This window comes from Lactuca virosa, chromosome 4 (genome assembly GCF_052849685.1).
Source record: "Lactuca virosa cultivar CGN04683 chromosome 4, Lactuca_virosa_CGN04683_v6, whole genome shotgun sequence".
In the NCBI taxonomy this organism is placed as follows: Eukaryota; Viridiplantae; Streptophyta; class Magnoliopsida; order Asterales; family Asteraceae; genus Lactuca; species Lactuca virosa.
Window position 1 is genome coordinate 376,292,059 of NC_136429.1, and position 72,089 is coordinate 376,364,147.

Consider the following 72,089-nt stretch of genomic DNA (forward strand, 5'->3'; position numbering starts at 1 on the left):
TTCAGCCAACGGCAAGTACGTGTCCCAACTTCCTCCGAAGTCCAACACACATGCTCGAAGCATGTCCTCGAGCGTCTGAATCGTCCGCTCACTCTGTCCGTCAGTCTGGGGGTGGTAAGCGGTACTGAAATGCAACCTCGTGCCCAACTCCTCGTGAAACTTCTTCCAGAACCTGGAAGTGAAACGTACATCTCGATCTGACACAATCGAGATCGGCACCCCATGTCGTGATACCACCTCCCTCACATACAACTCTGCCAGCCTCTCCGCAGAAGAGCTCTCACTGATAGCAAGAAAATGTGCGCTCTTCGTCAGCCGGTCGACGATCACCCAAATTGCATCGACACCCCTCGCGGTCCTCGGCAATTTGGTGATGAAATCCATGGAAATCTGTTCCCACTTCCACTGGGGAACCTCAAGCGGCTGCAACTTGCCATGCGGACGCTGGTGCTCGGCCTTAACCTGGCGACAGGTCAAGCACGTCTCGACAAACCACGCGACATCCCTCTTCATACAGGGCCACCAATAATCTTTCTTCAGGTCCAAATACATCTTCGTGGCCCCGGGGTGGATCGAGAACCTCGATCTATGCGCCTCCTCCATCAGAATGGTACGTGCCCCTCCTGCATGCGGCACCCAAATCCGATCCTGAAAGGTCATCAGCCCTCGACTATCGATAACGAACTCGGACACCTGTCCGATCACCCGCTCCCTCTTGCGGTTCTCCGGTATCACGGCCTCTGCCTGGGCCTCCCGGATGGTGTCCAACACCGGGGTCATCACTGTCAATCTCATGCAAGTGCCTCGAATCGGGGCACTTTCCGCCCTACGGCTCAGCGCATCAGCAACAACATTAGTTTTGCCCGGGTGGTACAGGATCTCACAATCGTAATCCTTCACCACGTCCAACCATCTCCTCTGACGCATATTCAGATTGGGCTGATCCATCAAATACTTCAAGCTGTTGTGGTCCGTGTATATGGTACACCGAACCTCATACAAATAGTAACGCCAGATCTTGAGGGCGAACATCACTGCCCCCAACTCCAGATCGTGGGTGGGATATCTCGTCTCATGAGGCTTCAGCTGCCTCGATGCATATGCTATCACATGCCCCCTCTGCATAAGTACTGCACCTAACCCCGATATCGATGCGTCACAATATACCACAAAATCCTCCATCCCTTCCGGGAGGGCTAACACAGGGGCTTCGCATAACTTCTGGCGAAGTGTCTCAAACGAGGCCTACTGCTCCGGACCCCATGAAAAAGCAACACCCTTCCGGGTCAATCTGGTGAGAGGCACGGCAATCTTGGAGAAATCCCTGATAAATCTTCGATAATAGCCGGCCAATCCTAGAAAACTCCTTATCTCGGTGGGAGATCTCGGCACCACCCAACTCATCACTGTCTCGATGTTGGCCGGATCGACCAATATCCCCTTCTGATTGACGAGATGCCCCAAGAACTGGACCTCTCGCAACCAGAAATCGCACTTGGAGAATTTGGCATAAAGCCTCTCCGTCCTCAATACCCTGAGAATCTCTCTCAGATGCTCCTCGTGCTGCTCTCTAGATCTCGAATACACCAATATATCGTCGATGAACACGATCACCGAACGATCCAACATCGGTCTACACACCCTGTTCATGAGGTCCATGAATGCTGCTGGTGCATTGGTGAGCCCGAAAGGCATCACCACGAACTCGTAATGTCCATAACGAGTCCTGAATGCCGTCTTCTGGATATCCTCATCACGTACTCTCATCTGGTGATATCCAGACCTCAGATCAATCTTGGAGAACCAAGACGCTCCCTGCAACTGATCGAACAAATCGTCGATCCTCGGTAATGGGTAACGGTTCTTGACCGTCAACTTGTTCAACTCACGGTAATCAATACACATCCGGTGTGAACCATCCTTTTTCTTAACAAAAAGGATCGGCGCTCCCCATGGTGAGCAACTCGGTCGAATAAACCCCTTCCCCAGCAGCTCCTGAAGCTGCGAGGATAACTCCTGCATCTCCGGCGGCGCAAGGCGATAAGGCGCCTTGGCGATAGGCGCTGCCCTCGGAACCAAATCAATGCGGAACTCTACCTGCCTCTCGGGAGGCACTCCCGGCAACTCCTCGGGAAAAACATCCGGGAACTCACGCACTATCGGAACGTCATCCATCGAACTTTGCCTCCCAGCGACCTCTCGTGTATCCATCACATAAGCTACGAACCCTTTGCAGCCCTGCTGCAAACTCTGCCTCGCTCTGGCAGCCGAACAGAATGCTGACCCGCCTCGGGTTCCCTCGCCATAAACTGTCAGCACACCCCCACTAGGATCTCGAATCGTCACCAACTGTCGCTCGCAATCTATCACAGCCCCAAATCGGCTCAGCCAATCCATACCCACGATAACACATACGTCCCCCATCACAATCGGGACCAGATCTATCGGAAACTCGACACCGAAGATCTCGAGTACACATCCTCGAATCACGTTCGTGGCATACACCGCTCGCTCGTCCGCTATGGAAACCCGCAGAGGTCGACTCAACGCCTCTCGTCTGCTACTGATGTGCCGACTAAATGCTATCGACACAAATGATCGACTCGCACCCGAGTCAAATAACACTAAGGCAGGTACAGAACTCACAAGAAAAGTACCGACGCATATCATCATATAAGCACAATATCTCATAACTCAGCATAAATAAATGAAAGAATACGTACCAGCCACGACATCAGGCACTGTGCGGACCTCCTCCGTTATCAACTGGAAAGCTCTCACGCGAGCCCTCGGTGTCTCGGCCTTCGCTGGCCGGGTCTCAGTAGCTCGAGCAGCTGGCGCAGATCCCTGCGCTGATCCCTGTAGTAGCTGTGGGCACTCGGCCTTCCGATGGCCGGTCTGGTTGCAATGAAAGCAAACCGTGAACCCCTTGGGGCAATCCCTCTCATAGTGCCCCTCCTTCCCGCATTTGTAACATACCCCAGCTCTGCACACTCCCTCATGGCTCTTGCCGCACTTCCCGCAAGTACGGCCCTTCGGACCCCCAGATCTCGAATCAGCGGGCTTTGCCCGCTTGGCTGTCGGCTGCGCCTGTGTCGGTCGCCTGTCCCTCCTCTAAGACACGGCCTCCTCCCTGACCTGAGTCTCCAGCTCGATCTCTCTCTTCCGGGCATTTGCCTGGAGCTCGGCAAATGTCCGGTACGACGAGTTCGCCACGAACTCACGGATATCCCTCCTTATAATGCTCAAGTACCGGCTCATACGTGCCTGCTCAGTCGACACGTGCTCAGGGTAAAACAATGCCCTCTCATGAAACATCCTCGTAATCACTGTCACAGACTCAGTTCCCTGCTTGAGGGACAAGAACTCCTGGGCTAGACGTTCCCTCTCCACAGGGGAAACATACTCATCTCGAAACATCGTGGTGAACCTCTCCCAGGTCACCGCAGTCAGCTCTGCCGTAGTGAAGTCTGCCGTCACAAACTTCCACCAGTCCTTCACTCCCAAGCGAAGCTGGTTTAGCGCAAACCGAACCCTCAGATGCTCTGGACACGAGCAGGTGTAGAAGCATCCCTCGATATCAAAAATCCACCTCATCGCAGCAATCGGGTCCTGCGTCCCATCAAACTCTGGTGGCTTCGTGTTGCTGAACTCTCGGTACAGCAACGAGTCACCTCCCTGCGGCCTGGCAGCAGCAACAGCTGCGGTGGCCGCAGCAACAGCAGCCTCAGTAAGAGCGGCGTACCGCTCATCAAAAGTCTCGATCAACGTGTTCTTGATAGACCCGAACATCACTGGTATCTCAGCTCGAATGGCCGCAGCCACCTCCTCATGAATCAATCTACGGATCTCCTCATCACTGGTACCACTGGTACCACTGTCTCCTGGGTGGTGGCGCGTCCCAACCATGATGTCTCTTAAATATAACACAAAAGAAATCAGAGATTCGCTCGAGTATACTCGTACTCGATACTCAACCCTACTTGCTCTTTAGTACCCTAAGGATTCTTACTTAGAGTGCGCACTGCTCTGGTGTCTTCAGTAGTACGGGCCCTATACTATCGTCCACACCGCATCAGTATTCACCCTAAGTCCTCCTCCTTGGGTCCCAGATCACAAGTACTCTATATCTCATTGGCATAAGCTACCCTTCGGTAGACCTCTCATCAGCTCCTCACTGCTACCTACTCGCTCTCAAGCATCACATAGCAGCAAAATCCTTCCTAGGCTAAGGCATCACAAATCAGGCCACTCTAGTCCTAATATGAACACCTAGCCTACTCTAGCATGCATATCATATCATAACATCTCATAACATATAATGTAAGGGTATTTTGGGAAATCATCATTCCTTTAGAAGAGATCGAAATAAACGAGAATCTCCTGTTCGTCGAAGAACCAGTCGAGATAATGGATAGAAAAGTGAAGCGTACGAAACAGAGTCGCATTCCGATTGTGAAGGTTCGATGGAATGCCAAGCGTGGACCGGAATTCACATGGGAACGCGAAGACCGGATGAAGCAGAAGATGTAACAACGTGAATTTTCAAAACAATTTTTCATTTTAAAACATACTTTCATTCGTACGATAATCATCAAAACATAATGTGTCCACTGTAACATAACAAAACATGTCCCAAGATCTCATATACATAAATCCTCTCAGTGTGTACGAATCATGTCGGCGCCTTCCCGCGATCCTCGCTAGTACCTGAAACACATAACACAACAACTGTAAGCATAAATGCTTAGTGAGTTCCCCAAAATACCACATACAACACATACGCCACTCAAGGCTATAATACGACGCTTCGGTCGATGTGTCTCAGCGGGACCCCCCGCCCAGTCCCGTAGCTCGTCGGACCCTCTGGTCCAGTCATAGCTCGTTGGACCCATCGGTCTGGTCTGTATCGTTGGACCCTTCAGTCTGGTCTATATCGTTGGACCCTCCGGTCCGGTCTGTACAACACATAGCATACATATATCACAATGCACATAATCTCATACAACACATAGCACACAAGACCCTCCGGTCTACACATAGATACCACTCTAGGTAATGTATAGTGAGAAGACTCACCTCGTATGATGTCTAGTAACTCACGTGCTCGATTTCCCTGAATCTCGAAACAACGACCTAGCCCCGCCTAATCACATAAAGTAATTATTTCAAATCATTAACGGCTCTCAAGGCTAGACTACATCCCTGACCCAAAGTCCATTTTACCCCTCCCTGACCCAAAGTCCAAATGTTGACCAAAACCTTAAAAGTCAACAAAAGTCAACTCTCCGGGTTACGCTGCGCGTACCAAACCTGTACGCTGGGCGTACCCGGCAACCTCACAGAATCGGGGAATGCAACCCCCTACGCCGCGCGTACTGGGATTACGCCCAGCGTAATTCCCAGTTTCAGACTTCTTAGCTTTTAGGGTCTTAATCAGTTAAGACTCACGTCCAACTTCTAGATCTAACCTTTTTTAAACCTATTAATCCATAAAGTTGGTGACTTTAAGCCTTTGCATGGCTGGACAAGTCACTAACACCCATAACATTCCATTTCCCAACTCTAGAAAGCTCATAACTCAAGCATGACTTCATAACAACGACCAAGATGGAAACTTTATGGATCTATAACTCATATATCACTGAAAAGGGACAGATCTAGGTCTATGGAGTCCTTTATGCTCATAAAGTCTCCACCTTTGGGACTTTAACCCTAGAAATGGTCCATGAAGCACAAATCAAAATAACAAGGAAAGCTTTTAGCTTTATACCTCCAAGTGAAGCTCTTCCCTCTGTAGAACTCAGATCCAAGGCTTGCACTCCAACTTCTAGCCTTCACAAGAATCTCCTCTTTTTCCTTACTGAATTTCGGGATGTTACAGAAGAACCCTCAATTATTCTCTCGTTCATGATCCTACCTTTCAAAAGAATTTCGTGATGAAATTCCCTCTAACGGGGGGAATGATGTCACAACTAGCATTTTCAGCTAGAAAATTCTATTTTCATGTAAACATAAGCTATTGTAAGGCTTGTACTCTAAGTGAATATCATGCTATACGCTAAAATGAAATCATCCATTTGAATCCTAACTCCTGAGTAAAGTTCAAAACCTAATACAATACATCTCATATTGTAACATCCTGTTTAATTAATAAATAAATAGATAAAAATTTGATGAACGAATAGTCGCCCTAAATTCATATTATTTAGGGGATGCTTGGTTTTGGGAAGCCAAATGTTATAAATCGAATCATTCGGGGGTTAAAAAGTAATCTTGGGATGTATTTTGAAAAGATTATGGAGGCTAAGGGGCTATTTGGTAAGTATTAGACTTAATTTGCAAATGATTTCAGGAGGCTGGGTTAAAAAGGTAAATTTCAGACTTAAAATGAAAACAATTGGGGGGAGCAGGGGTATAAAGAGTAAATTTTGGGCCTTTGATGCAGAATTGTTATGGGGAGGGACCAGTTCTACCATTATGGCAAACTTTTAATATGGAGCGGGTATTTAAGGGTTCTAAACCCTAACCCTAGAGGTATTTGAATCAGCCGCCAACCCTACCACCTTGTCTCTCCCGTTTGTGGCCGCAATCTCACGACCCCATTTCCAGTTGTTGCTTCCTCACCCGTTGAAGCCGGAAGACCACCGAGATGTCGCCACAAATCTGCTGCTGCCGCTATCTCCGGTTTACGCCACCTCAAGTCGTCGGAGGAGGAGCGGAGGCAACTGAAGTTCGATGTCGGGCAGGTGTTGCTGCCGTTCCCAGCCATCAACGATGTCACTTGCTTGAGCCGTCAGCCGCCAGCATCCTCGTCGCCATCTCTCTCTCTCTCCTTCCCGTCGTTACTCTTGGTGTTGGACGTTGTGAACGTCATGGCCGCTGCCGGAGGCCATTGTGCTGTTGTGGTTACCGTTTTCAGGGTGGATTGCCACCATTTCCCCACCGTGAACGCTCCATTATCTCCATTTGCGGTTATGCCTGTCGTGTGCTGCCACTGTCGCCGTCGTTTTGTGCCACTAGGAAGGGCGGCTGGGCTCGTTCACGGTCAGAAGTGGGCATGGTGGTGTGTTGTGCCGTATGTTGTGATGGTTGAGACTACTCGAGTATTGCATGGCCGGAGATCCGCTGAAAGACCCCACTGCCACCACTCGCCACCGTCGGCCACCACCAGGTGGTTATATGTGTGTGTATGTTCATGTTAGTTAGTGTGTGTATATTTTTGGATTCAATCATTGTAAATGTAATTGGCAAAAAGAATAATGAAAGAAACTCAAAACCACGACCGTAAGGTGGTGGCTACCGCCGTGTGCCGCCATTCACCGCCACTACCCGAGGTGGTAGTAAGCGGTGCCCTACTAGCAAAACCCTAATGGGCTTAAGGACTTGGTTTTGGGCCTATTGGGCTATGAATGGGTTGGAAACCCTAATTAGGGTTTAGAAAACCCTAATATTGGATATTTGGATTTGGGATTTATCGGGACCGCATCGGGATTATTTATTGAACTTAAATTATTAATTAACAATAATCGGCAAATTAACCTAAGATAATATCGGACTTAATAGATTAAGTCTTTAATGGGTTAAGTAGGAACACTTAACCCTAATCGATATTTTATGTGAGAAACCCTAAATTGGATTTGGGTTCTTAATGGGCCAATTGGGAACATGTTATGGACTAAGGAAATCATTGGGCCTTAGGATAGGACCCATTAGAGAGGCTTGGGCCCAATTTGGAAAATTAGGCCATAAGTGGTCCATAATTGGACCTTGAGGACTATTAGCTATTGGACCATCAGAATGCCAATCATTTGGACTGGAATAAGTGGTTGGGCTTTAAGATAAGCCTATATAGAGGTTTGGGCCCAATTTAGAAAATTGGGCCATGTGTTGGGCTTTGTTCCATGGTTTGGCTTTGGGATTTGAATTGGGCCTTGAATTGAATAAAGCTGAGTTAGGGTAAATTAGTCTTTTACCCCAAGGATAGAGTTGTGGTTATGTGTTGGAACCCAATTATTAATTGGGTATTGTTTGATGTTGACAGTTCGGGAATCTGTCAACCAGTTAGGGGAGTTTTATCTGCGGGGCTTCAGCAGTGCCAGGTGAGTCTTCTCACCATACCAATGGGTCTAAGGCACCAAGGCCGGCCCATTTTATGATATCTGGTATACTTGTTATGTAGAAGTATGTGATATGTATGTATGCATGATATGCGGTAGGGATAGCCTTTGTGGCTAATGGTAGAGATAGCCTTCTGGCTAATGGTAGAGGCAGCCTTTATGGCTGATGGTAGAGATATCCTTGTCGCTAATGGTAGAGATAGCCTTTGTGGCTAACGGTAGAGATAGCTTGTATAGCTAATTGATATGCGCTAATGGTAGAGATAGCTTTTATAGCTGATTGATATGTGATAATGGTAGAGATAGCTTTTATAGCTGATTGATATGTGATAAAGGTAGAGATAGCTTTTATAGCTAAATAATATGTGATATGTGGTAGAGGTAGAGGTAGCTTTTATAGCCACTTGCTCTGTATTATGCGGTAGAGATTACTATTACAGCTAATACGATATGTATTACGTGGATTGTGTGTGGGGTATGCTCTGGGGGACTCACTATGCTTCGTGCTTACGGTTTATAATTTTGGTTTCAGGTATCGTCGATTTGGAAACAAAGGGCTCAGATTGATCGCAGTGCACACACCTATGATTTCCGCAACGAATGGTTTTGGGACGAACTCTGATAATTATTATACTTAATGATGATTTGGAATGTTTGAAATAAATGGTATCAATGTTCTAGCCATATTAAAAATGAAATTTTTACCCTTGATTTTTGGGACGTTACAAGTTGGTATCAGAGCCTTGGTTTGAGGGATTCGGGGATTCCTTCGGGTGTGTCTGAACTCAAACTGAGGATCTGTAAAGCTTTCAAAAAAATTTCAAAAATAAAATGTTTTAAGTAAATAATTTTTAAGACAAGAAAGGGTGTGGTGCATGCAATCAACCGAGCTCAAGTAAGTTTCCCCAGAATACCCACACTTATTATCTGTTATGAGTTGATTATAAATCTGTGAATCGCATGCTAGTTAGCGCTAGGGGAGATGCTTGTATATGTTGTATGAGCTGGTAGACTTGCATGCCAGTGCTGAGTAGTGAGCAATAGATTGGCCTGATATGTGGTGCTTGTAGCCTTGGGAATATTTGATGCCATGCTAGAATGGGAATGATTATTGGTATTAGTAACTGCTACGTGTATGCTTTCAAATTGTATACGGTTAGGATCTTATAGCCTTAGAATAATTGATTTGGCCTTATTTCCTGTTCCTTGTTTGGTTGTGGTCCTAGGGTAGAGTCTATTATTCGACAGTCTATTAGATCATGTTCTGTGTATAATTTGCATGCATAAGGCAGCCGACAGTGAGGATGGATGGATGTGCATAGCGCGAGTTGCGATATGTGGGCTGAATGTTCTATGATAGTCCTTTGGATCGGAGTGCATCTGCATGAATGTTGCTTGCTTTGTGCTTTGTGGAACTCTTAAGTAATGGGAGTCAGCTACTAAGCGGATGTGACGATATCCAGGAGGTAAATGACTAGCATCGTGGGGAGTTCTTCAGCAGCTGATGGCAGGGCGAGGGTGAGAACCTAGGAAAACCTGGGTTATGCTCCAGTGAGCTTAGTAGAGGCAGTTCAGGGAGGTTGGGAGCTTAGGGGAGCCTAGTAGGTGCTTCGGTGGATATTGTGTTGCCATTTGGCGGATATTTGGTACATCAGTGAGATAGGTGACTTAAAGGATTCGGGAGGATTGTTGAGGAAAGTATGGATAGGTGTGGAAGGTAGTATGGGCCCGTACTACTGAAAGCACAGGATCCATACTCGAATCAGTGAGAGTTGTGGAGAATCTAAGAAGCTTGTGGCAAGGGGAATTCTTGGTTACGTTATGATAGTGGGGATAGATGCTTTGCCAGATGAGGATGAGCACACACGAGGGAGGACCAGGGTTTGGTCCCGGCTCCGGTGGTGAGCCAAATAGCGGAACGACTGTCAGGATTTTGAGATCATCGTGGATCTCTCGTATCGGACAGCACATGTTGATTGTGCGTTCTATTGCACCTTCGGGATTGGATACTATGTCTTGGGAATGGTTAGTAGCCTGGTATAGAGCAGAGGTTGCTCCAACTATTGCAGTCAGCCGTTGACGATTGAGCTGGTGGAGTGGGCCAGGGTGCGAGACCCTGAATGATATGATTTCTAGAGCTCGAGAGCAGGTATTGATTGGAGCACGTTGGGAAGAAGGGAATAGATCGGGTGCCTATATTGGAGGGTCTCGGGAAGAGACCCAAGAGTTCGGGTCAGCTCTTGAGAGGCCAGCAGGGCAGGATTCGGTGCAGTTCCTGTGGGAAACCGCACGAGGGTTTTCGTTTCAAGGGTTTTAGTAAGTGTATATCGGGGTTTGTTTCCCCGCTTGTGTTTGGGGTTATACCTTCAAACATTGTCTTATGTTGTTTGTATACCGTAAGTTACGGGGTGGTTAGTGAGCAGTCGTTTCTCTTTCTGATGGTTTGGAGCGTCCAACGTTATTTGGGTCGGTAGTCGAGATCGGTTCAGAGACGTGATGCGGAAGGTCTGCGGTCAGAATTGGTAACTCGGACATTGTGCTATAGTCGGCTTTTGGAAGCACTAAGGGAAGAGGTTTACTGTTAAGGTTTGGCCTGGATATCGGTTATTTGGACTTTAAGATATATGTGGGGCATTATTTCAAGGTGTCTGAGATTATTAGCTTTGTTGGGACTCGGGAAGTGTTTGCCTGATCTTTAGGAGTTGTGTGGTCCTTGGAGGTTTGGGCCGTAATAGAACACTCGCACAGACAAGAAGCAGGTTGTCGGCAATTGGTTATTAAAGAGTAAGAAGGATCGGGAATCCTTCAAATCCCATGTATTGCGAAGACTTAGTTGAATCTAAGTGGGGGAGAACCGCGCAGGTATTCAGGACAGAGACACGTATGAGACCGAAATGGACTTCTCGAGGAAAAAGACGGCCCAGGTGGCTATTTGGTTTGAGGGTTGTGCGAGTTTGGAGTTCGGTAGAACTCCCCAGCGTGTAAACCGCGTCTTCTTGGGGGCTTGATAGTAGAATTTGGGGAAGCAGGTTGGGGATCCAGTCATGAATGGAGTTCAGTTCGGGTGTTCAGTGGAGTGCATGCTCGACTCTATATGCGTTTGATTCGACTGATTAGGAGTAAGGGATTGGGCTACGGTTGTGTTAGGATGAAAGTGTTGTAAGACTACGGAGGAGCCATAGCATTCACTAATGATCAGTTGGTATGGAAGTGTTTTAAGACTACGGGGGAGCCGTAGCATTCACTCATGGTCAGCAGGGTGAAAGTGTTATAAGACTGCGGGTGTATCTGTAGCATTCGCTAGGTTGGTAGAGAGCATGGGAGTGTTATTAGAACGTGGAAGGAACAGTAGTACCCACCCGTTCGGGTGCAGCAGTGAGGATAAGGAAATCTATGGATTGGATTTCGAAATTACTTGGATGGATTAGATCTGGTTGAGCCAGTGATAAGATTGTAAGGAACGCCACTACAGTTATGAGATCGAGGAAGCAATGGATTGCTTAAGGTTGCTTACTACATAAGGCTGCCATCAGTTAGGTGGCAATCACTTTTAGCATTGGATTTAATGATGACAGGATTCGACGCATGGACCCGGTCAGTTAGATCAGAAAGTTGTTAGAGTCGCAGTGGCATGATAACTAGTGGCAACTAGTTCCAGAGAAGGATTTCGTTCAGAAGTCATGTGAGGCGACTAAGTAGGGAGTCCTTTGGCTCCGCAGCCGGGCCGAAACCCGGTATTTCAGATGATTGGTGAACGAATTGAGACCAGGGAGGTCTCGATAGATTTTGGCAAGCAGCCATGTGGCAGCATACTGCTTCAGGCAGTTCAATATTCGGACAGTTTCAGCGTTTAGGTAGTGTTAGTAATTGTGTTTTAGGTTGTACATATGCATGGAATGTCTAGATGATTTGGGGAGTGACATGTCACTCACAGTGGGAGTATCTGAGCCTTGGCCAAGTAAGAGGGATCTGCAAGGATGATTGGGTCTATGACCCTGTTTTATAGTGAGAACTTCGAGTTATCAGAAGTTGAGTAGACAGTTAAGGGGTAAACAGACTGGATTCAATGATAATGATTCAGTATGAGTGGTCTGTCAGGGAATCAGACTATCTCAAGACAACAGATTTTAGATGGAGTAGATGTGATCTTGTTGTAGGGAATTCGTTCATCTTCAGGTTTTAGAACCCTGCTAGAGTGGGTTAAGGTTGCCTTGAAAAGGCTGGTCACGGTTACCCTAGGAAGGCTAGGGTGTGCCCAGGATTGTAACCATGTCGCCCAAGTTATCAGGCGCATAAGGGATGGTAAGGGATGATTTCGAGGACGAAATCTAATTTAAGTGGGGGAGAGTTGTAACATCCTGTTTAATTAATAAATAAATAGATAAAAATTGATGAACGAATAGTCGCCCTAAATTCATATTATTTAGGGGATGCTTGATTTTGGGAAGCCAAATCTTATAAATCGAATCATTCGGGGGTTAAAAAGTAATATTGGGATGTATTTTGAAAAGATTATGGAGGCTAAGGGGCTATTTGGTAAGTATTAGACTTAATTTGTAAAGGATTTCAGGAGGCTGGGTTAAAAAGGTAAATTTCGAACTTAAAATGAAAAGAATTGGGGGGAGCACGGGTATAAAGAGTAAATTTTGGGCCTTTGATGCAGAAGTGTTATGGGGAGGGACCAGTTCTGCCATTATGGCAAACTTTTAATATGGAGCGGGTATTTATGGGTTCTAAACCCTAACCCTAGAGGTCTTTGAATCAGCCGCCAACCCTCCCACCTTGTCTCTCCCGTTTGCGGCCGCAATCACACGACCCCATCGTCGGTCGTCGCTTCCTCACCCATTGAACCCGGAAGACCACCGATATGCCGCCACGAATCTGCTGCTGCCGCTATCTCCGGTTTACGCCACCCGAAGTCGCCACCGGAGGAGCCGAGGGAACTGAAGTTCGTTGTCGGGCAGGTTTTGCTGACGTTCCCAGCCGTCAACGATGTCACTTGCTTGAGCCGTCAGCCGCCAGCGTCCTCGTCGCCATCTCTCTCTCTCTCCTTCCCGTCATTACTCTTGGTGTTGGATGTTGTAAACGGCATGGCCGCTGCCGGAGGCCATTGTGTTGTTGTGGTTATCGTTTTCGGGGTGGATTGCCACCATTTCCCCACTGTGAACGCTCCATTATCTCCGTTTACGGTCATGTCTGTCGTGTGCTGCCACTGTCGCCGTCGTTTTGCGCCACTAGGAAGGGTGGTTGGGCTCGTTCACGGTCAGAAGTGGGCATGGTGGTGTGTTGTGCCGTATGTTGTGATGGTTGAGACTACTCGAGTATTGCATGGCCGGAGATCCGCTGAAATACCCCACTGCCACCACCGTGAGGTGGTGGCTGCCACCACTCGCCACCGCCGGCCAGCACCAGGTGGTTATATGTGTGTGTATGTTCATGTTAGTTAGTGTGTGTATATTTTTGGATTCAAGCATTGTAAATGTAATTGGCAAAAAGAATCATGAAAGAAACTCAAAACCACCACCGTAAGGTGGTGGCTGCCGCCATTCACCGCCACTACCCAAGGTGGTAGCGGGCGGTGCCCCACTAACAAAACCCTAATGGGCTTAAGGACTTGGTTTTGGGCCTATTGGGCTATGAATGGGTTGGAAACCCTAATTAGGGTTTAGAAAACCCTAATATTGGATATTTGGATTTGGGATTTATCGGGACCGCATCGGGATTATTTATTGAACTTAAATTATTAATTAACAATAATCGGCAAATTAACCTAAGACAATATCGGACTTAATACATTAAGTCTTTAATGGGTTAAGTAGGAACACTTAACCCTAATCGATATTTTAGGTGAGAAACCCTAAATTGGATTTGGGTTCTTAATGGGCCAATTGGGAACATGTTATGGACTAAGGAAATCATTGGGCCTTAGGATAGGACCCATTAGAGAGGCTTGGGTCCAATTTGGAAAATTGGGCCATAAGTGGGCCATAATTGGACCTTGAGGACTATTAGCTATTGGACCATCAGAATGCCAATCATTTGGACTGGAATAAGTGGTTGGGCTTTAAGATAAGCCTATATAGAGGTTTGGGCCCAATTTGGAAAATTGGGCCATGTGTTGGGCTTTGGTCCATGGTTTGGCTTTTGGGATTTGAATTGGGCCTTGAATTGAATAAATCTGAGTTAGGGTAATGTAGTCTTTTACCCCAAGTATAGAGTTGTGGTTATGTGTTGGAACCCATTTATTAATTGGGTATTGTTTGATGTTGACAGTTCGAGAATCTGTCAACCAGCAAGAGGAGTTTTATTTGTGGGGCTTCAGCAGTGCCAGGTGAGTCTTCTCACCATACCAATGGGTCTAAGGCACCAAGGCCGGCCCATTTTATGATATCTGGTATACTTGCTATGTAGAAGTGTGTGATATGTATGTATGCATGATATGCAGTATGGATAGCCTTTGTGGCTAATGGTAGAGATAGCCTTCTAGCTAATGGTAGAGACAGCCTTTATGGCTGATGGTAGAGATAGCCTTTGTGGCTAACGGTAGAGATAGCTTGTATAGCTAATTGATATGCGCTAATGGTAGAGATAGCTTTTATAGTTGATTGATATGTGATAATGGTAGAGATAGCTTTTATAGCTGATTGATATGTGATAATGGTAGAGATAGGTTTTATAGCTAAATGATATGTGATATGTGGTAGAGGTAGCTTTTATAGCCACTTGCTTTGTATTATGCGGTAGAGATAACTATTACAGCTAATACGATATGTGTTACGTGGATTGTGTGTGGGGTATGCTCTGGGGGACTCACTAAGCTTCGTGCTTACGGTTTATAGTTTTGGTTTCAGGTATCGTCGATTTGGAAACGAAGGGATCAGATTGATCGCGGTGCACACACCTATGATTTCCGCAATGAATGGTTTTGGGACAAACTCTGATAATTATTTTACTTAATGATGATTTGGAATGTTTGAAATAAATGGTATCAATGTTCTAGCCATATTAAAAATGAAATTTTTACCCTTTATTTTTGGGACGTTACACATATATTCAACTATGGGTTGAAAACCCTGAAAATCCCGGTTCAAGTTTATTATGGACTGGGATCCCCTTATTGGGCCTAATGGGCCAGTAACTTTCAATTTGGGTATTTTGGGCCTAGAAACCTAGTTTGGGCTCTAACTGGACCCACATCCATCGAACTAAAGCAATTGGGCCATGTTGGGCCTAAAATAACTCATCTTATTTCTCATAGGCCATGATGGGCCGTAAATGGTTTCATAAGCCCTAATGGGCCGTAAGCCCTTTTCCTTATCACTATTGGGTCGTGAACCCCCATAAGGGCCCAATGGGCCGAAAGTCTTCTAGTTGGACTATGCAAACTCGATTAGAAATTAAGTTCAAGCCCAACATCTAATTTCCTCCCTCCTCTCCTAAATTCTCGGCCATGAAGAGAAAAAAAATTCAAATGATAAGTGTTTGCCACCTCCATATTGCATGGAGGATATCCATGCATTTACCTCCCATATATCCAAGACTTGCATGGTTATCCAACATACTTCAAGAAACTAGCCTCTCTCTTCTCTCTCTCCCCCATCCTATCGGCCGAAACCCCCTCATTATACCTCATCCATTTTTCATTTCAAACACAACATTCTCTCATCTTTTCCTCTCAAACTCAAGGAAATCCTCTCATACTTCCCTTCCAAAAATCGTGTGTGTGTGTGTGGGTGTTCAAGAGTTCCGCATCAAAGATCCCAACTTGGTAAGTTTTTGTTTAACTTTATGGTTTAACTTCAAGATTTCACTAAAAATCTCTCCTTAAACCACTCTCACTTCATGATCATACTCTCAAAACTCCTTAGAATTCGAAGATCTCCTCTCAAGAACACTTGTAGGGCCGAGAACCTCCTCAACCTCCATCAAAGACCAAAAACAACAACCCAAAGTGAGTTCATACCCCCTATTTTCGATTTTTACATTGTTTTGGGGGAGAATACAAGTTGTTTTGTGTAGATCTATGTGTGAATGCATGATTTTGTGTGTTTTTCAAGTTATATATGTGTTTATGTGTTAAAACTTCATGAACTTAAAGATCTACTAAAGGATGATGATATTGGTATCACATAACACTTATTTCAACTCATCTTACAAGAAAAAGGTCTTAGATACACCTAGATTACTTGAAGCTAAGAAAAACTTTATGAAAGGGGCTAAAATCGACAAAATGGCAAAAGTATGAGTTATTTATGTAACTCACGGCTAGTAAGGGGTTCAAAAAGGAAATTTTTGCTAAACAAAGGCTAATCTCGATATTTGAGACCTTACAAGCACTAAAAATGTAAACATTTTCATAAATGGGCCTTATTTGGGCTTCTCACGGTTTTGGGCCCAAAAATTGGAATTTTTGATCTTTTGTGGGCTTAAATGTCATTTTCAAGAAAGTTGTGCCAAAAATGTAAATATTTGATAATAAGGGTTAAAGTTGCGAAAATATAGTAATTTGGGCCAAAAAGATAAAATTTTCTATAATGGGCCGAATGTGTATATTTTTATAAAAAAATCAAGCCAAGAATAATATTTTTGACAAAAGTGAGTTAAAGATGTTATTTTTACAAAAACTAGCCTGAAATACAAGTTTTGTCCAAAAAGGGGCCAAAATGTAATTTTTACTAAAATTTGGTCTTAATTGTAAATTTTTGGCTTAATGGGCCTAGAATGTCATTTTTTTGCAAAAGTGGGCCTTTTATGCCATTTTGGTGAATAATTGAACTAATACTAACAATAAAATAACAAACGGATTAATTTTGCCATTGTCATATTACTGGGCCTTAGCGGCCCATTAATATGTTTGATAGGTCCTGAATACTATTTATATGTTTATTGGGCCTCCTTGACCCGTTAACATGCGCGACGGACCTTGGATACTAATTTCGTGCTATTTGGGCCTGTAAATACCTTACATGTGAAATGGGCCTTAGTTGTCCTTTTACATATATTTTGGGCCCATGTTATATAATCTTATTCCTATCGGGCCTGGAAATGACTTACATGTTTAGTGAGCCTTAGTGGTTCACTTACATGGTTCATTGGGCCTGGAATGTGTTTTATATGTTTCTCTTCGCGTAAATTCGATTAAGGATCTAGTGAGATGTGTCGGTTGACACCTATTGAGTGTACGATCGTAGCCTGTAGTTATAACCAGAGTCTCTTGGAGGGAGAGCGAGAATTTGTGTATAGATCTATACGGGGATGACACCCCACACCTGAGCTTTTCGCTACAGTTAGACTAAACCAGTCTAGGGTGACGAAAACCTTATTTTATTTTCCGTCGGCGTTCACAAACGCCAAGACAGGCGAAATTGTCATTATTTAGTATGGTTATGACGACTCACTTAGAGGAATTAACATTATGAAATTTACGGGAGACTATTTTTTTCTTCTTTTACAGGCAACATAAGGTTGTCTGGGGGCATTCTATTTACATTATCTTCATTCACTTTTGGCATTCTATTAAACCATAACACACATGCATTAATACAAGATCGGACATAAACATACCAAACTATTTTAAGAAAATATAGGATTTTCTTGTGATTGCAAAGTTATACAAATCATTTTCTCAAACATGCTTATGAACTCACCAACATTTTTATGTTGACCTTTTAAATTAACTTGTATTCTTAGGAAACCGTTAAAGCAGGTTGGGATGAACAAACTAATAGATGCATTGTTATATTTCTATTTCATCATACTATAATTATTTTAGCATGTAATATTTTAACACAATACTTGATGTAAACAATGTACGTTGTAATATTACATGTGTGGTGATGATGATGTTATGTTTCAGTTATATACTTTGTGATGATACTACAAGGATGAAGTCACGCACAAGCCCTCGGACATTTCCGCCGTCTGGTTCGGGGGTGTGACATATACATAGCATACAGATAGTCTTCGGGCTTCTCCGGGTATCGGACCTTAGTCCACTAACATATAAACATAGGTACATGCAAGAGTCACGAATACAACTAGCATTTTATCAACATAACAAAAACATGGGCCGGTATTGGTGCCTTCAACCCACTAAACTCGATAAGGAAACTCACCTCGAATGCTGAATGATAACTAGATAGATCCGGGCCTCGGAAATCAGCTCTACTCAACCCCTAAACAGAAACAATCCCTTAGATACCGATCAATATCTCAAAAACCCCTTAAAGGTCAAACTTGGTAAAGTCAAAGTCAAAGTCAGCGTTCCAAGTTGACTCAACTCGCTGAGTTGTTCTTCAATTCGTCGAGTTTCCTCATTAATCAATATAATTGTGAAAAGTCGGTTCAACTCACCAAGTTCACCCATGAACCCGCCAAGTTTCCCCTTATAGCCAGCAGAATCGGGAAAAGCCAATCCAACTCGCCGAGTCCACCTATGAACTCGTCGAGTTCTTCAGGAAACACACCTCTTAATCCATTAAGTCGCCATTCTCGAAACTAAAAGGTCCACCACTCAGATCTGGGCTAGAATATCGACTAGAAGGGTAAAGCTTCCAACATTACCCTTAAAACCGTCCTAATGGGTAAAGACCCCAAACCCTTAGCTTAAAAGGTTAAGGCTTAAACCATAAGCACTTATACATCAAGACAAAGCTCCATAATACAGATCTTATCCTTAAAGGCTGCTAATACACGTAAAGTTTCCAACTTTACTCTAGAATCCATAAGATGGACTTAATGCATGCATGGAGCTCTTAAGTCCATAAAGTTGGCACCTTTATGCCAAAAGAGCTCAAGAGGGTCATGGATCTAGAAGCATAGCACTTGGGACGACCTTCAACCCCACCAATCACCAAAACATGGCTAAAAACCTCAAAACTAACCCAAGAAGAGATCTATTCAACTATTGAGCAAGGTTAGAACTTTATACCAGAAATATGCTGGAAATAATGCAAAGAATCAAGATCTTAAAGGCTCCAACTTGAATCACCACCTTGCACTAAGCTTCTCCTTCTTCCAATGGCTTTAAACACACCAAAATACACTCTCAAAGGGCTCACAACACTCAAAAAGGCGTTAGGTTTTCGAGATTAGGGTTAGGGACTTTGGAGGCTGGAAATTAGGGTTTCCTCCAGAATGGTCAACTCACCAAGTTAAGACTCCTCAACTCGTCGAGTTTCCTCATGAAAATCCGCGGCCAAAATAACTTCAACACGTCGATTTAGGGCTTCCAACTCGACGATTTCTCCAGGAAAAATGCAATACTTTGAAATTAAATCATATCAGAAATGAGACGTTACAATCTATCAAGTAAGGAACAACCAGGTAGGGTCCGTTAGGTATACAGGGTATACAGTTTGGAAACCCTACTTTAAACACCTCACTAAATCCAGCCTAGACATCATCCCAGTAAGAAGATCAATAAGTATAATGACTTGGAAGCACTAATAAATCTTAATTATAGGTTCATAATAATGACTATGACTATAATTAAAAGTTACACTTGAATAAAGTAACTGTAGCTTAACTTACAGAGTACACTGATGAAAATTGGGAATTAAGTGGGCATATCTCTGACTCGAGAGCTTCTAATCATCGACTACATGACATCGCATGGCTTCGCTGAAGTAACCAGGAACTAGGGAGTAACGAGAATAAGGATTGGAAAGAGCTCCAGAGAGATTGATTGGAAAGGTGTGAGAAATGAGCTGATTTCTAAGGGTTTATATAGGTTAAATTACGGTGCACGACGCGCACCATGTCCTCTGTGTGTCGTGCATCTGGTCAGCCAGGGTGACGTGTCGATTGATGGGTGGTTCCACGTGTCATCTTTTGGGTGGAGTGTTAGTGTGTGTTGTGCATGCTGTCTGTGCGCGGTCGCGTGCGGGAATTTCTGATTTCTTAGAAAATTCATATCTTCTTCATACGAGCTCTGTTTTCGACGGGTTTTATATCAACGCATAGCTATCGACGAGATCTAAAACTTTCATTTAGACTTCGTCTGCAATTTTGACTTTATTCTGAAAATTATATTTTTAACAGGCTTAGATTGTTAAAGTCTGTTAAAAATTCATAACTCTCTCATATGATATTCATTCTCGACTGTCTTTATATCGAAGGATAGGTACTGACGAGATCTTCAACTCTCTGAAGATTGTTTTTCCTAACAATCAACTGTTTTCAATTTTGGTTTCTGAGTCGTACACTGTGATATGTGTATTTTTATACATTATATCTTAATATTTTAGCCTTTATTATTCTTATTTAGAACTAAAAGGTACTTATAATGCTTTGAATTCGTGTCGCTATTAGTTGACGATAGAGCGGAAAAGAAAAGATTGGAGCGGAAATCGGGTTTAGAAGCTAGAATAAAGAAAATATGTTGAAGGCTGCCATTACGCCCAGCGTCGCGTTACGTACGCTAAGCGTACTGGTGAAATAAGGACTTATAAATAAAAAACTAGTGCTTTAAATATTCACATCAAGTTTTTGGCGCCGTTGACGGGGAACGGCTTTCAATTAATTTAGTTTATTTGATTATTCGTTATTTGTTTTTAGATAGTTTTTATTTCATTTTTTTTAGTTTTATTTTCGTTGATATCATTTCACTTGTCGGGAAGGTTTTTGTTGTTATTTGCAGGAATTTGTGATCATACACATTGATTGGCTTTACCTTTTGCATGGGTTTCGAGATTGCAAGCGATTAGGGAATTCTTGACTTGATTAGCCTACTATTTTGTTGATTTGTCCAACTCAATCCATAAGGCGTAGTATAGCAAGGCGTATTGTGGTGGTTAAGTGGAAGACCGAACTCTTGCTATTCTTGACTAGTTAGGTCAACTCTTGTTCTACTTTTAGTTAATAGTTCAAAGAAAACAAAGGAAATAGCCTAACGGGTCCCGAAAGTTGTTGTTTTCACAAACCATTTCTTGCATGCAAGGGATTTAATCAACAATTGTTGTTTGATCTCGACAAAGACGAGTGATCATGATGTCTCGTTTATTTTTATAACGTGTCACTTGTCTGAAAGTTGTGGCTGTTGCAGCAATTAAAATATTAAGAGTCTCCAATTGAATTAGATGGAATAAAGGGAAAATTAAAATAGAAAAAAAAGAGAAGAAAATTTTCCAATAAAATTACGTCCAGCGTACGTAAGTCGGTTCCAAATGTTATAAAAAGCGAATATCGGCCAACCAGGAGGGGGATTTTGACTACCATCGATCCTTAGTCGACAAGTAACGCATATTTGGCCGTTTTGAGGGTCTAGGAGGTGGCCGGAAGGCCGTTAAGCTGATAGGAGCGAAGATCGGAAGGATTAGAGAGCGAATTCATGTCGGTAATCATGTGGTTTGTGAATGTGACCATGCTTAGCATTCCGCTGTGATACTATTACGTTTTTAATGTCTGATTTTGGTGTTGAAACCATTTACTTTATGTTTATGATTAAATAAAACCTTGAATATTGGATTAATTGCTATATTGGATTGTTTGATTTATGTTTAATTTATCTTGCCAGGCTTGTTAAAAGATCCTTATGTGTTAATGACAATTATTTTCTGTTAATTGTTAAGTATATTGAGTTGTATGAACATCTGCTTGATTGCCTGTCTCTTATGATTTTGATGACCATCAAGATTATATACCTAGGAATAGCGAACGTGAAACTAGGATTAACTAGCAAATAAGTAAGTTAATATTTGAGCCTTGTGTGACAAACCATCAACAAGAGGTTAATTGAATTAGTAATTTGATTAACTATTATTACAAGTCTTGCTTGATACGAACTGAACACTAGGAAGCATGTTAGTTTAATCAACTGATCACTGTTTGAATTGACTTGTTTGCTAAAGGATTAGTAATAGCGAACGTGAATCTAATCATTTTAGGAATCGGTGAACATGAATAAATAAATCTCTGTGTGCAATTGTCTATGATTTTTAAGGTGTAATTTGTCTAAACCAAAGTACCTAAAGAGATTTGTCTTCCTGTCAGTCTATCGAGATTTGCTATTAGTTATTCGTTTGAGATTTAATAAACATTCATTTATTACTTTCGTGTGTTTTGTAACCTATAATCAAATATTTTAAATTAATTCACTACCGTTCCCCTTGAGTTCGACACCCTTGCTTATCAAAGCTATACTATACTCGATCGAGTTCACTGCCTGTAAGGTGTGGTTTAGATGCGATAAATTAGGACTTATAAGAAAAAAACTAGTGCATTAAATATTCACATCACACTGTTACGCTGAAATATTAGGAAAAAAAACATAACTTCCTCTCACGAAGTCAGATTTATGTGTTCTTTATATGTACAAAATATTTGTCACATATACTATAACTTTGGTTAAGATTATTTAGGATAAATAATCTTCTATCAAAAAGTGAATTTTAACGCTTATAATATTCAAATTGACTAGCTCGAATATGCGGGTGTTACAATATAAATGATCTTCAACTTTAGGAATTAAAGAAATGAAAGAAGATCTACAACCTCTCAGAAAAACAATTACCTTTTATGATTCAATAGCATAGTTTATGATGTCAGACTTCAAAATACCCCATACCTTTTTATAAAGTCAAAAGTATATCCATGAGGACGCGAAGACTTGTCTCCACCATCACTCTAACCAACTTCCTTAATTCCCAAATTAGAAAACGATGCTTCAAGTGAAATCTTACTCTACTCATAAATCTGCTTAAAAGGACCAAGCTTTGACTTCGGTCTAACCATAGTCAATAATCAAACTTGACTATAAAAATAGAACGGAATTTGACTCTAACCTCCATTGGCTTCAATATACAATCCCCGTATTGTTAAAAAACCGGGGTATAGAAGTGATTGGATCAATGAGAGTTGTGAAACACTTTCAAATTAAAGTATTTCGAGGGTACACTCGAAACTCTCTAAACGGATAAAACTTATAGTATGCAAGAAGAGAGAATGTAGAAGATGTTACGAAAAGTCTATACCCAAATGATTTCAAAATTGATCATATAACAAGAAACCAACTTCATGTCTTAAAAGTGCCACAAAAAGTTACAGGAATGTAACTTTCTGTCCAAAAATTGTGACATAATCTGTCACAAACTAACTTTAAAAAGGGGCCTAAAACTAGGATAACCAGCCAGGGGCTGTCACCCCTTGGACCCCACTCCTAGGGGCGCTGCCCCCGGACCCCGTCAGTTTAGGGGCTTCGCTCTTAAATAGCAGTATACTTTCAACAAAGACAAAATTAAACAGATGTGCATTCCACACCATTCTAATTTGTTCAATAATTATCAAAATGACATTGATCAACAAATTAATCTCATTACACTTAAATAATATTAGTGATATATAATCACCAACACTTACATGATATTAGTTTATTAGGATTTGTTTTTTTATTATATGTTATGATACTTTATTTTTGACATAAATTCAATATTATTTCGTTTAACATTGTTATAGAACTATAAAATTTTAAAAGATTTAATATATACTTATCATAATATAAATGTATGTTTTATTGAAAAAGAAACTTATCCCAACAACAAATATATGCAAGATGGTCAAATTTAAAACCACATATTTTGGTTGGTGAACAAGTTTGAACTTATCCCCAAACATTGGTAATTCAAAAGAAATTAAGCTTAATTAAAGAAACATTAATGTGCCCACTGAACATGGTAAGAGCTCCCACCAACAACAACCCTTTCAGCCATTTTCACACCCTCTTTCCTCTTCCCTCCTCTTTCAAAATTACCAAATTGTTTATTCTTCCCCAATTTTCCATTGTCGGGTTCTTCTGCATTTCTTAGTCCCACCAACTTCAACTTGCATCGATTGACTTTTCTAATGTCTTGTTCCTAAGAGTTTCTTTAATCTGAAATTTGATGAAATCAACCATTTCATTAATTTAATCGTTGAGAAATCAAATAATCTGATGATTCTACATTTCATTATCCCCAAAAGCTAATAAGTAACACCTTCCACATATAGAAATGATTTGAAATGTGGGCAATGTTGGTTTTGGGTTCCACGTAGGACTCACCAACCCCCAGCCCCTATCCTTCCTTACCAACTTTTTTCTGCGTATAAATACCATATCACAAACTAATTATCACAACCCAGAAAGCGAATCGATTCTTTTGCTTTCGGGTTTTTTCATTTTTGTTGGTGGGTTTTGTGTGGAAGAAACTTCTAAGGCAATGGGTAGTCTTGGTGTGTTGAGAAATACAACAATGGTGTGTGTGCCATTGATGAGACATTCCGTCGAACAGATGGTGGGCGATATGTATCAGGCGAAGATGGAAGGTGCAGACCTTATCGAACTCAGGCTTGATTGCTTGAAGGAGTTAGACCCTCAACGAGATCTCCAGACTCTTCTTCGTAATAAACCACTTCCGGTTGCCGTCGTCTACCGGTATGTTTAATATGTACATTTATCATTGCACATCGTACAAGTGTTATCTGCATATTTTTTGTTCAAAGTTCAAACTGCTTCTCTGATTTGGGATTCGTTCAGGAGGCGCTCCAGATGTACATACAGTCATACACCCTACATGGTTTTTTAACTTTTTATGATTTAAATATTTATTTATTTATTTATTCTTAAATTATCAATAAAGTTTTTATATGATAAAAAATGCAAAGTAAAATAACCTTTCTAATCCAATATTTAATTATTACAAGTTTTTCATAGAATGATTTTTGAGATAAATATAAAATAAGAGGATTCAAGAGCTAAACCAAAACGCACACTTTAACATATTTATTATACATTAATTATATGGATGTTATTTTTGTTTCTAAGTGAATGAAGTTAATATTTATAAATTAAAAATATAGCTGTGTGTTGTCAATTTACAAAAGGTCATCATGAATCACGACTCGGGGAGTTCTTTCTATTGGGTAGGTAGCATTTTTATTTTATTTTATAATATTACATTCGTGATTATATTTCGAAGATTTTGTTCAATTACAGAATAAATTTTTCTGTATTTAGATGATATTGGATGAATGTTTTAAATTAAAATGCTCTAATAGATATAAATGAAAATAGAATAATATAATAAATATATCAATGCTTCTAGCCAAGATAAACATAGATAAACATAAAAATATAATAATATGATAAATATATCCCCAAATTGTTTCTAACGTAACAGTTATATTTTTTTAAGTCGAGTGTTCAACGGATATAAGGTGGAATTAGGATTTAGGAGTAGTTTAAGAGAATATTAGATTTTGTTGTTAAAAATAGTAATAAGATTTTATTTTGATATTTAACTCCAAAATTAAAGTTAGTATTCCTAAAAAACGGTTAACAACAAAATAATTTGTTAGGTCTATATACTACCCTTATTTTTTATGAACTTTTATTTGCATGTTCTATTTTTCTACATAAAATTAAAACTCTTGGGTGAATATTACTCTTTTTAGTGTAAACTACTCAACTCCATTTATTGTATGACAAAAAAGTAAATCAAAACATTAAATAAATCAAAACTTGAAGTCTATTTTACTCAAAAGTGCAAAGTACAAACGTTAAAAAAAATTTGCTCTTTATTTTCCATTATTCTGCCTAATAAACCTATGTTATGGACAGGGTGCACCTTCACCAGTTAATATTGGAACTATTTAATTTTCTTTATAATTCTTGAAATCAATATGAATTTTCAAGATTGTCTGCTTTTGTATTTATGTCTGCTTGTATTTTTGCTCATAAGAACCCTTTTTTTTTCTTTTTTTTCTTTCTTATTATTCATTTGAGGAGGGCATGATATTCGTCATTTGTGAAATCTCAAGTTTGTTAATTCACAAAACTAATGTATAAAAGTTTATATCTTCAATAAATCTGTACTAATTACCTAGGAAAATAAGTAGATTTGAATTTGAATTTTATAAAAAAAAAAAAAAACATCTTATTATTTACTATTTAGACAACTTAAAATAGAAAATTACACAATTTTTTAAAATACTCTTACCCCTTCCAAGAAAATGATTTACATGTCATCTTAAAATTCAATAGATATTTTTTTCACAGATTCAAAGTTGTCACCTATATCTATTATTGGGTAACTCCAAAATATTGAATTCATCGTAATATATTTAATTCAAAAGAAAACGTCTATCTAAAAATTTAGCATTTAAAAAAATACTAATATTTTAGACGTGCAAAACATGTAGGTCCTTCTGGCTAAATCCAATTAAATACAGTATCCAATAATCTCGACTCTCAAAAAAATATTCATAAATCTTTTTTTTCCTATTTGTTTTATTTATGGGTTGATGAACTTTAACTTCAAGTGAATGTGTATATGTTGTTTTTTATTATATTTTCAAAATAGTTATTGAATAATTAATAATTACAGTTAGTTTTGCCGAAGACCCTAATGTTCTTTTGTATTGAAATGACAACATCTAAATTTAACAAAATCCATTTTAATGCTAGTTTAATTATTTAACTTTTATACAAAAATATAAGAGAAACATATCATATGCCCTGTGGTAATAAGATAAAGGTTGTGGATTTCAGGTAACCACAAAAAAGTAAAATAAATAAATAAATCATGTTTGAAAACAAAAACCAAAATAAATAAAAATAAAAATAAATAATATACAACTGTCAAGAATCTGAAAATGTGTTTGTCATTAATTGACTTGGATTCTTAAAGCCAATTTGTTAACAATAGATCGTGACTTCATATCTCCTGTTTTTATGTGCCCCCTTTGTTTTTTAAAGAAATAAATTGCTAACATTTGATTAAATATATAAGTTTATAAATTTTTTCAGAAGAAAGTTATTAATTTCATTATTTAATTAGCAATGAACCAAATGAATATAAAACTTGTGAAAAAGTTCATTTTGAAAGGAAAAACGTACAATAATGACCCAAGAATTAAACAGGTGACTTGAATTCTTTATAAAATCATATATTTTAGAGGCTTTGGCCCGCAAAAATTATATATTTAGCACATGGGAGTCATTTAAAATCTTAAAAGATTTTCGGACAATAGTACATAAATAATCAATCCCCATGTCACCATCGTCCATGATAGAAAATTCAAGAACTCGTCAATTTTGAAAGTTGAAAATTTACAAATTTATTTTTTAATTTAAAATAATAATAATTAGGAATGATGTTATAATGGCACGTTGAAATAAAATCATTTTTGTTTCTAATCTTGTTACAAGGTGTTGTGTTATGTTTGGTGCATCACAATTAACTTATAAGGTTGTCAGCCTATTTATTGAGTTTTTTTTAGTTATCCCATATATTTCATTTATAATTATAAAAAAATAAATAAATCTTGTACATATTGGTTTTTATATAATTTTAAATATTGCAGCTAGTTTTATTAAATATTTTTTTTATCGACTAATAGCTAACCTTTTAAGTTTTAACTAACAAGCTATCTTTCTAATTATCAATTAGTTTTTTTAATAGTGGCCAAGCATAACATAACTCTGTTTTCTTGTTGTATAGGCCAAAATGGGAGGGTGGATTATACGATGGTGATGAGAACTCAAGGCTCGAAGCACTTCTACTTGCTAAAGACTTGGGGGCAGAATATGTTGATTTTGAACTTCAGGTACTTTTTATAATAATCATATAAAAATATAATAAATCAATGCCAATATCTATAAAATAAGAGACAAAATAGCTATTTTTATACTTATTTTACAAAATAACCATTTCTTTTTTACTTTCTTCACAAATAACCATTAATTTCATTGTGGGCTTAATATGAAATCACTATTTTTGTGAAAAATTCCCCTTATTTAATACATCTTTTAACTTTTTTCTCAAAATTTACCCCAACATTTCAGACCTAACATTTCAATTTCTCAGACCTAACATTTCAATTTTGAACTATGATTTTTTTTTTTTTTTTGTAAAAATGGTTTTTGAAAATTCCACAACACAAAAAAAAAACCCTTAATTTTTTATGTTTTTATAAAACATTATAATTTTTGCAATATATGATCAGTTTCTTAGTGCACATTAATTTTTTTAGTTTTTAATATTTTTTAATAGGGATTTTACAAAAATGCAAATTTCGTACCCAGTAGTGATTTTGTAGTAGACCCGAGACCTATTACGAAATTGACGATTATTTATAAAAAAGCAAAACAAAAATTAATGTGACTAGTTTGTTAATAAAAAGTCAAAAAATAAAAATAACTATTTGATGAAAAAAGTTGTTGTTGGGTTTGGTTTTTTTTTTTTTTTTTTTTTTGTCTTTTCTTATTCTATAAAATGGTAAAGATTTAGTTAAGTGGCATAAAAATATTAAAGAACTCAGTTGACACTTTCCACTATAATTATTATTAGGTAGCTTCTGACGTCATGGAAAAATACAATCTTAATCATCGTAAAAATTGCAAGATAATTGTATCTTGTTTTGTGGATGGGATTACATCTTTGAAAGAAGATCTAAGCCATCTTGTTACAAGAATGCAATCTACCGGAGCCGATCTTATCAAACTTGTTACCAATGCAACCGATATTACAGAATTATCTAGAATCTTCCATTTGCTCTCTCATTGTCAGGTATAAGTTTATTTTGTTTTTACCATTAAGTCATGTATAGATAAAATAGCTGAAAGAGTAATCATGTGTGAAAATGTTTCTTAGTTAATGGGTTAAACACTTAATCAAGACAAAACGACTTAATGAGTAAATGGGTTAACCAAAAAACTTGATTTAATGTATACACTAACCCTTCATTTATGTTTCCCTTCTTTTTTTCCTTGCAACTTGTTTTTTGGCGATCAAGGATAAAATGTTTATTTATTTTGGTTCTTACAAACATTTTATCATTATGGACAAAATAACTTAATGGCCTAAGCCAAAATTTTGATTTAATGTATTAAGACATTAACCTCTTATTTATTTTCCTTCCACTTCCTCTTATGTTGAAATTGATAAATATTATAAAATTTGTTTTTTGAAAATGTAAAATGTTCATTTTGTTTCATTAGATAGTTTTTGTCTAAAAAAACAAACCTCATGTATACAACACTACAACATTATCTTTTATCTATGAATTCCTTTTCTTTTTTGGGCCGAATAAACTGTCTTAATATAAAATAAATGAATATTTTATCCATTATCTATCAGTAACTTAGGATTTGGGGTATGTACAGGTACCACTAATTGCATACTCAACAGGAGAACGGGGGCTTATTAGTCAATTGCTAGGTCCAAAATTTGGGGGAGTTTTTGTGTACGGATCGATCGAAGGAAATCAAGTACCTGGTCTACCAAGTCTTGCGAGCCTTAGAGAAGCATATGGAGTTGAAAATATCGATGCGGATACTAAAGTTTTTGGCCTAATTTCAAAACCCGTAAGCCATAGCAAAGGCCCTATTCTGCATAACCCTACTTTCAGACATGTCGGCTTCAATGGAGTTTATGTTCCTATGTTCGTTGATGATCTTAAACAGTTCTTTAATGTTTATGAAAGTCCCGACTTTGCTGGTTACAGGTGCGTCTATTTGTCCTTTTAGCAATCACGCCAGAATCCATAAATGAAATGAATTTGATTGTGATTTATGTGTGGAACCCACCTTTTGAATTTGTTTGACTTATTTTGTATTTGATTATTGTAGTGTTGGAATCCCATACAAGGAAGCAGTAATGGAATTTTGCGATGAAGTCCATCCTCTTGCTCAGGTTTGACTTCATCATCTTTATATAATTTAATCTCATGATATTAAAATTTTGCACTACAATGCTATACAATCCCTAAATAAGAAAAAAAAAACGTCAAAACTACAATGTTGTAACATAAATAAATGAAAGTCGGATACTATAATCTAACACTTTTTTATGGAAATTTAACTAACTATTATCTCTTTCACCAGTCCATAGGCGCTGTTAATACTATTGTAAAAAGACATAGTGATGGAAAGCTCGTTGGTTATAATACGGATTGTGAGGCTTCTATAACTGCAATTGAGGATGCTTTAAAAGGTAACAAAAAAAAAATCAAACTTTAATCATTATAGTGAATTAGGTAGGGACCACTATTGTATTCTTTTTTGAATTAAATAGCATCTTATTTTGCAGCTCGAGGTCTTGTAAATGGAGAAGCATTGCTCCCTTCTCCTATCACCGGGAAACAATTCGTGCTTGTTGGCGCGGGAGGTGCAGGGAGAGCTTTGTCATTTGGTGCCAAAAGTAGAGGCGCACGCATTACCGTTTTCGATATTGACTATGGTATGTGTACTATTTGTAACTGTCTGAATATAAGTAAATGACCATTTTACCCTTCTGTTTAGAAATAATGATGTATAACAAATGATTGTTTATCTGAGTCCCACTAACTACATGGATGTGTCACACTACTGAATGAGACTAAATTACGTTTTAAAAAAGAAATTCACAAATAATATTAAGAAATGTTTTTTTGGCTTAATCCGTTAAGTCATTTTACGTCAGAAAGAAACAATCATGTCTAGTTGCTTAGATTAAGTACGTAGACGGTTATACCGATTATGCCCGCTATGTGAGTAAATGACCATTTTACCTTTTTGTTTAGAATATGATACTAAATAATATTTTATTGTTTGTTTGTAAAAGAGAGAGCGAAAGCACTTGCTCTTGCAGTATCGGGTGAAGCTATACCATTTGAGGAGTTGTCTAACTTCCAACCAGAAAAAGGCGCAGTTCTTGCAAATGCAACGCCCATTGGGATGCACCCAAATAAAGATCGTATCCCCGTTTCCGAGGTTCGTTTATTCACAAAAGTTTTTCCAACTTTCTATTTAGGGTTTTATTTTATTTTTTTGACCAAATGTTTTTATTTTCTTTCTATTTTAGGAAACCTTGAGAGATTATTCCGTTGTCTTTGATGCTGTTTATACACCTAGAAAAACCACACTTTTAAAAGACGCTGAGGCTGCTGGCGTCATCACTGTTAGTGGGGTCGAGATGTTCCTTCGACAGGCTGTCGGCCAATTTAATCTTTTCACTGGTGGCAAAGGTACATGGGTTGCTGAGGGAGGGATAAGACCATTTTGCCCTCAGATATGTTGTTTTATTTTTAGTGTTTATCTGAGACGTTGCGTTTGTTTTGTTGCAGCACCTGAAGAGTTCATGCGAGAGATTGTTTTATCAAAGTTTTGATTGGTTTACAAGAAAACGATTCATTTGTGATTATATTCATGATTAAATAATTTAAAAAAAAAACAAACTGATCCTGGAGTTCAGAATCAGACGAAGAGTTTCTGATGTGGACATGGGTTGCTGCTGTTCATTGTTTGGTTACAATTATGGTGTATATTTGTAGACAGACTTAATGTTGTACAAACTCTTGATACCATCCCTTGATTTTTTATTGAATATCCAATATCCACCCTTGTTTCTCCGAGGGTTATTTATCACATAATTGTCCGTTAGGTGACTATTGGGCCCACAAGAAGCCAATCCACATTGAAACAGGAACTAAAACTACAAACAAAACTCTATCAAAAAGATTATTTTTGCAAGTTTGAAATTTTTTTTGGACTTTAGTCAAAGAAAAAAAAAATGCAAACCACATAAACCATTAGTTGGATTTAAAATGCATTTTCTAATATACACGAATGCCCCACGACATTTGTCATGAACCAAAAAAGGTGAACAATATAACTCAACTCGGCCTCTTGAATGTTGAAAAGACATAAATGCTAAAATGCCCTCATCATCCTCGCAATAAAAAAGAGACAACACTAAAAAGTAATGGTCAAATATATGATTCTTCTCAAACTTTTTAACACCAAAAGGACATAAATTTCCAGACAAATCTAACAAATCTGCCCCACATATACAACAAAAAAAATATCCAGGAAGTTTTTTTTGCTGCTTAGGACAACCTACCATTTAATAATTCTTGGGTACAAATATAATTAGACACAAGTTAAAAAAAAAATTACATGAAAATAAGACCACCTATAAAAAGTGGCACAAAATGGAGAGGCTTTTTAATTTGCATATATAAAGCTTACAATTTTCACTAACTTTTCAAGTGCCAAGAAGGTTGACTGAAATTAGTTACGTTAACCTTCATTAGACCCATTCAAAGGGCAATCCTGCATAAAGATGGCTTAATGTCAGAATCAGGAAACCAAACAAATGCAATTAAGCATGTAGGAATAGCATTTATTCATAGTTACATGCAAGAAATAGCAATGTACTTTTTATAGCGTTTAATTTTTTAGAGTATTGTTTTCCAAAAAATTACATTGTACTTTCATTGTTCACATTTAGGTATTGTCTAATACAACGTTATACTTTCAGTTTTTTTTTCTTGTTAATATATTGTACTTCAAATTTACCCAATTATAGCATTGTACATTCGGTTTTTTTTCCTACAAAAACATTATTCTTTAAAAATCTAACCAACTATAACAATGCTTTATAAATATAATAGAAACAAATGAAAGTGGAATGCTACAAAACACAAAGCAGTTGAGAAATATACCTTTAAGCACTGCAGGATTGATGGAATAATAATAGTCTTCAAGATCATCTGGTAAAGAAGCCGTATCAAGCTCAAAAGATCCAGGTGGCACTCCAGCTCTTTCTGCTCCAGTCAGTTTTGTTGATGGGATTCGATGGGAGAATCTTAAATGTTCATTTCCAGGGATTTTTCTGTCATTTAGTCCTCCCCAAGCTGTTTTTTTAAACAGACTTACAAACCCTTTGACTTTGACCAATAAAGCAACAGATACACTGCCATTAACATGCACATCAAGAATTTCCACAATATCAAATTTGAATTTAGTATGGTTTTCTGGGTCTGAACCCCATTTGATGTCCCAGTCCTTGAATAACGCCCATATTTCACCTTTTTGGGGATAAATAACAAAAGAATTTCTCTTCAAACCGTTTTTATAAACTATCTGATGAGAGTACATGAGACGATCTTTTGTTTCCTCTGATTTACCACCCACAAATTTCCCACATCCAACGGGTAACCCTTCTTCTGCCCATTTTATTTCAGATTCATCATTTGGGTCAGCCTCTAACCAAGTGATCTTCAACTTAAAATTGCGTGTAAAAACTTTCCTAATTTTTGCATAGAATCTTGGCATCCCATCAACAGAATCATAACATGCCCAGATTTGGTCAACTGCAAAACGATCTTCTTCTTTATCTTTGTCAAAATTACTGAATTCTAAATCCAGGCAGTTTACAAACTTACTATCATCATCAAGATTCACATGGTTGCCATTTGGCATGCTTCCAGCAGCTTCCTTGTACACGTCAGCACGGGATCCGGGAACTTCCGGTGCTGCCCCTTGTGCAGTTATGTCATAGGCAATGAAGAGCTTCGAGCAATGCTGACACCGCAAAGGTCTGTTTACAAACTCTCTGTCATACTCGTATTTTATGTTGCAAAAAGGGCAATAAGTCCCGAAAGATGCCCGAATGCTTGAATCGGGTGGTGGTTGTTGATGAGGATTCACACCACTGAAGTGAGAACTCGGGACATCACTGATGTTTTGACCTGCAAACTGTGTAGTACATTCTCTCTTATCTGAAAGTATCATATTTGCTTCAACATGCGCACTACAACATTAGCAAGCTATAGCGACGACGAATTCGGGCTCTCTCCCGACGACATGTCGTCGGCATAGGGTATAACAACGACATGTCGTCGGGATAGAGTCGTCGGCATAGGCGTGTCGGCATAGGTCAATAGTGTTGTCGGTATAGATGTCGTCGCGATAGCTTCACCTATCACGACGACAAGTCGTTGGGATAGGTTTCGTCAATCATATTTTCAGGGATAAAAAATAAAGTTTTATTAACTACCTATAGCGACGACTTGTCGTCGGTAAAGCTATCGCGACGACATGTTGTCGCGACAGGATTTGTCTATTACGATGACAAGTCGTCGCTATAGGGTTTTAACAGGACCCAATGACATACCTATAGCGACGACATGTCGTCGGGATAGGCCCTGTTTGTTTTTTTTCCAATTTTACAAATTTAGTACATTGCCATTCCTGCATTTTTAACAAATCCAAAACACATTCCAACATATATCAATTGAAATACATTAACTAAGTACCATTGTTCAAATTCAAAACATCAAATTCAAGTAGTTAACTAACATTGTTCAAAACACTAAAAAAACATCAAACATCATTATCATAATCATATCCTTCTCCTTCTTCTCCTTCTCCTTCTTCTCCTTCTTCTTCCATCCTTTCGGCAACTTGTTGAGAGGTAGTTGCTTGTGTGTTAGAGTTGAATAGAAAGTTAGGAAGTGGTGGTGGTTGGAAGCCTGGAATACATGCCGCCAATGATGCATTATATTGTTGCAAGTATTCTTGCATTTGTTGTGCATCAAATTGGGATTGAGATTGGGACGATTTTGAAGTGGAAGGTCGTTCATTTGGAATTAAACCGAAGTTGGCGGTTGGTCTCCTACCCACCCCGCGAGCATGCTCGCGTCTCTTCCCAAGGGCACGTTCTAAACATTCTTCCTCGTCTACTATTCCGCCTTCCCCAACCTCGCTTTGCATTTTCTCATATTCTTTTTGAATTTTTTCCTAAAATAAAGAAAACAATAAACATACGTTAATTAAAACAAACAACTAAACTTAAACATTAAAATAATAATAATATTCCTTAAACAAAAAACTATAATTAATAATAATAATATATTTAAACAACACATTCATTTCGTTTATCACTTACCCAATCTTCTTGTGCTCGACTTGTACACCAACCCGAACCTTCTTTGTAGCGCATTTGTCTCCAACCCTCAATATGTTGCGGTTTCATTCCCATTTTTTCCTATAATTAGTGAAATCAATAAATATATTTATACAAATGTTAATAACACTTTTAACTAATACTATAATATTTTATTACCTCTAAATAACATCGTTGAGCATAGGGTCTACATCCGTGAGCACTTGTGTGCGGAAGTTTCGACCTACAAATTTTATTTTTGTCCGACGTGCGTCTGTATTCATTGGTCAAAAATAACAAATCAATCATTTTGTTCCAAGCTTCGGCGGACCAATCAGTCGGTGGACATCTTCTTGCCCTTTCCACATCATGATATCCACCAACTCTATCAAAATGATTTTTCATATCATGCTTGCGGTCTCGATAAGCTCTTTGCATGTCTGCTTGGATACCCGCTCGAAGGGGTTCCCACAAGTCTGTGCCCCGGTACCTATTTAGATCAAAATAAGTCTACAAAAGGAAAAACATATTTGATTAGTAAAAAAATATTTAATAAGTGTAAAATTCAATACATATAAAATATATTGTATACTTACTTCTAGCTCGGGATATAAATCATCTTTGAATTTGATAGGAACACGACGTCAAGTATGATAATGCAACGGTACCTTTGATCCCACCAGATTTGAGATCAGTCTGACAAACATTTGCCCGTTGTCCCCCACAAATCGGTACGTCCGCCCGGAGATATCAATTCGCAAATCCAAAGGATTACACTTGTTGTTTTCATACTCGTCGTACAAATTTAAGTTTCTCCCTTTGCCACGCTTATTCACATTCACATTCTTCGCTTGTGCTACATTTACATATAGAATTGAAAATTTAGAAATTTAAAACTTTAATATATCTAATACTTAAAAATTTCATGTAACTTACAAGATTGGCAACCCGATGGTACACCGCGTGCGACCCCGTGTGGTGGTCTATCCCCACCGTCTCCTCCATGTCCCCTCGCGACTTCTGCCATCTGTTTAACAAATATTATAAACATTCAAAATATATAATAAAGCTAATTATAAATAAGCAACATTTGAAAATTTAACAAATATTATAAACATTCAAAATATATAATAAAGCTAATTATAAATAAGCAACATTTGAAAATTTAACAAATATTATAAGCAATCAGGATATATAATAACTACGACATACCGTCAATCAGATTCATCACTAGAACAATATACATCTACAACATCATCATCACTGTCATATTTTTTATTATTTATTTCTTCATCTGAAGAGTACGTATCACCATCGTCATTGTCATCGTTAATGAAATCGTCATCGTTTATAGTAGGAGCAACATTCCTCCTAGCAACCACACTTGATTCACCACACTTGATTCACCAACATTCCTCCTAGCAACCACACTTGATTCACCTAAACAAACAAACATACATTTACTAAACAAACAATACAATCATACACATAGCAAACAAACAGCACAATCAAACACATACCAAACAAACAATCCCATAGTCATACAATGATTCCAATTTCATATAAACTTATACATATATACAATCACAATTTCAAAAAAAAAATTATAAATAAAAATACTAACCTGTTTTTTTCTTTTTGCTGTGATGGCAGGATTCCAATTGTCAACTTTGATAGGTATCCTTCGGTGGTGGCTGGGGGTCACCAAAAATACACCAAATCAGAAGAAAAAAAAACACGATAGCAACAAAACACCAAAACCGATCAACACTTACATGATGTAGCACTGAAGGAGAGAAGGCCAAAGGTGGTGAACCGGAGGTGGACTCACCGGTGGGGATGGCTGAAAATGGTGGAAGCCGATGGTGGTGAACCAATTGCAATAAATAACATAAAAAAAACTCCAAATTAGGGGTAAAAATCTTGACCACACAGCAATAAAGAGAGAAATCGGGTAGAAGAGATATTACCTGGTGCTAATCGCCGGATTTTGGGAGGGTAGCTTCGATTTTTCGCCGATCGCGAGAGAAAGAGAAAGAGGCTGCGACGCTGCGTGCAAATGAAACACAGACTGTGGTCTTTTAGGTAAACCCCTATGCCGACGACATGTCGTCGGTATAGGCTTAAAATAAACGACGCCCTTTACTTTTTTTTGCTGAAATAAAAAAAATGAAAAATAAAAAATCTATGCCGACGACAAGTCGTCGTTATAGTGTTTTCACACGGATCGCCACGTGGATTGCCGACGACAAGTCGTCGGTATAGATTCCGTAAAATTTGGTCGTTTTGATAAACCGGATCATCGAATATAAATAATTGGAAAATAGATTTATCGAAAGCTATACCGACGACATGTCGTCGGCATAGGTTTTCAGCATACCGCGTATTTTTTGGTCGTTCCCGCCAGAGGTTTCGAGACGACATGTCGTCGGCACAAGTATCCGGGTCAAACGATTTTGGTCAAAGTTGGCAAAACGTGTGGCGACAACTTGTCGTCGGCATAGGCGGAGTTGTAGCGACGACTTTTGTCGTCGGTATAGGTGTCGTCGCCATAGCTATGTATTCAAATAAGCTTAATTAAAAGCTTCAGCACCAGGGAATTTGTTCTTATCAGAGTACATGTGCATGTTTTTGGAACTGAAAAGCCAGGAGGTGTAACTTACGAGGGATGACATCTCGATTCTGGAGACTGTCGCTTCGACTCCTGAGTATGTTGAAACTTGAAAGTGGCGTCAAGTCAAAGGAAACCGTCCATGAGATTGTTTCGCCTAAACACATTTTGGGCCATAATATGGTGGCTTTGGCCAATTGGCCCTATGGGTGACATTAATATTGGGCCTCTTTACGCGGAGCCCATTGATGTGCAAACAAGTAGGGAGCCTTTTGTTAAGTCGGGAGCCCAGTCAATTTCGGATTTAAACAAATATGGTGGGTCGGGTATGGAAGGTGTTGAGTCTGAAACTTTTGTGGGGTAATAGAGGTACAAATCCAAGTATCATATTGATTTAAAACTCTTATATCACAATTTCAATCACCATATTGATTTGAAACTTCTATGTCTTTTTATATTCTTTATACTAGTTTATAATCCGTAGGAACTACGGTTACAAAATTAATTAAATTTTTATAGTAAAAACTCAAAATTATTAATTAATTATTTTAAATAAATTATTAATTAAGAGGTTTTTTTAGTTATATAAGTTTTAATCATTGATTTAAATAAATATGTGAAATTATATCATTTTATAATTTGTATTAATTTTATTTTAATTTTTATTCTAATGTTATAAATTTAATGTAATTAGAGTGGAAAATTTAAAATTTAAAATTTGAAATGGAGTTGACAAGTGACATGCAGACATAATAAGGTGACACATGGCAAAAGGAGAATAAAATATGCATTTCTTAGGAGGCCTAATAGGATGACACATGTCAAAAGGAGAATAAAATATGTTATATAAACATCTCACTTATTATAAAATATGGTTAAATAATTTTTTTCTATTAAATATGGTTAATTTAAACATGTCAATTTGTCACTTTGATCTTGCAACATCTCACTTTGTCACTTTTATGTAGCTCATATTACATTGTTTGTTTTCACTGGTATCTTCTACATTGGTCAAAAATTTCAAGGTCGATGACACACTAGAAGCTAAGTTTTGCAATTCATAAAGAGAAAATGTATCTTTGTATTTTCAATGACATTTTTGGATTGTTGGGTTATTTAAAAACTCACTTAATTTCCTATAAAATATTTTTGTACATTGTTTGTTCATATATATTTTTGAATGGTTGATTATATGTTTTGTGTTTTGTAGGGATTTAAAAGTAACTAGGAAAGGGACACCCACATTGATCAACCTTACAAAACACAAAACACAAAACATATGATCAACCATTCTGAATGAAGCATCAACAAAAACATAAATGAAAGTGGGACCAAATACGAATTGCAGCTAAAGAATAGACAACAAAAACATAAATGAAAGTAAAGGACCCAAATCGAAGTCAACCAAAAGGATACTATTTGTAAGGCTCCGATGATTTAATTGTATATATAATGGAAAAATAGTGCTAGGACAAAACTCTATCAAAAAGGCTCTTTTACAAGTTAAATCTTGACAAAACTAGAAGATTGGTACCTATGGTATTCAAAAAACTTTGGATATAGTCCAAAAAGTTTTCAACTTGCATGAAAGGTCCAAAATCAAAGCTTTTCTAGGTTTTTGGTCCATGATACACTTGAAAAGTCGATTTTGCCTTTTTCATTTCTTTTTTTATTTTCTTTATTTATTTTGGTATTTAAATAATTAAAATCTCTCTCTCTCTCTCTCTCTCTCTCTCTCGAAAGTCAAAAAACTCATTACCGTCTTTTGAAAGCTTTCCTCTTTCAACTTGTAGCCATGATTGTGGATTCAGAGCATTCAAATGTGTTTCTTTACAAGATTTAGATGGAAAGAACGTCTTCATACGACATAACACAGGAAGTATATCCCAGATCTCCACAATAGACCAATTGGGGTTTTTTTTAAGGAAAATCCATCAAATTGAATGAATTAAGATCATTCGAACCCTAAAAAAATCCCCAAGTTCCAAACTGTTTTCTTAACTTGATGATGAAATGTATTCGGGATCTCCACAATAGCAGAATTAGGGTTTGGGGGCGAATTTTCAAATTGGATGAGTAAAACCCTAAGAACAAAGAACAAAGTTTTAGATCTTTTTTTTCTTTTACTTGTGCATATAAACGTATGTCCCATGGAGTTTCTTCTTGCACAGATGACAAAAACTCAAAAAGTCAGGTTCTGGGTGTCCTTTTACATCGACTCTCGTCGGAGATATGTGGAAGATGGAGCAACCTTGTCCTATCATCCCGTTGTTTCTTCTAATGTATCCTTCGTATACGAATCCATCATCATAGACTTTTGTATATGAATTGTTTGGCATGTGACGAGTTACTATGGTGTACTCTTCTTCCAAGCTTTCGTCATCAAGATCGAACTTTAGGGGTTGAGTTACCAGAATCGAGATGCACCGGGAAGTCGACTAGCTATCGTCACCTGAGGGCGGCCACTATACCAAGTCCAACCTCACCCATATCACAAGTCACAATTCCTCTGGGTGATAGAAGTTTTAAGTCCAAGGGAGTTCTTGGGCTGCTACCGGCTTCCATAACGCCAGAGCGGTTGCCGTCAGCTAACAACTTCCCGACCAACGGCCTTGTTTTCTTTCCTGTCTTGTATATGAATTGTTTGGCATGTAACGAGTTACTATGGTGTACTCTTCTTCCAAGCTTTCGTCATCAAGATCGAACTTTGGGGGTTGAGTTACCAGAATCGAGATGCACCGGGAAGTCGACTAGCTATCGTCACCAGATTTCCTAAAGGCGGCCACTATACCAAGTCCAACCTCACCCATATCACAAGTCACGATTCCTCTGGGTGATAGAAGTTTTAAGTCCAAGGGAGTTCTTGGGCTGCTACCGGCTTCCATAACGCCAGAGCGGTTGCCGTCAGCTAACAACTTCCCGACCAACGGCCTTGTTTTCTTTCCTGTCTTGATCGTATACTGGAATCACAGGACTATGTGTGTGAATTATTGAGAGAGAGAGATATTTTATTTTTTATTTTTAATTATTTAAATATAAAAATAAATAAAGAAAATAGAAATAAAAAATAAAAATAACAAAATCGACTTTTCAAATATATCATGGACCAAAAACCCATAAAAATTTTGATTTTAGACCTTCCATACAAGTTGAAAACTTTTTGGATCCTATCTAAAGTTTTTTAAATACCACAAGAACCAATCTTGTAGTTTTGTGTTAAATCTTTTTTAAATTTTAACCAAAGAAAAACACAAACCACAAACCATTTTTGCACTTTTCTCCAAATTCTATTTTAGATTACATATTTTCAAGACTAACTTTTAAGGATCTGTATTACAAGGTTATAATTAGAAATAAACATAAATGGTGGATTCATATACAAAAATAAAAAATAAACAAAAGGCCCACTACATTTGGCATGAAGCAAAAAAGAGAAACAATATCTTCTTCTCAATCCCTTGTGAGTTGAAAAGACATAAATACCCTTATCATCTTTAAGATAATAATAAAAAAAAAAAGAAACATTACTAAAAAATAAGCGATGCAGATGGTCCAATATATGATTCTTGTCAAACTTTAAACACCAAAAGAACATAAATTTCCAGACAAATCTAACAAATCTGCCCCACAAATACAACAAAAAATTATCCCGGAAGTTTTTTTTGCTGCTTACGACAACCTACCATTTAATAATTCTTGGGTACCAATATAACTAGACACAAGTTAAAAAAAATTACATGAAAATATGACCACCTATAAAAAGAGGCACAAAATGGAAAGGCTTTTTAATTTGCATATAAAGCCTACAATATTCACGGATTCTTTCATGTGCCAAGAAGGTTGACTGAAATTAGTTTGGTTGACCTCCACTAGACCCTTTCAAGGGCAATCCTGGAAAAAGATGGTTTATGTCAGAATCTATGGTTCAACAACCAATGTAGAAACAGCATTTTTATATTCATGGTTAAATTCAATAGATTGTTATACTGGGGTAGATTTTCAAAGTAGAATACTATACAAATATAATAGAAACATTGCAGGATTAAGCATGGAGAAACATACCTTTAAGTGCTGCAGGATTAAGCTCCCAACAGCCTCTCAAAGCACCATCTTTTTCCTCTGTGAAAAGAAAAGCAGGAATGTGGCGAGAGAATCTGTTTATCTCCTTCTGTGGTATCACCACAATGTTGTCAGATGACCTTTGTACCCTTGGGGCCTTGTAAACCGACTTATAACCAGGGACATGTGTCAGGGACATAACTTTTACACTGCTTTCATCACTCTCAAGAACTTCAACAATCTCACATTCACAGTCAGCATCCTGTCTTTTGTTCAAAGCCCAAATCTGTTGTTCCCTTGGATATATACTAAAACTCTGACCATTTTCTTCTGCTTTCACAACATGCGAAAAGACATCCGGGGGTAGTGGCTTTGTTTTACCAGGAGTCACTTTAAATAAACCACAAACAGTTGACTGATTGTTGCATGACTTAAGAAAGGATACTTGAAGTCTGAAGGGAGGAGTTTCAATCTGTATAATCTTTACATAACATTGATGAATTCCATTACTTGTATCCCAAATCGCCCATATCTGCCCATTATGAAACTTCCATATCTGTGTGTCTGCACTGAAGTCATGAATTATCTTGGGGTATTTTGGTAAATTACCATCCTCACAAAACGAGTTTGAACCTTTTGATGACGTGGCAGTGGCATCACTAGGGTTCTTTAATCCCCTTGGTGATCGACGGACATTAAGCATGTCTTTATCAATACCATTTTTACCCTCGGGATTTACATTCTTCTTTGGAGTAGTAGCATTATTATTATTATTATTATTAGTAGTAGTAGTATCAGGATTGATGGAATAATAATAGTCTCCAAGGTCATCTGGTAAAGAAGCCGTATCAAGCTCAAAAGATCCAGGTGGCACTCCAGCTCTTTCTGCTCCAGTCAGTTTTGTTGATGGGATTCGATGGGAGAATCTTAAATGTTCATTTCCAGGGATTTTTCTGTCATTTAGTCCTCCCCAAGCTGTTTTTTTAAACAGACTTACAAACCCTTTGACTTTGACCAATAAAGCAACAGATACACTGCCATTAACATGCACATCAAGAATTTCCACAATATCAAATTTGAATTTAGTATGGTTTTCTGGGTCTGAACCCCATTTGATGTCCCAGTCCTTGAATAACGCCCATATTTCACCTTTTTGGGGATAAATAACAAAAGAATTTCTCTTCAAACCGTTTTTATAAACTATCTGATGAGAGAACATGAGACGATCTTTTGTTTCCTCTGATTCACCACCCATAAATTTCCCACATCCAACGGGTAACCCTTCTTCTGCCCATTTTATTTCAGATTCATCATCTGGGTCAGCCTCTAACCATGTGATCTTCAACTTAAATTGGGTTTTGAAAACTTTCCTAATTTTTGCATAGAATCTTGGCATCCCATCGATAGAATCATAACATGCCCAGATTTGGTCAACTGCAAATCGATCTTCTTCTTTATCTTTGTCAAAATTACTGAATTCTAAATCCGGGCAGTTTACAAACTCTGGTTCTGAATCAGACTTACTATCATCATCATCATCATCATCATCATCATCATCAAGATTCACATGGTTGCCATTTGGCATGCTTCCATCACCTTCCTTGTCCACATCAGCATTACCAGACACTTTTTCCTTTTCCTTTTTGGTTTTCACATCTTCAACATCATCTGATGATTTCCGTGATCTTTTTTGAGGGCTCGACTCATCGAATGCAGCATCTTCATTGTAAGAAACTTGTGGTTTTTGGCGTGAAGATTTTCTGTGATTGACATTATTGCCAGCTGGACCAAACCCATTTCCTCCTTCTGCATCAGAACTACTTTCACCAGATTCTGCTCCAATCTTTCTTCCTCTCTTCTTCTTTGTGTCTTTAGAGGGTTCTGTTTTCATGCCCTTCGGTACAGTTTTAGAACTACCACCAACTCCAGTAGCTTCAGTTTTTGTATTTGAAGTCTGATGTGTAAAATGACTAGACTGCCCATCTTTTTGTATATTGACTTTGACTTTTTCACGTCTCTTCACCTCTTCCGTGTGAGAAAAGGGTGGTTGTGGTTGAGCTCTGTTGGATCCAAGATTTGCACTTTGATTCTCCTCATTCACAAAACGGGCTCCAGGAACTCCCCCTGCTGCACTTATGTCATAGGCAATGAAGAGCTTTGAGCAATGCTGACACCTCAAAGGTCTGTTCACAAACTCTCTGTAGTACTCGTATTTTATGTTGCAAAAAGGGCAATAAGTCCAGAAAGATGGCCGAAGGCTTGAAACTGGTGGTGGTTGTTGATGATGATTCACACCATTGAAGTGAGAACTCGGGACATCATTGAAGTTGGTTTGACCTGAAAACTGTTTTCTAGCATATGAACCATAATTTTGAGGCCTTTGAGGCTTTGTTGCAGGAGCTTTCATGGGTTGTCTACATTTAACATCATATAGAGACCTTTTTCCTTTATCTGAAAGTATCATATTTGCTTCACCAATAAGTTTAAAAGCAGCTTCAGCACCAGGGAATTTGTTCTTATCAGGATGAAGTACAAGTGCAAGTTTTCGGTATTGTTTACGGATAGTTGCTTCATCTGCTACAGTTTCAATTTGAAGGATTCCATATAGGTCCTTTTCAGCACCATTGATCTTTTTTAGAGATGAACAATGAACCTCACAAACTGTAATTAGCTGGGAAATGTTTTCTAGTTCTGGATATAAGTTTCTGGCCTTCAATGCAATGTTTCGTGCCCCTTCAAAATCATTATTCACCATCTTCTTTTCTGCAAGCCCCTTGGCCCTGATAGCCTCATCTTTGTTACACTCCATTGATGCAGTAATTCAAGAAGGTAAACTACTCAGAAGATCTCATTTATATTAGAAATCAAAATCGCATCCTATAGTATCTTGTGTTTAACTCATGAATTATGAAGCAATCATGTAATGGCAATGCTCCCCTTTCTCCCCAGAGTTCACTTCAAATCCCAATCTGAATATACAAAAACAAAGTGGATATAGTTATTCAATATCTGTTTCGACTTTCATTTGGAAACTAAAGTAGCAAGCATATAACTGGAAGTTTTTTACTTACTACTTAATTGTTGTAGAATGATATTACTAACAACTTATACCTAAAATTCTCTGATGCGCAAAGATGAGTGGAAATCAGATTCAGATCGTCCACCCTCTGCGATTGATAATTAGGAGAAATGTCCTGAAAGTATCACACAACACCAGATGATATTAGGTGATATACAGTTTGAGTTTGCATCTACGTTTCTGAGAATGAGAACAATAACAACAACAGCAAAAAAAATATAGCAATGATCAGATTGAGACTGATTTCATATCCTCTTACTATACGAATTTAAAGTAATCAAAACCAAACACCTGGTTCCATAAAACCCCATCGCTAACCTTTACGAGTTCAGAATAACTTCTAAACCGTCATGTGCGGAACAATTTCACACATAAATGTAAAGAGTGCCAAAAACCCTAAAACGGAGTAAACAGCAAAATCGGGTATTTTCGAATACAGAAGATGAAATTAGGAAACGATATATCGAAAAACAAAAGAAAAATATCAAAATTAAAACCATTGTACAAGTACATACAATTACAAACAGTCTTCACACACAAAAAATATACATTGACATTGAAGCAGGAGACCAAAACAATGAAATATGAGAAAGCAGAACTTACTGAGTGAGGCTTGAGCGAGCTACCGAGAATTCTGGAGATGGAAATGAAGGAGGGTTGGATCTAGAGATGATATGGGCAGCGGGAAGAAGAAACATGAAATTTTTAGAGAAGATTTTGGCTCTGAAATATTTTCGTTTCTCCCTCCAAATTGTTAGCGTTGTTCATCAAGGGGTTGAGAAATTGAGGAATGTTAGGGTTTTTTAGGGGGTGTACTTTATGCACTAATCGTTGTACCTTGTATACTAACATGTTTAATAATTGTTTATGTTTTAATAATGCGTTTTTATCTTTCACAACATCGCATTTTATTTTTGTGTTACTAACAATTTGTGCCTCTTCTTGGATTGTTGACATAATATCGACGTATTTATTTAATAAGTACAATTAGGAAAACATGGGTTTTTATTTAAACTGTAGTGTAGCTTATAATTAACTTTTAATAAAGACATATTAGTAGAGGTATTATGCGGTAATTAATGATTTAATGTTGTATCAAAATACAATATTATGCCATGATAAAATAAAATAAAAAAAAAATTATGTATTACATAGGAGATGAACGAAACATTTTTAAAAACATTTGATTTTTTTTCTCATAGCACTAAAAAGAATTGTTTTTTTTTTCTTTTCTTGTGTCGATTTGTATATGGAAAAATTAATGAAAAATAGAGAGTAACGTGAGAAGAGGAAAAAATGCCACTCACTGAAAAATTTGGAAAACCATACATCCAGGCTCAAAGAATATCATGAATCAAAATTATGGGGCGTTTTGGTGTAATTCACATACACCGTTTTTTTTTTCTCAATCGTATGCGAAAAGATGGGTAGAATGCTTCGTCCATATGATTATTCCAATTCTTGAATATCACCAACGAAACCATAAATAATATTGAGAATTATATGTGGATTAGTTGCTAATAATAAATGTAGAATTTCGTATATACCCCTGCTAAACATTTAAATATCGTATTTGTCCGACCTAAACTTTAAATATCATATTTGCCCTTCTTAATATTTTAAAATATCATATTTACCCAAATCTAATTTTTAAATAGATTTTACTATTTAATAATCATTTTTTACAATTTAAAATCATTAAGATTGAAAAAAATAACTAAATGGACAAGAATACCCTTACTCTCTATCGCATAAACCCCTTACCTGATGGCTTCTGCGATCGCAGAAGATCTCGTCGATCAAAAAACGCACAAAGTCGACCTTCTTTTCAGCCTTCTCGCCTCTTCCATGTTGCAATAGGCATGATTATCAGGTTAATTTCTGGCTTTATTTGTGAATTGAACATTCAATTCATGATTACAACGGATGAATAACTTAAAACCTGAGAATGCGTGATCAACAGATGTGTAATCGGATACAATCAGTAGGTTATTTGTTAGCTCTGTTTGTCAATTAAACCGTTTTGCAGCTCGTTGAGCAAGACTCTGAAGGCCAATCTGCTTGTTTCGATTTCAAGCATGTACAGATTTGAACAAAATCATAAAGAAATAAACAATTGATTAAACTTAAGGATAGTATACGCGAGATAGACATGAAAGAAGTTGAACAATTGAAACTATATTCATGTTTATTCTAGTCAATCGCAACTATAAAGGAATTAAACAATTGAAACTAGGAACCCTAAAAAAGGAATTCGCATTCTACCTGATTGAATGTTTAGTGCGTTTGATGAATACCTGAATTCTGAATCATAGATGTAGTATGTAGCTTCCAATACGAATTGCTGGTTGGCGCTTGATCTGAGATACGGGAAGAAGCTGAAGCTGCGATGCCATATGGAGCCTGCAATCATCAACGCGATTGATATGTACTGGAAATTAGACTAGGGGTATTATTGTCTATTTATTAAGTTCCTTTAATTATAATCATTTAAAATTATGAAAAATAATTATAAATCAATAAAAGTTATCAGAAAAATAGATTTGGGTAAATAAGATATTAAAAATATTTAAGGAGGGCAAATACGATATTTAAAGTTTAGGTCGGGCAAATACGATATTTAGATGTTTAGCAGGGGTATATACAAAATTCTGCCAATAATAAACTTAATTATTATTAATAGGTATAATACTCATATATTACATGAGTTTATATATATATATATATATATATATATATATATATATATATATATATATATATATATATATATATAAATTGTAAACATTTGAAAATGTTTGAATTTATAAGAAAATTAGAAAAAATATTAAATTACTAAAATCAATTGTTTTTTTCTCTTTTAAATTTAAACAAATAACTTAGATAAATAAATAAATGAAACTAATGAAATTTTAATTTAAAAATGTTGAAATTAAAAAAAAAAGTCAATTATTGAAATTGATATGCATTTATTATTACATTTATTACAATTATTATGTTTAAATATTATGTGGAATTTAATATAATGGAAAAAACCACAAAATGTCATGTAGAAAAAATTTAATTGAAAATAACCACAAAACGACATGTGGCCAAATCCATGAGAGTGTTACATGTGGCAAAAAGATTTTCATTTATTAGAGTAGATATGTTAACATATCCCACCAGGATTACGTCAGATATAGCGGAACCGTCAGTCTAATAGACGGTTTGGGCAAAGAGCGGTGTATGCCTAACATCGAGTCCTCGATCTCGTGATCCCATATTCATTCCTTGGCGCTCAAGCGCCAAAGCCAGTGTCAAGACAAAATAGTATCAATCGTCTCTCAGAGCGACAGGTGTAGCGCTCAGAACGTTGCTCCTGGCAAACTTGCACCAATAGCAAACGACTACGCGCGGAGCACAATCTACCAATCGAAGGTCGTCTATCCCTACCAAACCTGAAAAGGTAAAAGATGTTGTCGGGGATCGGCTCCCCCGACAATAGGTATAAAAAGGTATCTTCTCCTCCAAGAGAAGGGATCGAGAAATAAACCCTTAAACTCTTACCTTACACTTTTTCACTTTCTCTCTAAGAGATTAACTGACTTGATCGTCGGATCATCGTTCCGGGACAGCCTACCGGACGACGACTGGCGATCTCGTTTCCTTTGCTGTGATTCTCAGGCCCTTCATTCCATCCTTCAAAGAGACAGAGTTAAGCCGGAGACATATCACAATAGTTGGCGCCATCCGGACGTTCACCCAGTACAGCCCAACGCGATAATCAACAATACGTGTCTATATTGGGCCGAAAACCATTCAATTGTTTTTCATGGGCCGAAAACCCATTCCTTTTACTCATTTGGGCCAAAAACGAGTATGAGGGCCCAATGGGCCGAAAAATTTATTTTTGGGCTACACAAATTCGGTTGATAATCAAATATGAGCCCAACATCCAAATTTCTTTCCTTCCCTCACCTCATTCTCGGTTTTAATAAAAAAAATTGAATTAATTTGAAATTAGTGACACCTCCTTATTGCATGGAGGATATCTATGCAATTAACCTCCCATACATCTAGAAAATCTCATACTTCTATGCAAGCTCTCCTCTCTCTTCTCTCTTCTTAATCTCGACCGAGAGCACCCACCATCACCCTCATTTTTCCACTTCAAACTCACTAAAATCCTCTCATATCTCTCTCAATAACACAAAGCAATCTTTCCCTCTTCCTCTTCTAAAACTCTGTGTGTGTGGGTTGGCTCAAGAAGATCACTTCAAGCTTCACATTCTTGGTAAGTTACTTCATAGTCAAGATGTTAAACTTCATCTTTATGCTAATATTTCCACTCATAAACACTTCATTTTGTGTTCAAGCTCCTAGAACTCCATAGATCCGAAAACTCTCTTCAAGAAGCAAACTAGGACCGAAATCACCTTCATTCTCTTTCACTTCTTCATCAAAACCGATCCATCACCTAAGGTGAGCTTCATACCCCCTTGTTTTCGGTTTTACTATGTTTTGGGGGAGAATACAAGTTGGTTTTGTGTCAGATCTAAGTATTTGTGCATGTATGTGTGTATTTTCATGTTATATGGTGTGAATATGTCATGAAAGCTTGTTAAACTTTCATAAAACTCGAAATACCTACCAAATCATATTGATGTTAGTAAACTAAGATATTTGAAGTGACCCTACATAATGTTGAAAAGTCTTAACATGCAAAAGTTACTAGAAAAACAAAGAAATAATGCAAAAAGGGCCATTTTTGACAAACAAACAAAAAGTGAGCCTTTTATGATAACTTACGGTTTTGAGAGGACCAAAAGAGTCATTTTGGATTAAAAAAATGGGTTTCTATGACATTCACGGTTTTGTAGGGATCAAAAGTGTTATTTTGGACAAAATGGGCTTCTTTTGGGCCTTCACGGTTTTAATGGGCTAAAATGGTCATTTTTCATAAAAAGGGGCCTTATTTGGAAATTCACGATTTCATGGGCTTAAAATGTAAATTGTTGGCCTTAATGGACTTAAAATGTCATTTTTATCAAAATGGGCCTTATTTACAAACTTTCGGTTTTTATTGGGCCTAAAATGTCATTTGAAATGAAAATGGGCCTTTATTGTAAATCTTTGGCTTTAGTGGGCCAATTTATTAAATTTTGACAAAAGTGGGCCATTATTGAAAAATTTCGATTTATTGGGCCAAAAAGGTCATTTCTAAGAAAAGTGGGCCGTTTATGTCATTTTTAGCACAAATCGGACTAAAACGGTCATTTTCATAATAAATGGGCTCTTTACGACATTTTTACTCGAGCTGGGCTTGTCACACCCATAACATGCTTATTGGGCTTGTTATACTCATTTCATGTTTATTGGGCCTTATAGGCCCATTAATTTTCTTATTGGGCCCCACGACACATTTTATGTTAATCGGGCTAATAACAAACAATACTTGACACTTTGCTAAAAACAAATGGTATTTTTATCCCCAATGTTTCAAAACATTATTTTAAAGCGGTAAATAATGTGATATACTGTTCGCATAAACTTAGTTAAGGTTCTTGTGAGACACACCTTCATCCGTATCTACCTAGTGTACAACCTTAAGTCCTGTAGTTATAATCATAGTCTCTTGGAGGGAGAGCGAGAGTTTGTGTATAAATCTATACAGGGTTGACCGCCCCACACCTGAGCTGTTCGCTACAGCTAGACTAGGCCAGTCTAGGGTGACAAATATCTTACCTTAAACAAGCGACGCCTGAAAAACTTCACGACAGGCATATCAGTCACATCAAGCATGGTTATAACGACTCACATAGAGATTAACAAACATAATAAGTTTATGGAATACATATACTATACTATTGATACATGTACGAACTATTCATTTTTACAACACTCGGGTCTTATGGTCTTAAGACTACAACTCTTTTACAAGCAGAAGATATCAGATTTTCTGGGAAATAATACACAACCATTTACTTACTACAGAAAATATAGGATTTTCTAGAACTCTCTCTTTATACATTTTCAAAAACATGAACACACATGCTTTAATACAATATTTGAAACAAAACTCTCGAACAAATTTTACGTAAAATATCGGATTTTCTAGAGTTTACAAATGATACAAAACCTTTCATACAACATACTTATGAACTCACCAACATTATATATGTTGACGTTTTTTTTTCAAATAACTTGTATTCTCATGGAATCGTTAAGCAGGTTGGTCATCAAGAACACGTGGATTTTTGTGTATTTTTGTTATCATCATACATTTGACATTTGGAATGTAATTTGTAAACCAACACACTGATGTAAACTATGATGGTTGTTATATTTCATGTGTTATGATGATGTTATCCTTGATTCAATTATATACACTGTGATGATATTACAAGATGAAGTCACCCGCCCCCGGGCATTTCCGCCGTCTGGTTCGGGGGTGTGACAGATTGGTATTAGAGCAATGTTTATAGTGAACTGGCATATCTAATCATACAAGATATGCAACTAGAAATACATTGGGACTAAGATACTCTAAACAAAAAAATACATACCTATGTATGCATTATTACAATAAGACGAAAAGGTCTTTGGAGGAATTGAACATCGCGGTTAAACTCAGGCAGTTATGTAATCATATTGGGGGTAAATATAGTCTGATCAACTATATTTATTCAAAATGCGACCAACATGTGCTTGGGAGTGATCGTGGTGGACAATGAATCTAGAAACTTACCAACCTCGTATCCAAAAAGTTTTAAGGAACCCAAATATAAACAATTAAAATACTATAGGAGCATTTTGGGGTAACATAAAACCGTCGCACGTACATTTTCTACACGCTTCTCACGCCTCCATGTTCGCATAGGCACCATGGATGAAATCCCACAAGGCGACCTTTACTACCAAACCTTAGTGGCCAATGGATGGATTGAAGGAGAACCAAAAATGGTTCAAGAAGAAAATCCAGAAGCGAGACCCGAAGAGTATATGGAACTGGACTATGAGATTAGCGAATCTGACGAGGAGGCAGATAAAGGTGAAGACATTAAGGAAACCCCTAGTGAACTCTACCCTTAGGGAATCATACCAGACCAACACACAGTGCATGGGAGCACTACTGGCCGTATACGCTCTCTAGAGGAAGAAGTAGCCAACCTGAAGCAATGACTCTTTGCGGCTAAAGCTAGGGCAGTTCGAGCAGAGCAGAAGGAGGATGAGATCACTCGTGAGATGCGTGAGTTGGCCGAGCTTCTGGTGCGTCACTTCGACATCTGAGTATCACCACCCCTATCGATAGGACACTCTCTCTTTTCATGTACTATTGTATGTAGGACCGACTCTATGATTAAGTGACTACACTACTCATAGAGTCGTCATGCTGACGGATTTTATTTTCTCTATGTATTGTACGTCTTCAAAGGCGAATTTCCATGCATTGTACTACAAAGTTATCATTAATGAAATGGTTCTATGTTTTATTTGTGATGTTGTTATCTGTTATGTGTTCTATTATCATGATATTGTATGAATTCACTCATATGCACAACCGAACCACCTGAACCGCTATATGCCAAAGGAACTCGAAACCACAAACTGCTATGTACTCACCATCTTTCTGTTCCATGACAGAAGATGCCTCGAATACCGATACGCAGAAACAACAACACGACACCACCACCGCCGCCTCCGCCGGAGGTAAACTCTGCTGCATTCCAGGCAGCAGTATCGGCTGCGGTCACCGCAACATTGGCTCATATTCATAATGGAAACAATGGTGGTTGAAATGGTCAAGGTACTGGAAGCTCAAACCAAGGAATGAATCAAGGGCCTATAAAAGTTTGGACCTAAAAATATTTCTCAAATGCCAAACCTCGAACATTCAATGGAACTGGTGGCGTGATAGCCTTGAAGCGCTGGATTGAAAAGACCGAGCCCGTCTTTGAAATCTACGAATGTCCGGAAGAAAGCAAGGTGAAGTTCGCAGCCTGCACATTTGTTGACCAAGCCCTATCCTGGTGGAATGGTCATGTGAAGGCCATGACTTTTCCGGTCGCAAACGCTATGCCTTGGGGAGAACTTAAGGAGATTCTGATGGCAGAATATTGTCCCCATGGGGAAGTACAGAAACTAGAATAAGAGCTATGGAACCTCACATTGAAAAACTCAGACATCGAGGCTTACATTTTCAGATTCAGTGAGTTAGCCCTTTTGTGCCCGGGTATGATCACTTCAGAGGGAAAGAAGATTGAGCGGTTCATTTGGGGATTAACTTCCCCAATTCAAGGAAACGTGATTGCAGCAAACCCTGAGACGTTTGATAGTGCAAAACGGCTAGCTCAGAAGCTTTATGATCACGACAACAAGAAAGGTGCAAAAACTGCTGAGACTGAGACCAAAAAGGAATGGAATAACAAGAAGAATGGGGAAAATAAACGAAAGGGGCGACAGAACCAGGGATCCTTTAAAAAGCAGCAAATTGTAGTAGTCCACGCTGCTACCGCTCAAGTTGCACCAGACCCAGCTAGACCAGCCTCATCCTTGCAAACTACTACCAAGCCTTATGCAGGAACCTTACCGAAATGTAACAAATGCAACTACCACCACAATGGCGAGTGCAGAGAAATGCAACGTACCAACTGTAACCACAAGGGGCACACCGCCCGGTACTGCAGATCTCAACCCCAACAGAACTAACAGCCCAACAACAACAACAATAACGTCGGGGCCAGTCATACTTGTTATGGATGCGGAGGAACTGGCCATTTTAGGCGAAACTGCCTCAAAGCCAACAACCAAGGAGCAGGAGGATCAGGCAGGGTCATGACATTGGATCAAGGAGAGGCAGTTCAAGACCCGACAGTTGTTACCGGTACGTTTCCCCTCAGCAACACTTACGCATGCATTCTATTTGATAGTGGGGCTGAGCGGAGTTTCCTGGGTAATAAATTCAAACACTTACTAAACCAACAACCCCAAAAGCTAAGCGAAGAATTCACGGTGGAGATGGCTAATGGGAAAACTGAAACAACCAAAGGCGTTTACGTAGGATGCACGTTAACATTAAACAACCACTCATTTCAAATAGATTTGATGCCAATTAATATTAGGAGTTTTGATATGATAATCGGCATGGATTGGTTAAATCCCCACCATGCTGATATTATGTGCCACGAGAAGGTCGTTCGCCTTCACCTCCCCAACCACGAAACCCTAATAATCTACGGTGATAAACCTGGCGCCAATCTCCGTCTTATCCCGTGCATCAAGGCACAAAAATGCCTGCACAAGAAAAAGTATGTCTTCCTCGCCCATGTTGTGGGTAAAACAAAAGAGGAAATAAACATCAAAGATATCCCAGTGGCATGTGACTTTCCGGATGTATTTCCCGAAGACCTTCCGGGAATACCCCCGAAAAGACAGGTCGAAATTCGAATTGACCTAATACCAGGAGCCACATCAATTGCCAAATCACCCTACAGGTTAGCTCTCGCCGAAATGCAGGAGTTATCTAGCCAATTAAGCAAACTCTTAGACAAAGGATTCATCAGGCCGAGCTTCTCACCATGGGGAGCTCCGGTCTTGTTTGTTAAGAAGAAGGACGGATCCTTTAGAATGTGCATCGACTATCGGGAGTTGAACAAACTCACCATCAAAAATCGATATCCACTCCCTAGGATTGATGATCTATTCGACCAGCTTCAAGGAGCAAGTTATTTTTTTAAAATAGATCTAAGGTTCGGTTATCATCAGCTACGAGTTCGAAAAGAAGATATCCCCAAAACTGCTTTTCGAACCCGATATGGTCATTATGAATTCGTTGTTATGTCCTTCGGTCTGACAAATGCTCCTGCAGCATTTATGGACCTCATGAATCGAGTCTGCCGCCCATTCCTCGATAATTTTGTAATCGTTTTCATTGATGACATACTCATATACTCTCGAAGCAAGGAGGAGCACGGTCAGCATCTACGTCAGATCTTGGAAACTCTTAGAGCTGAAAAGCTTTATGCAAAACTCTCCAAATGCGAGTTCTGGATTCGCAATGTGAATTTCTTGGGTCATGTAGTCAGTGAGGAAGGAATTCATGTGGATCCTTCCAAGATCAAAGCTATTGAAGGCTGGACGATTCCAAAAACGCCAACGGAGATCAGGCAATTCTTGGGCCTTGCTGGTTACTATAGAAGGTTCATTCAGAATTTCTCCAAGATTGCCAAGCCCCTCACCACTCTAACCCAAAAAGGCGTACCCTTCAACTGGACTGTCAAACAAGAAGCTGCTTTTCAAACTCTGAAGCGAGCCCTCTGTAGTGCTCCGGTGTTATCTTTGCCAGAGGGAACAGAAGATTTCGTAGTATATTGCGACGCTTCAAATAAGGGGTTAGGCTGTGTTCTTATGCAGCGTGGAAAAGTGATAGCTTACGCGTCCAGACAATTGAAAACCCACAAAGTAAACTATATCACCCATGATCTCGAGCTGGGAGTTGTGGTCTTCGCCCTGGAGATTTGGAGACACTACCTCTACAGTACAAAGTGCACCATCTTCACGGACCATAAAAGCCTCCAGCACATTCTAAATCAAAAGGAGCTAAACATGAGGCAGCGAATGTGGGTTGAGCTGCTAAATGACTATGAATGCGAGATCAAGTATCATCCAGGCAAGGCTAATGTGGTGGCCGATGCCTTAAGCAGAAAAGAATACTCAGGCCGCCGAGCGAAAATCCATTCCCACCTGCCTTCACAAATCAAGGAGGTTAAATTGGAGGCCTTGAAACCGGATAATGTTGCAAATGAAGCGTTGCGTGGAATGGAGAAGGATCTTGAAGTCAAATAAAACGGAGCTTACTACTTCATGAAACGAATCTAGATCCTAAAGTTTGGAGGGTTTAGAGGCGTGGTCATGAACGAAGCGCACAAGACAAGATATTCAATCCATCCCAGTGCTGATAAAATGTACTTGGATTTGAAGCAACAATATTGGTGGTCAAACATGAAAGAATAATTTGCCACTTACGTGAGCAAGTGCCTCACTTGCGCCAAGGTTAAAGTAGAATATCAGAAGTCCTCGGGATTACTGCAACAACCCGAAATCCCCGAGTGGAAATGGGAAAGGATTACGATGGATTTCATAATCAAATTACCTAAGAAAGCAAACGGGTTGGATGCTATCTGGGTGATTGTCGATAGGTTAACCAAATCCGCCCATTTCCTGCCAATAAAGGAGACGTACAAAATGGAGAAGCTAACGCGAATCTATATAAAGGACGTGGTGAGATTGCATGGGGTACCAATATCTAGTATCTCCGATCGAGATAATAGATTTACCTCTCGATTTTGGCAGGTGCTCCAGAAGGCATTGGGAACACAACTGGATATGAGCACTGCTTATCACCCCCAGACCGACGACCAAAGAGATCGAACCATTCAAACGCTTGAAGACATGCTCTGAGCCTGTATGATTGATTTTGGGAAGGCATGGGATACCCATTTTCCCTTAATCGAGTTCTCGTACAACAACAGATATCACACAAGCATTCAGGTTGCTCCTTTTGAAGCCTTGTATGGCCGGAAATGCAGATCACCTCTATGCTGCGATGAGGTGGGAGACACTCAGCTGGCAAGATGGAAAACACCAAACAGCACTCTTACAGACCCCGAGATCATCCGGGAAACGATGGAGAAAATAGTTCAAATCAAGACACGACTCCAAGCATCGCGAGACCAACAAAAGAGCTATGTTGATAAACGGCGAAATCCTATGGAGTTTCAATTCGGAGATTGGGTGCTACTGAAAGTCTCTCCCTAGAAGGGGATGGTACGATTCAGAAAGCGGGGCAAGCTAAATCCACGATACATCGGACCGTTCGAGATCCTTGCCCGGATTGGTCTGGTAGCTTATAAGCAACAACTACCCTTACAACTTAGCAACGTACACCCAATATTCCACGTGTCAAATCTGAAAAGGTGCCTATCAAATGAAACCCTCGTTGTTCCCTTGGATGAGATCGAGGTGAACGAGAATCTCCTGTTCGTCGAAGAGCCGGTTGAAATCATGGACAGGGAAGTGAAGCGTACAAAACAAAGTCGCATTCCGATTGTGAAGGTTCGATAGAATGCTAAGCGCGGACTGGAATTCACATGGGAACGCGAAGACTAAATGATGAAAAAGTACCCTCACCTTTTCTCTAGCTCTTAAGATCAACATTCAAAAGAATTTCGAAACGAAATTCCCTCTAACGGGGGCATGATGTCACAACTAGTATTTTAAGGCTATGAAATTCTGTCCATGTGTAATTACTTCTGATGTATCTTGTAACCTTAAGTATGATGTTATACATGTTATTCATTCAACAGAGACAATTCGAATCAAAAATCACTTGTGCAAGCCCTAAACCTAATTTAATGCACTATATTCACTCAACTTTGGGTTTGAAACCCTAACTTCCCGGTTCAAACTTTTATTGGACCAGGATCCTTTTATTGGGCCTAATGGACCAATAAACCCTCAACTTGATTCTTTTGGGCTAAGAAACATCATTTGGGCCCTAGTTGGACCCACATTCACTAAGCAATAGTATTTTGGGCCATAAGACTCTCCATGGGCCTTATTGGGCCAAAAACCATTCAATTGTTTTTCATGGGACAAAAACCCATTCCTTTTACTCATTTGGGCCAAAAACGAGTATGAGGGCCCAATGGGCCGAAAAATTTATTTTTGGGCTACACAAATTCAGTTGATAATCAAATATGAGCCCAACATCCAAATTTCTTTCCTTCCCTCACCTTATTCTCGGTTTTAATAAAAAAAAGAAAAAGAAAAATTGAATTAATTTGAAATTAGTGACACCTCCTTATTGCATGGAGGATATCTATGTAATTAACCTCCCATACATCTAGAAAATCCCATACTTCTATTCAAGCTCTCCTCTCTATTCTCTCTTCTTAATCTCGGCCGAGAGCACCCACCATCACCTTATTTTTCCACTTCAAACTCACTAAAATCCTCTCATATCTCTCTCAATAACACAAAGCAATCTTTCCCTCTTCCTCTTCTAAAACTGTGTGTGTGTGGGTTGGCTCAAGAAGATCACTTCAAGCTTCACATTCTTGGTAAGTTACTTCATAGTCAAGATGTTAAACTTCATCTTTATGCTAATATTTCCACTCATAAACACTTCATTTTGTGTTCAAGCTCCTAGAACTCCATAGATCCGAAAACTCTCTTCAAGAAGCAAACTAGGACCGAAATCACCTTCATTCTCTTTCACTTCTTCATCAAAACCGATCCATCACCTAAGGTGAGCTTCATACCCCCTTGTTTTCGGTTTTACTATGTTTTGGGGGAGAATACAAGTTGGTTTTGTGTCAGATCTAAGTATTTGTGCATGTATGTGTGTATTTTCATGTTATATGGTGTGAATATGTCATGAAAGCTTGTTAAACTTTCATAAAACTCGAAATACCTACCAAATCATATTGATGTTAGTAAACTAAGATATTTGAAGTGACCCTACATAATGTTGAAAAGTCTTAACATGCAAAAGTTACTAGAAAAACAAAGAAATAATGCAAAAAGGGCCATTTTTGACAAACAAACAAAAAGTGAGCCTTTTATGATAACTTACGGTTTTGAGAGGACCAAAAGAGTCATTTTGGATTAAAAAAATGGGTTTCTATGACATTCACGGTTTTGTAGGGATCAAAAGTGTTATTTTGGACAAAATGGGCTTCTTTTGGGCCTTCACGGTTTTAATGGGCTAAAATGGTCATTTTTCATAAAAAGGGGCCTTATTTGGAAATTCACGATTTCATGGGCTTAAAATGTAAATTTTTGGCCTTAATGGACTTAAAATGACATTTTTATCAAAATGGGCCTTATTAACAAACTTTCGGTTTTTATTGGGCCTAAAATGTCATTTGAAATGAAAATGGGCTTTTATTGTAAATCTTTGGATTTACATCCAGGGGCTACAGAAATGTATAGATATTTGAGACTGAGTTACTGGTGGCCCTGCATGAAGTGGGAGATCGCCTGGTTTGTGGAGCGGTGCTTGACCTGCAGGAAGGTCAAGGCCGAGCATCAGCGGCCTCATGGCAAGGTTGTTGGATTAGGTGTCTAAGCCCATAACTGTAATTGGTATGTGCTTGACCCGAGAGTAGCATGGTCCATTTGGGTTGCATGGCACCGGAACAATCAGAATGATGGACTTTTGAGAAGAGGTTATTTATGATTTATTAGTATATTATAAGTTCTAATATATTAATATGAAATCATATTATTTAATTAGTATTGAACAAGAATTAATTTGGAATTAATTTTGTGATCAAAAAGAGACTAATTAAATATATGGGTTGATTGAGTAAATCATTCATTCTTATCATGTGGGCTTATGATCCATAGTTCTTTATGTTGGGCTAAACCCATGAGGTGACCCATGGATGATCCATGGAGGTTTAAACCCATGGAGCATGAGGAATATGGAAGGTCATGCACATTAGGGTTTGCATGGTGTAACCCTAATATAGCCACACTATATAAGAAACCCCATGGCTACCAAAATCGGCACCTAAGTGGTTCTAGGAGAGTGCTAGCCGATTTTGTGAAGCAAGACAATCTCTTATTAGGTCCTCCATTATTGGTGGTGTTGTGTGATTCCATTTGAGGCATTCATACTATTGGTGCTAAGTTCTTAAAGGCCAAACACAACAAGTTCTACAAGCTACTACAAAAGGTATGTCATCTAACTAGAATTTTGTATTACATATACCCCATTGTATGCTAGTTAGGATGATGCATTGGAAAAATGAAAGTTTGCATGTATAATAGAGAAAACATAGATCCAAAGCATCTAGGGTTGCATGTACACCATAGGAGTTTTAGAATGCTCAAAACTCATCAATGGTATCAGAGCCTAGGATTGTTTTCAATTATACTTGATGCTACTTGTTTTCAAAGCTTGGAAGAATCGATTTTCTGCTTTCTGGACAGTGAACTCGTTGAGTCCACTGACAGACTCGCAGAGTCCACCCTATAAACTGACCAACTCGCTGAGTTTGTTCTTGCACTCGACGAGTTGGTGCTCCAGAATGCAGTTTTTCGAGTTTTAAGGCCGGAATTGGACTAGGATCATTACCCTAAACTATTTTTGAACCAATAAACCTGTTTTTGATGTGGTAATGACCATGCTTATCCAATTTCAAAGATAATTGTCAAAGTTTCATGATTTGTATTAGTTTATATGATTAGGCTAATTTCTTGAAACATGTTTGATATGAATTATCTTGACTTAGGAGTTTAATTTAGATCATAGACAAATTGGTTGATCTTGTTAGCTAGAATATTTGATCTAAATGTTTTTGATGAAATCCATAACTTGTCCTCAAGTTGTGAAAGTGAAAATTCTCATTTTTAAATGTCATCTTAAATGGTTTTATGTCCTCCATAACTTGTCCTCAAGTTATGGAACTTGAATAGTCTTTTACATAAATGTTTTTATGAACTCCATAACTTGTCCTCAATTTATGGAATGTCAAGAGTCTTTTCATAAAACCTATATTAAACTCATAAGTTATGGAATCCAAAAGTTTTTGAATAGTTCAAAACTTTCCCTCAAGTTTTGGAATTTGTAAAGTTACACTTTTGCATACTTTAGTTCCAAACCCTAGAATTTTACAAGTTTAAAATTCAACCCTTATACTATTATGATATTATAGGTTTAATATTTATATATGTATAAGAATAAAGTCAGTCTTACCATTAGTAGGCCTCATTCACGAAGCCGGTCTATAAGGGGGGTATAAGGTTACTGCCTATAAAATGACAGTTAAATGGGTGTCCACTCTCACCCACCGCTTCCTTGACTGGTGGAGGGTCGTTAGCCGAACGGGTTTGACAGGACATTAATTCTAATTAAAAGTATAATGAAAATTATAAAGTAACTAAACTTTTATTAAATTCCCAATCTTAGTTACTTTAGGAAAATGTGAATTTGGTGTTATTCCATGAAATTGCACTTTGCACCTTGTTAAGTCGTTAGTGGAGCAAGTGTGGTTAACCGACACACTAATCTGGGACTGACAGTGCGTGACAAAGGGTAACTTGATGTTAATCATAGATCAATGGAGCGTGTGTGGTTAACCGCCACATTGATTAGGTGGCTGTAACATTGGGTGTACCAAGCTAATTTGCATGGTTATTCACACCTTTTTTGTGATCCTTGGCATCCTAGTCACAAACTTGAAGGGCACAATCGAGATTTAAACATGCCATTGAAAAGTTCATTGAATCTCAAAGGATCTAGGAATTTAAATCCATTTAAAACCTAATGTTCACTTTAGTTTTCCATGGTGGAAATTGGTAAATCTTCACTTACCTACCTTCAAATATTTTGCACTCGGATTACGGCATCCCTCTTCCGAATTGTAATATTGTGTTGGGTCCTAGCCTTAATATTTCATTTGGGTGTTATATTAAGGACTTAAATAAACTAACTTGAATTTCTCCCATTGTAGATGTCTAGTTCAGACAACTATGGTCTTCCAAAATCTCTTGGAACAAGCTTTCCTCTTGAAGATGATGTTCCGCGATTGGATCGTGGAAGTGGAAATCATGCTTCACTTCCTCCACCTCCTCCAATTATTCTCCCTAACCCACAAGTTTGAATACTTGAAAAGTTCAAGATCACTCAAGCCCTATTGGATAGCAAACATAAGGATGGAAAGTATGTATGTGCACATGTCTTGGATATGAAGTCACACATTGACAGGCTGAGAATGTTGGGTGTCGTGTTCCCAAGGAAGTTGGCTATTGACTGGGTTCTTCAATCACTTCCTAAGTTATATAACGGGTTCTTTAAGGAATAATATATGGGAGATCACGACATGACCCTTATTTATCTAACATATTTGCTTGTTGCTGCTGAATCAGGAATGATTTGGCGCACTGGAAAAGCAAAGTTGATTGGAAGATCTACTTCCCAAACTTCCATGGACATTGACAATGGAAACATTGGAAGTCCAGAAAAGTCTTCTCTTCCCAATGGAAAGGGATCGGCCATAGTCAACTCGGTTGACCAAATGGTAAAGAGAAAGGCTAAGTCTGAGATTGTCCCGTACCATTCCAAAAGAATTTGTTTGCTTTTATTGCCAAGAGAAGGGGCGTTGGTTGCGAAGCTGCCATATCTACCTGAAAGATCATAAGGATGGTGAAGTCAGATTATATGACTTTGCTTCAGGTAAGTCCACTATCTAACTCTATTAAGTTCCTATTTGGAGATTCTTAATACATGATGTGACTAGGTCACATTTTGATGTTTTGTAGAATCAAAGAAAAGAAAGGAAGCTTAAAGGAAGAGAAAGCTGAATCTGATAGCGAAGAGATGGATTTTGATCGCCTGATTCGATGATCGGATTTTTGAGCTGCTGCTTAAGAGTTATGATAGATTGCTAAGAAATATTTTGTAACATAATTTTCATTTGTAAATTGCATTGTAAGGAACAGTTTTTCCGCAGTTTTATAAAATAAAGAAAGTTTTGAATTTTACATTATTTTATTTCCTTGCAATGGCATTTGTGAAAATTGATGTTTGTATGTTTCTAGCAATATTTGAAAATCGATTTGATTCTTTCGTTTGTGGTATTGTCAAAATTTACCAAATAAGGAAAGATTCTCATCACCCAAGTTTCAATTGGACAGAAACTTGGAATCATGCAAGTTGTATTGTATGATGAATGGGAATTTACATCTTTGGCAAATTAAGACTAATTCCTTGATCACATGAATATGTGAGTCAAGTGAAGGACTAGGGGATCGGGTACACTAGGTGTGCGCTGGTCAGGTCCACCACAAAGAACAATAAGGCTATTCGTCATGATTTACTAAAGTTTAGTAGATATGGTTATGATTACAAGTTTAAGTATAATTCTGAGTCATTGGAAAAGTTTCAATGTATGGCAGAACGAATGAGAAGAATCAAATTAGGCAGAAAAGATAAAAGTTTCTCCAATCTGAGAAGATGGGAGAGTACTTGAGTATCGTGTTTTATGATCATCTTAGTGATTATGGAACCATATCACAATTGATCCTCTAAGGACATATTAGTGAATTGGTATGGCTAAGAAGAGGAATCATGAATTGTTGAAATGGTTAAATCAAGAGGATGAGTCATACTCTGTTCAAAAATTGAGTCTTAGAGTAACACTCCAAGATTGAGCCTTGAGTGACATTATCTTAAGAAAGGTTTAAAACACTTATCAAATGTAGAGTAAAATGTTTCTACTCTTGTACATTTGAAATTGGTAGTTGGGTGTTTTGGATAAAACAAAGACCAACTAAGACCAAATGTGTGAAGTGTTATTCTTGATAAGAAACCGCACTAACTCTTGAATATTTGTTTGTCAAGTAATGTTCCTTGAAAAAGTGAATCTTACATGTTAAGAGGTCAGTGGGAATCTTTAAGATCTTGAAAGTTTCAAGAACTGATCAAGAGTAAACCTATTGTTAATCGCTAGCACACGACTTGAGGTTTGTAACCTATCGTGTTGACATATTCTTGTTTCTGTGCCCATTCCATTTAAGTTGACAGGTGGCAAGAAATTGAGATTGAACAAGTTCAGTCCATATGAGTTTGGATTTGTCACTAATCTTGTCTTGTGATTATGGTTATGAAAAATTCACATGGATAGGAACACATACACCATAAAAATCTAAGTGTCATAAGGTTTCTCTCCAATTCATGAAAATGATTGTGAGGAAACACTTTCACTAAGTAGATTTTAAGGAGATAGCAGTTGTGATATTTACATTCTCAAATTCGATTATGATTACGGCATCCCTCTTTAAAGTTCGAATTGTGAGAAATGGCAAATAGTTTGAACATTTGGAACTTATTGTCGTAAGTTCTGAATAGTTAAGACACACATGGAAGCTATCTAAGGAAAGGTGTATGAGTTTGAGAAGCCTAGATAAAATCTTATCGAAGCATCTCGTGTCATAAATATGAACTTTGGTAAGAAATTCAATAAGTATTGACTTCTAGAAGTCCAACCGATTTCTGGGTACATGTCAAAGCTAGTGGGAGCATAAGTGTTATGCTAATAAGAATGTAATTATTATGCTAGTGGGGGCATAATTATTATGGTAAGTGTTGCAAGTTAGCAATGTTAATTATAGAAAACAAAGGTTTCAATTCGCAAAGATGCAGGGTTTGAAAAGTTGTTTTGCTATAATTAAGGGAGAGGAATTTATACTTCATTTCAATTCTAAAAGCTTAGATTGAGTTTTAATCAAATTTAGTCAAGGACATATATGAATGTTATGTTGAAAAGATTCGACATAAGGGAATTCTATATGGAAATGTTGATTGCATTCTCAAAATCAATTCGACATCCCTCTTCATAAGTCGAATTGTGAGAACATGGCAAATAGAGATATTATAGCAAAAGACTGGTCAAGTATCATGTCTTTATGTTAGACATTATGAATCGCATCCCATATGCTTCAAGTATAGGATCGATTGCATATGCTATAACATTCTCGTGTTCTAATTTTCCAAATGCCTCGGGAATTAAGAGGGAAAAAGGAATAGAACCGGATATGACTAAAGTGTTTAAACAACTGTTAAGGACAATCTAAGGTTCGCCAAAGATTCGTCGCTTAAGGACAGTTGGAAGTATAGTAATGGATGGACTATATTGACACTATTATGAATAGAGAAGTTTTTATTGATAATGAGTTGTCGTGTGGCAAATATGGAATGTTTCCATATATGGAGTTGCATATGAAGAATAGATGAGAAAGTTAGAAACTTTTATGCAAGAAGGATGTTCAAAGGAATGTACTTTGAATCTAAGACTTCATTTCCATGGAATTGTCTTGTAACAATCTCCAAATGAATATTTTGTAATATCGTTGGTCAAGTCTCCGTGACTTTTGGTACCTAGACATTACAAAAGAATCATTGCATGATAGTTTGGAATATAACACTTTCTAGCAGTGACAAGAATTTGGAATTCTTACACTTGCAATAAGGATTTGGATTTGTGAAATGAGCATCATTGGAAATTTGTCAATTGATCTATTTCACATAGAAAGGACCATAAGCAAACATAGTGTGCATGCTTGGAGCATGGCATAACTATTGCTTTAATTCAAGTATTATGTTGATTATTCGAAACATTATACAATGAATAATGAGTAATCAATATGGCGATTAGATAAAAGGTGTTTTATTTACACTCAAAAGTTTTGGGGGCATATAGGAATAGTATTATTCTTGTGTTTCACTTTGCATGTTTTGACCTCCCGAATAACTAGGTTATTCAAACCATCCACATTCGATCGTACTTTGGAAGTAGGTATTGAGGCAAGACTGTCATGAATGGGTATGTAGTTTGTCTAGGTGTTTTAGACATAGCTGCAGTGATTATGAGTACTCCTGGAATAAGATTCGAGTATTCGATTCAACCCACGCTCATCTGAATCACTTCATGGATTTTATCACGAGTGATTGTGAGACGATAATGTCTTATATTCTTGAAACCAAGACGTGTGAGTTGTAGTTGCATGTTGGTTGCACATTGACATATGTAAACGCACCAGTAACTTGGTGTTATAAAACATATTGCAGTGTGTGATTTGATGAGTAAGTACAAGTAAACATTTGAGTCGAAGTTTATCCATTCCTTTTACCCTTAGAGGGATAAAAGTGATATATGTGGGCCCCTCGATGATTTAGTGATGACACCCGAAGTGCTTGGCCAAGCGTCATTGACTAGGTCAGAGTTCGACAACGACTTTTAAGAGCTACGATTGCTAGTCGGGTTGTGGAGTTGTACTTGCAATAATAGTTATTAGACTTATCCAAGTGGGATACTGTTGGATTAGGTGTCTAATCCCATAACTATAATTGGTATGTACTTGACCCAATAGTAGCATGGTCCATTTGGGTTGCATGGCACCGGAACAATATGAAGGATGGACTTTTGAGAAGAGGTTATTTATGATTTATTAATATATGATAAGTTCTAATATATTAATATGAAATCATATTATTTAATTAGTATTGAACAAGAATTAATTTGTAATTAATTTTGTGATAAAAAAGAGACTAATTAAATATATGGGTTGATTGAGTAAATCATTCATTCTTATCATGTGGGCTTATGATCCATAGTTCTTTATGTTGGGCTAAACCCATGAGGTGACCCATGGATGATCCATGGAGGTTTAAACCCATGGAGCATGAGGAATATGGAAGGTCATGCACATTAGGGTTTGCATGGTGTAACCCTAATATAGCCACACTATATAAGAAACCCCATAGCTACCAAAATCGGCACCTAAGTGGTTCTAGGAGAGTGCTAGCCGATTTTGTGAAGCAACACAATCTCTTCTCAAGTCCTCCATTGTTGGTGGTGTTGTGTGATTCCATTTGAGGCATTCATACTATTGGTGCTAAGTTCTTAAAGGCCAAACACAACAAGTTCTACAAGCTACTACAAAAGGTATTACTTATATATAACTATGATGTATAAACTAAGGAATTATAGAATTAGCCACTAAAGGTCATTTATGTTATACTAGTTTAAAGAGAGTGAATGACTAAGTTCCATCTGATAAGTAGTTTTAAATCCCCATAAAACCGTTTCTGAATAGTAGTTTTAAATCCCCATAAAACCGTTTCTGAATAGAAGTTTTAAATCCCCATAAAACCGTTTCTGAATAGTAGTTTTAAATCCCCATAAAACCGTTTCTGAATAGTAGTTTTAAATCCCCATAAAACCGTTCAGTTTTATTTATGGAATGAGATTAATACAGTAGTATTTCTTAAAAATAAACTACCGATGAATAACTACCCTAATATTAACCTGGTTAATTAGGGTTTAAAATGTGATAAAATTGTAACCATGTTGGACTAGAATGTACACGACGACCTTCCGGTGTCGAAAGTGAATATGTGACATTTGTCACCCCATGGCTGGTCTGCCGGACTGTAGCTAGCAGTCGGGATGTGGGATTGTCGGTCCCGTATAGATCTATACACACAATGTCCGCTCTCCCTCCAGGAGATTCTGGTTACAAGGATATAACATAGCAAGTATTGCTATGTCCTGAAGACATACCATCACATTTTAGTTTGAGTAAAGATCGAATTATATCCTTTTCTTGATAAAGTAGTTTAGACCTCGTATACTTATTTAGAAAAATAGATTTCTCGTTTGTTTCTAATTTAGTTTGTATTATTACCCCGTGATTGCTAACCCTGGTACGTTGTATTTGTACCCCTGTTAATGCAAACCCGGTATGATGTATTATTACCCCGTGATTGCTAACCCTAGTACGTTGTATTTGTACCCCTGTTAATGCAAACCCGATATGATGTATTATTACTTCTTTAATATATTATCCATATACTAAAACTATTATACGTATCCTGGTGTAGATAAATGAACTGTTAGTACTTTCCTTTCCTAATATACTCGGAATGAAAAGTATACAATCGTGAATCATACTTGTATATTTAGTTTTGAATCATAAATTATACCTATTATAATTTATATGTTCTATCTGATTAGCATGATCTCTCCTGAATGTACCCCTTTGCTCAGCATGATACAAAGGTAATGATACCGACTGAAGTAACCTTTTTATATTCCCATATGTATAATGTATATAATTAAGAAGGAAACGACCTTCAGACAAATAACCTCACCTCAAATCCACATCCAAATAAGGAAAAAGAGATAAGGCAACTCATTAGTCCTAAGCCCTTTAAGTTTTATTTATATACTTATACATATATGAACATGATATTGATAATTATAATTTTAATTAGTTTATAAAACCTTTTTCAAAGAGTTTAACAGTATTAAAAGAGTTTTAACAGTATTTCAAAAAGAGTTTTAACAGTATTTCAAAAAGAGTTTACATGACTTTAAAGATTTAGCATGACTTTAAGTCATTTTGGAAGTATTTGGTAATCCTTAAAAGCATAAGGAAATCCTTTGTGTGATTGATATCACATACAATTATTAACACACTTTAGATTGTGTTCAACTTGTATTCCCCCCCCCCCCCTAAAAAAGCATTTAAAACCATTAAAAAGGTAGATTATAGGGGTATGAACTCACTTGATAAGTGGTGATTTAGGCAACGTTTCGTTTCTATAATTGATATTTCTCGAAGAAACCGCGAGTTTTTGATTAAAACCGAGCTTTACGCGGGCAGAACTTCGACTGGAAAGAGGTTAGCTTCTCGAGAATTTCGGGGCTTCGGGCTTGCTTCGGGTTTTAGATATGATACCGGGGCTTCGGGGGGTTATAAGGAGGTTTACGGGGGTGAAATATGTGAAAAATGGTGAAAAATGGTGTAAAAATCAGTTAAGAACGGGGAGATCTCGCAGCCTATTTATAGGCCGAAGTTCGGATCGAGGGGGAGGAGTCAGCAGCGACGTGGCAGCGAGGGAAGAAGGGCTCGTGGCTCGGCTCGCAAGCGGACATGGGTCCGAGCTCGGAGGCGCCACCGTGCGAAGCGCATGTCTTATCAGGAGAGGCCGAGCCCTTGTTCGAATCAGAAGCGGACACGAGGTGACACGCGGCAGCCTCGCATGCAAGGGGACGTGGCCGAACCCCAGCCATGCGATTTTTCCCGGTTTTCAAGATTTTTTGATTTTTGTGCCCAAAACTTGCGAAATTCATAACTTTCGCATACGAGCTTCGTTTTCGATGTTCTTTATATGCACGCGTAGGTAGAATTATACTCTACGACTTTTGTTTAGACTTCGTCGGCTAATTTTGACTTTATTTTTAATATTATTATTTTTAACAGACCGGGACAAGAAAATCCGTTAAAAAATCATAACTTCTTTATCCGACGTCCGTTTTTGTCTGTCTTTTTACCGTTGTACTACTATTGACGAGACCTTCAATTCTCGTTTAGGTTGTGTTGGCTAAAAATCACTCGATCTTTATTTCGGGTTTTTCTGAAACTTAGAAAAATCATAATTTCCTCATACGAAGTCAGATTTTGACGTTCTTTTTATGAAAGTTCTTGGTTTAACATAATCTTCGACTTTCATTTAGATTGTTATGGCTAAAAAGCCTTTTATTAAAAATTCACTTTTTACACTGAACAACAGTGTTTTGCCGGTTTTGTCGCGGATCTTCGATTGGTCATAACTTCTTCGTTATAACTTGGATTTCAGTGTTCTTTATATTTTTGGAAACCTTGTTACAATCTCTACCACTTTTTTCATCCCAATTAATATTATTGAACAATTTATTTTTGACCTAAATTTGACTGGTGTTACATTACCCCCCCCCCCCCCCCGTTAGAGGGAATTTCGTCCCGAAATTAAGTCTAAAGTGATACTCATGGACTAGGAAAAAGATGTGGATATTTTCGTTTCATCTAATCTTCCCTTTCCCAAGTGAATTCAGGTCCCCGGTTTGCAATCCAACAAACCTTCACTATCGGGATAAGACTTTGTTTGGTTCTTTTGATTTCCCTATCCATGAGTTCTATTGGTTCTTCTACAAAGTGTAGACTTTTATTTAACTTGATTTCATCGAGTGAAATAACAAGTGTTTCATCGGATAGACACCTCTTTAGATTAGATATGTGAAAGGTGGGAGGAATGTTATTAAGTTTTTGTGGTAGTTAAGTTTATAAGCTACAAGACCGATTCTGGTAAGAATATCGAATGGTCCTATGTACCTTGGATTTAGTATTCCACGCTTTCTGAAGCGTATCTTGCCCTTCCGGGGTGAGACCTTCATATAACAAGGTCACAAACCTGGAATTCCAACGGTTTTCTTTTATCGAAGGCGTAGCTTTTCTGATTAACTCTGGAAGCTTCATGTCGCTTCCTGATTCTTATTCTCTTTTTGGTAGTCTCTTGGAAGCATTATGGTCCAACGAAGGTGCTGTCTGGAAATTGGACCTCTAGCTAGTTGCGTGTCACCTAATTTAGTCCAGTGTAGATAGGATCTGCATGTAGCACCCGATTCCTGGTACGTATTTAAATTCAAGGAATATTGAAATTTACTCTGGGACTCGGCGAGTTGGAGGCCCAACTCGTCGAGTAGACTCAACTGTTGATCGGGGGTTTAAGTGACCTACTCGACGAGTCGGAAGACCGACTCGACGAGTAGGAGCTGTCTGGACAAAACCCTAATATTTAGGGTTTGCACCCTATTTAAACAACTTAACTCTCCCCAAACCAGCCTCCATCATCCCTCTCACTTCCAGAATACCCTAACTCGAAACCCTAGCTTTGTTTGAGTGCTCTCAAGCCATTTTGTGTATCTTTTTGTGTGTTTGAGGTTGGAGAAGGTGAAGGAAGTTGGGAAGTTCAAGTAGAAGCAAGGAGATCCAGAAGTTTTACTCCATTCTCAACTCATTTGAGGTAAAAAGCTGGAACCTTGACCATCTATCTCTTAGATTTTGTTTTGGGGTTGTTTTTACCCTTTTAATGAGTATAGAGAAGCAAAAATCGAATTTTGTGGATGTGCTTAGAGTTGCACTTCGGATCTAGGGCTATTGGGGGTATTTATGGCATAAAGGTGCCAACTTTGTTGGCATAAACACCTCATGCATATTGTAGACCTCCTTTTATGGCTTTTTGAGCCAAAGGCCCCATGCATGTGCATCAAGTTTGAAGCTTTACGTATAAATTGGACCCTAGGAGGCCAGATCTATGGTTTTGATGCATTAAGACCCATTATAATCGACTGGATAATGTTGGACAAAGAGGGACTCGGCGAGTCACTTGGGTGACTCGGCGAGTCAGGACGCTTTTACCCCAAAAACGACTTCTGGAAATGGTTTTGGTTGAGTGGAAGGAACACTCAGCCTGCTAGGGGTTTGTTTTGGAACTGGAAATCATAGGACTCGACGAGTGTATGAACAGACTCGGCGAGTCCAAGGTAATCTCCCAATATTTGAAGATGGACTCGACGAGTTGTTCATACAACTTAGCAAGTCATAGACTGGACACATTATTATGAGGGAGATGAAATCGACGAGTTCAAGGTCGAACTCGGCGAGTCGGATGAAGATGGCCCCAATGGTATGATTGAAGAAGAACTCGTCGAGTTCTTGCTAGACTCGATGAGTAGAGACGGGGATTGGTTCAAGTTAGAGGAGTATGGACTCGATGAGTTGGTAGACCAACTCGGCGAGTCAGGTCAACTGGATGTTGACTTTGACCAATGTTGACTTTGACTGAATTGAGTTGACCTTGGTTTGTGTTGCATGTTCGAATTGATAACTTAAAAGGGTTGTCGTGTAAGGATTGAGGAGTCGAGGGGAGTTGACTTTCACACCGAGGACATTTCAGACACTACATGATATCGAGGTGAGTTACCTTCCAGTAGAAGTGGGTCTAAGGAACCAAGGCCGGCCCACTGGTAATTGTTTAGTTATGATGATTGTCTTTGTGATAATCATCTGGGTTGCTTATGCTTGATATATGTGTATGATAGTATGTTATGTTATGTGAGATAGTATCAGTAGGAGGGGACTAGTCCCCGATTCGGTCGCTAGGACCAATGGGTAGGTCGGACACCCCAGATATGTCTGACATCACGATTATGATATGATAGTATATGCTAGCGGTAGGGGGTGAAATAGTCCCCGTATTCGGTTGAGATAGACAGGAGGGTAGGTCGGTACCCCAGAATAGCCTGACACGGGTAGGTCAGCACCCCAGAATGGCTTGACATGGGTAGGTCAACACCCCAGAATGGCTTGACATGGGTAGGTCGGGCACCCCAGAATTGCCCGACAATATGTATGTGGTTTTGGTATGTGGTATGATGGGGGAACTCACTAAGCTTTGTGCTTACAGTTTTAGTTTTGGTTTCAGGTACCTCTTCATCCAAGGGGAAGGAGCCGGCGGTGTACCAGCGCATCACACACATACACATGATTTCCGCATGGAGTTTCTGGGATTGTACTCTGATTTTCATAACTCTCGATATTGTGATTTTGAAACATGACGTTATGGTTTTTATAAGTTGATGTAACTTGACAATGTTTTGGTATACTATTTCATGAGGTACTTAATTTAAAAATGAAATTTTTGGCCTTGAAAATTAGAATGTTACAAGTTGGTATCAGAGCCTTGGTTTGAGGGATTCGGGTACACCTTCGGGGGTGCCTGGACTCAAACCGAGGGATTAAAAGATTTTTCACAAGAAAAACAGTTTTCTAAAATTTAAGTAATGAATTTTGAGAAAGAACAAGGTGTGTGATGCGTGCGAACGGCCGAGCTCAAGTAAGTTTTCCCCAAGATACCCATACTTGTTATGTTATGTTATATAATTTATGATTCTGAGAACTGCATGCTAGATTAGGGCTAAGGATCTAGGAGGGTGCCTTGTATGCCTGATGTATGATTCTGAGAACTGCATGCTAGAATAGGGCTAAGGATCTAGGAAAGGATGCCTTGAATGCCTGTAGTATGAGCTGTATGCTAGGACTGTTTAGTCAGCGGTAGGATGTCCTAATCAGGTTATGCTTGCTGTGGTTACTCGATGCAC

At 38.3% G+C, this 72,089-nt stretch overlaps 3 protein-coding genes across 4 annotated transcripts; 1 reads left to right on the forward strand and 2 right to left on the reverse strand.

Moving 5' to 3' along the window:
• The first annotated feature begins 24,060 nt into the window (after nucleotides 1–24,060).
• LOC145108766 (bifunctional 3-dehydroquinate dehydratase/shikimate dehydrogenase, chloroplastic-like) lies at nucleotides 24,061–31,505 on the forward strand. Its single transcript, XM_079045843.1, has 10 exons — nucleotides 24,061–24,528; nucleotides 27,596–27,701; nucleotides 28,445–28,663; nucleotides 29,260–29,600; nucleotides 29,725–29,788; nucleotides 29,980–30,088; nucleotides 30,185–30,334; nucleotides 30,698–30,846; nucleotides 30,938–31,100; nucleotides 31,200–31,505. Exons 1-10 carry the CDS (start codon nucleotides 24,314–24,316, stop codon nucleotides 31,241–31,243), a joined length of 1,560 nt encoding a protein of 519 aa, XP_078901969.1. The 5' UTR covers nucleotides 24,061–24,313; the 3' UTR covers nucleotides 31,244–31,505.
• A 932-nt stretch (nucleotides 31,506–32,437) lies between these two features.
• On the reverse strand, nucleotides 32,438–33,291 carry LOC145106366 (uncharacterized). The gene is made up of 2 exons (XM_079043362.1): nucleotides 32,580–33,291; nucleotides 32,438–32,466 (listed from the first exon to the last, which is right to left on the reverse strand). Exons 1-2 carry the CDS (start codon nucleotides 33,190–33,192, stop codon nucleotides 32,438–32,440), a joined length of 642 nt encoding a protein of 213 aa, XP_078899488.1. The 5' UTR covers nucleotides 33,193–33,291.
• Nucleotides 33,292–40,943: 7,652 nt separating this feature from the next.
• On the reverse strand, nucleotides 40,944–45,345 carry LOC145108768 (uncharacterized). Of its 2 annotated transcripts, none has more exons than XM_079045844.1 (4): nucleotides 45,157–45,345; nucleotides 44,586–44,668; nucleotides 41,478–44,443; nucleotides 40,944–41,306 (listed from the first exon to the last, which is right to left on the reverse strand). In XM_079045844.1, the coding sequence occupies exons 3-4, from the start codon at nucleotides 44,281–44,283 to the stop codon at nucleotides 41,266–41,268; spliced, it is 2,847 nt and encodes a 948-aa protein (XP_078901970.1). In that variant the 5' UTR covers nucleotides 44,284–44,443; nucleotides 44,586–44,668; nucleotides 45,157–45,345; the 3' UTR covers nucleotides 40,944–41,265. The 2 variants fall into 2 exon arrangements, with proteins under 2 accessions (XP_078901970.1, XP_078901971.1); XM_079045845.1 differs by having other exon boundaries at nucleotides 44,546–44,668.
• Nucleotides 45,346–72,089: the final 26,744 nt, after the last annotated feature.

Coding starts and splice junctions, on each gene's coding strand:
- LOC145108766 (XM_079045843.1), top strand. CDS start 24,314: ATGGGTAGTCTTGGTGTGTTGAGAAATACAACAATGGTGTGTGTGCCA. Junction 27,702..28,444: donor ATGTTGATTTTGAACTTCAG/GTACTTTTTATA, acceptor AATTATTATTAG/GTAGCTTCTGACGTCATGGA. Junction 30,335..30,697: donor CGTTTTCGATATTGACTATG/GTATGTGTACTA, acceptor TGTTTGTAAAAG/AGAGAGCGAAAGCACTTGCT.
- LOC145106366 (XM_079043362.1), bottom strand. CDS start 33,192: ATGCCAAGATTCTATGCAAAAATTAGGAAAGTTTTTACACGCAATTTT. Junction 32,467..32,579: donor CAATCCTGCAGTGCTTAAAG/GTATATTTCTCA, acceptor ATGTTTTTGTAG/GAAAAAAAACCGAATGTACA.
- LOC145108768 (XM_079045844.1), bottom strand. CDS start 44,283: ATGGAGTGTAACAAAGATGAGGCTATCAGGGCCAAGGGGCTTGCAGAA. Junction 41,307..41,477: donor TAATCCTGCAGCACTTAAAG/GTATGTTTCTCC, acceptor ATCTTTTTCCAG/GATTGCCCTTGAAAGGGTCT.